Here is a 72,089-nt window from a genome sequence, read left to right as displayed (position 1 = left end):
TATTTAAATTCAAAATTTAAATAGCACTATGTTTTAAACATTCTTTGTGTGTGACCCTTTAGGTTATTATTACGTTGACAATAATTTTATTTTCTAATAATAAAATTATAATTGGTGATTCAATTAAACCTTTCGTGAATAATGTACAATGTAATATAATCCTTTTAGCCTTATATTATAGATCAAACTTGAGGCATGCATTGTGTCATCCTCTGCAAACGTTTAATCCTTCTTTCCTTGATTAATGAGTAACCTATTAAACAAATTAGTATTTGAGAATGACCATGCATTTTATAGTCTTACTCAATCAAGAGCCAATAATATCACTCCTTTAATATAGGAGGGTTAAATTACATCTAGATCATTCATATTTCTCATATGATTCATAATATACCCAATGTCTACTTTTATGATTACCCGGTCAAGGATAACTTTCAATAGTATCAACATATATTAATTCTCTTATAGAAATATAATAATTTCAGGTCTAAGGACCAATACATCATTATCACTGTGAGATTAACTTATGACACTTTAAACATGTAGCATCTCACAACGGGTCAATCCAGCACTATGTATTTAATACATGTGCCTGTGTTTTGACTTTAGTATCACCACACCTATGATTAATGAGATGTGATCATCAGTCAATAAACACACTAGTCTCAACATATTTATTATCGTCCCTTAATAATAATACTTGACTAGGGACGTTTAGGAATAATAATACTATTATCATAATCTTATTTCTAAGTCACGTACTTAGAGATATAGATTTACATATCATATGCCAAGGACATTTATTAATCTAACATTTATCGCAGAAAATAAAGATATAATAAATTACTAAAGAATAATCCATAGAATCATAATTAATAATTCAAATGTTTCATAATATAAACATAATAGTGTTGTCTCTGGAGCAAAAACATTAACACAGACACCACGACCACAAACCGTGACATCATTGTTTATTCTAAAATGGATAAGTTAGAACGTGTATCTTACATTCATCCCAAGATCATGGCTTTACAATATCCTCTCTTATTTCCAGATGGTAAAGACGGTTACCATAATAAAATTCCATTTCAAAGAGCTGATCCACATCAACTAAAGAGCATGATATGATTTCGATGAAAGATTATTATTCTTATAAATTTCAAGTGAGATGTAACGAAGGTAACATACTTAGTGTAATTTAGATATTTTTAAGTTAGATGATTCCCACCAAAGAATTAAATTACTCATGTTACTGATGCATTATACTTATATATGCAGGGTTGACCTATAGATTAGGTGGTCGACTATTCCGGCAGTATGTTGTTGATGCCTTTTCATGCATTGAGCATACCAGATTGTATTGGTTCCGAAAGAATTAAACCATATTAAGGAATTAATTATATCATCATATTTGTGATTCCATGCAAATAGAAGATTCAGATATATTAAATATGGGTAAATGAGTCATTTTTCCAGCTGGTTATGTTGGATCAAAATGTTATATTCAACAGAATTTCCAAGATGCGCTTGCTGTCTACCGTCATGTTGGGCATCCAGATTTCTTCCTCACAATGACATGCAACCCAATATGGGATGAAATTCAGAAAATGATGGTGTATCTTCCAGGATGTCAATCTCAGAATTGTCCTGACATTAATTCTAGGGTTTTTAAAATGAAGCTGGATCAAATGACATATGACATAAAGAAGAAACCTTATTTTGGGAAATGTGTTGGAAGTAAGTTATATATGATTGCAACGTTTTCGTTCATTCATCCATTTCATTATTTTTGTACTAAAAAATTGTTATATGTAAAATTTAGTTATGTAAGTAGTTGAATTTCAAAAGAGAGGACTCTCACACGTACATATGCTGATTTGGCTTGATAGTGATTCGAAGAAGTATCTTAGGCATAATGTGGACAAATTTGTGTCACCGGAGCTAGCTTTGGCTATCAGTTATGTTCAGACGCTCGATTCCATATGTAATAGCGTATTCATTCTCCAAAATCGGACACCAAACACAGATTTTAGCAAATCCGCTGCATCCGATTCAAAATCGTATCAAATATGATTCTTATAATTAGAAAAAACACAAAATATGTATATATCAGTATATATACAGATTATATAATTATCATATGATTATACAACTCTCATGAATATCATATATTCAAAACATATATATACATACACATATATAAACATAACAACATGTAAAACATACAAAATCGCATATATAACAGTCATGGAATATTGTATACATGTTATCATCATAAAACCAGTAAACACATAAACGAATTAAACACTTTTCACAAGTAGCTCTAATGCCATTGTTGGGTTTCGAGCACATAAACGCAACAGAAACAGTAATTAAAAACGTAAAAAATCAGAATTTTCGAAACCCACCGTAGGATCCATGCGAAAAATATATATTTAATTCGTAGATCAGATTGTTTACCTTAAGAAGCTTTACCAATTGTTTGACTAATGGGGATCCAAAACTTGTTCAATCACCACGCATCTCGCTCTCGCGATCTACGCTCTATCGGTATCCACACTAATGCTTGAACTCAAGGATTGGATGTGTACTAGCACAAACTCGTTTCTTCTTGCTCTCTCCATCTTCTCCCTTGGTGGCTAGGTTTTTAGTAAAAATCTTTTTTTTTCACACAAAAAATCAGCCACACAAGAGATATTATATACTAAATAGAAAAACGAATTATAACTCTTAACTAATTAGGAGTTATTATTAATTCAAAATTCCTATTTGTATTATAATTAAGTCTCACTTAATTATTTAACAAATAAATTTCATAATTAATATTAGTAAATTCGAATATCAATATTTATCTAATTAATTAAGTCATACTTAATTAATATTATAAATAATTCGAATTACTTTAATATAATTTAAATCCAATTTAAATTAAATAATCCTTCAAGCATTCTTAGTGTGTGACCCTATAGGTTATTATTACTTTGCCAATGAATTTTAAATCTAATTTAAAATTATAAACAATGAGCGGCAGCTAGTAATACATCATTGCTACCCAAGTAATAATTATTGAATCGGTGAGACTAAACCTTTTAGGAATAATGTACAATGTAATATAATCCCTTTAACCAAATATTATAGATTAAACTAGAGGCATGTAATGTGTCATCCTCATCATAGTTTAATCCAAGTTTCCTTGATCAATGAGTAGACTATCATATCAAATCAACATTTGAGTGTAGCCACACATTTCATAGTCTAGCTCACACAATACGCCAATAATATCACTCCTAAAATAGGAGGGTTAAATCCCATCTAGATCATTCATATTTCTAATATGATTCATAATATACCCAATGTCCACTTTTATCATTACCCGGTCAAGGATAACTTTTTAATGGAATCAATGTATATTAATTCTCGTATAGAAATATAATGACTTCATGTCTAAGGACCATTACATCATTATCACTGTGAGAATTACTTATGACACAACAGACATGTAGAATCTCACATTGGGTCTGTCCAGCACCATGTACATATATATATGCCTGTGTTTTTTACTTTAGTATCACTATACCTATGATCAATGAGATGTGATCATCAGTCAACAAACACACCAGTCTTAATGCATTATTATTGTCCCTTAATAATAATACTCGACTAGGGACCTTTAGGAATATTGATATTATTCTCATAATCTCATTTCTAAGTCACGTACTTAGAGATATAGAATTCCATATCATATTCCAATGACATTTATTAATCTAACATTTATATCGCGGTAAATTAAGAATTAATAAATTATAAAGAGAATAATCAATAGAACATAAACATTAATAATCCTAATGTCTTAAACTAAAACATCATATTGTTGTATCTAGGGCACAAACACTAACAACACACTATGAGACTGAGTGAAACACTTGAGTGTAGAGTGGAGTGAAATACAATGTGAGATCACTAAACAGAAATTACACACTTGCACTGTGAGGAATGGTTACCAAATAATCTCTTCACTTGGTTGGTTGATCCTAAGGTTTTACTCTGAATACATTTTAAAGGATTACTCAACTAAGGGGGAGAGATTATAAAGAGATTATGGACTGATAGTCTTTTTGTAACTAAGAAGAGGGATTTATAACTTTATTGCACTAAGGAAGGGAATCTTCATCTTAGGGGGAGAGATTATTGGGTTTTGGTTTTGGATTTCAAAATGTTTTCTATGTACTTTATGGGAAGATCCGAAGATTATTGAAGACAGTTTTTGGAATACGTATTTATCTGCAACTTTACATAAGGGGGAGAAGAATATGTTCTCTGCTGAAGCTGAATGTGTATAGGAGATGCGGTAGATATAAGATAGCATTATTTCCAAGTCTAGGATTGAAAGTTGAAAGCTGATTGAAGAGTTTTGGATAATGTTAGTTGAGTTATCCTCCAAACTGTTGCTTCTCCATTATTATTTGACCGTCAGGTGTAACAGTCAAACAGGGGGAGATTGTTGAGCAAGATTGACGTTATACGTATAACTCAACAATACTGGTTTGGATAACTCAACATAGAATAAGGAATTTGAAATAAACGATATTCCACTATGATCGGTACAAATTGTTTATTGGGTATATGCACAAAAGGTTTTGTTAGTTGCAGTGAAGAAGACGTCAATAGTGATCCGTATAAAGTTCATTAATATGTTCAGGCATCAGAGGAATAAGGTTTGAGTCATTCGAAGTAGTTATCAGAATCAATCTGAAGACCTCAGGATTCCTAGTGAAGTTGATTATATTTGGTAGAAGACTTAATAGTGGTTTGTACGGGTATAATACGAAGGTCTGAGAGCGGAACTAGTCGTCTGTGAACCAGATCTGTGCACTAGACGTTAGTGATCCGTGAAAGGAAACGAAGTGTTATTTTTAGAAACACTATTAAGTGGTTTTTGTACTCGCGGAGTCTAAAAATATTTTAAGTTACAAAACCCCAGAGATTAGAAGGCTTGCAGATTCAGAGGAGTTCAGCTCGAGGATTTACAAGATTTATTTTTAATCAATGACTGATTTTTTATTAAATGAATAAATGGAAATTAATTCATTTATTTATTAAATACTATATCAAAATTGATTTTAAAATAAATAAAGTAAAAATTGATTTTTATTAAATGAATAAATGAAACTCAAAACATTTATTTATTTAATTTAATATCAATATGTAATTTTGGAAAAATAAAATTAATGTTTGAAGTTTAATTAAATAAATAAATAAATTCAAATTTTATTTATTTATTTATTTTAAATCAAGCCTCCATTTTTTTTTCTGAATTAATCTTGACAGCCAGGAATTAGAACTTATCATGTACGAGAATAAAAAATCAGACTGTAGATGCATGCATGTTTTACAAAGTCAGGAGGGTGCAAAATTATCAAAGCATAGGAAACTTGGATGTGCATCCCTTTTGTGTGGCAGAGCAACAATCCAAGCGGGACCCAGCCTTCAACTTAAATAAACAAAAGAATGAAACAAATGAACAACTCATAAAACAGGCAGCTGCGTTTGTTTCTTGCATCACTCCCGCAACGCGCGCGTGCGGCGCCAGAAACACTCCCTTTGTTTCTATCCTGGCGCGTGGACAGCAACATCCTCCTGCGCCTGTTGTCTGTTCGAACAGAAAATCAAAAGAAGGGTTGTCTTGTTTCTTTATGTGTACAACACAGAAATAAAGCAAAAGAAGTTGCCTTTTATTTTTACTAGTCGCAGGTTGGTGAAATCTGAATGGGTCGCAAGTTGCTAGTTTGAAGAATATTAAAAATCAGTCTGGCAGCCCTTTGTATGTCGCAAGTTGAAAAAGGTGACAGTTGCAACGTGAAATTTAGTCGCTAGTTACATTTTTCTTCAAGTCGCAGTTTGCTCAATTCAACCCAAAAATTAGTGAGTCGCATGTTGTGTGTTTCTGAGTTCTGAGTCGCAAGTTGAGTAAAATGCTCATTAAAATTAAGGTCGCGAGTTAATTTGTGCAAGCTGTTAAATTCAAATGAGTGGATATTAAAGTGCCGCGTAGCCTCCTTCTCTCTCCATCCTACCACTCTATATAATCAATCAGCATCAAATTGAATCTGCATCCTCTCCATTTTTTTACAAGTGTGAAGTTCTTGCAAATTTATCTCAGCTCACTTTGAAAGCTTAATTTGACAAGGAGAGGTCAATTCCAATTTGTTCCACACCATTTAAAGTCTTACAAACTTGTAACACTCATTATTTAAAGCTCTCTTGATTGTATTTAATAACTTTTGAAAGGAGCTTTTGATTTTTAGAGTGATAAGAGAACCCTAGATTTATAGCTTATTTCTTTGGTTCTTTTTATATTTGTTGTTTCAGATCTTTGTATTTGGAGTTGTAAGCAAATCTCCGGGTATTTATACTTTTGAATAAAAACAATATCTACCCAGAACCTCTTCGTGTGTTTGATTCGTTTTAATTTTGAAATTTCGCTGTAATTAATTTTAGATAACAAAGAACATACATTCACCCCCCTCTGTGTAATAACCCCAATTTTTGGAAATTTTTGAAACCCTTATGAATAGTGATTTTGCAGATTATGCTGAATGAGAAAACTTTTCATGCCACACTATGTAGGGGTTCTGTTATGGATATTCTGAGATTTTATTAGTACTCTATATGGTATATAAGTGTATGTAAAGATCGTCAGAATCCAAATCCGAACACTTTGATTTTTCCCGGAAATCCAATAGATACGGAAAGAATTGAGTATAAGGTAACAGGATAAAAGGATTTAAATTAAAGGATTATAATAGAGGATCATAAAAAGGAATATAATGTATTGAGAAAGGTTAAGGGAACCTAAGTAATAAGATCCCGGGTATGATCCCTCAAACGATAAACGAAAACGAAAGTTAAGCGAACTGTATAACAGATCAGCGGTCATTAGGCAAATAATTAGGAAGTTAATCAAAGGGATTAGAGAGGATGATGTCACCCAACCAATGAGAAGAGGACAAGGAGGGGAGGATGACATCATGAGGATGACACAAGCATGACATGGGAAGGAAGAAGATGTGGTGGCTTTTTAACCACACAAAATCAAGGGGCAACTAGGTAATTTACTAAAACAAACACAAAAATCAAACCAACCAAGCCAAGCAAATCATTTTTCATCAAAATCAAAAAGAAACCAAGGCATTGTTCTTCATGCTCTTGGCCAAAACAGAACCAGCACACTAAAACTGCTGTATCTCCTTCATTTCTCACTCAAATATTGTGTTCTATAGCTCATTGGAAAGGTATTGAGATGGCCTACAACTCTTGTTCACAAGTCTCGTCCAAATAATCATGGTAAGACCCTCATTTTTACAGTTCTTTAAATCGGACTTTTAGAAACTTCAAAGCCTAACTTTGTGTTCTTGATTTCTTTGGAAAGATCAAGCTTGTAGGAGGCTCCCTAAGGCTTCCTAGAAACTTAACACCTCCCAAGGAAGGTATAAACTTCAAACCCTAGCCTTTACTTTATTTGTTAGTAAGATTAATGGTTGGTTTTGTGAAATGAGAAGCATGGATTGTGATTATTAGTAGTTTGGTTTGATTTGGAAGTGTTTTGGTAATTGAAGCTTGATTATAGTTCATAGGTCTTGATTGTGGTTGTTTGAGTTGAAAACCTTGGAGATTATGGACTGATGTGGTATGGTTTAGGTAAAGTTTTGTTGTATTGATGGTTATGAGTTGGTTGGTGGTTAATTGGAGTAGTTTAAACATTGGTAATCGCGTAAACATAGCCGTCGTAATGTCCGATTTACTTTAGACTGCTTTTGTTCATAATATTTGGACCCGAGAACACCCTGCTAGATTTTGACCATTGCCATGTTTAGATAGTTCATGTTACGAGCTTCGTTTTGATATATAGTTCGTTTAATTCCGATATACGGTTTAGGAGAAACGACTGTTTCAAGTAACGGCGTTTCGCGAACGAAACTTTTCCCCTCGCTTTACTTTGAAACATAGGTTAAAGACCAAAAAGGGTTAATTAATGTATGAAACATTTATGGTAAGTGTGTTAGGCAGTTGGTAAGACACTTGCGAAGGAATCGCCTTAAAACTCGTAAAGGTTAAATTATTAAAAATGGTGGAGCCGAGGGTACCCGAGTGACTTAAGCAAATCAGTAAGCGCAAAACAAGCGTTTGAGTCTAAGTTAGTTAAAGTATAGATTTACAAGTGACTTTGGTTTAATTCCAACTTACTTGTTGTTTATAGGTTACCAGACTCGTTCCGAGCTTTTTTTTCACCCCAAGTCGCTCAGGCAAGTTTTCTATCCGTTATACTGTTATTGTGATGTATATATGTATATGCATTATCTTGCGATAGATGCATGTTGGTTAATTAGCAAATGTTGCGATATATTGAAGCATGCTGATATGGTATATATATGCATGCCTGTTTCGTATTCTTGCCAAATATATCTGTTGGTTCAATTGATAATACCTATGCTAGAGAATAGCAGTAATTTGCATATACCCTTAGTATAGGGACCCAAAGGTGAAAACATTTTCTAAAACCGGGAGTCGAGGATCCCGAGTAGATTTTATATATATATATATATATATATATTTATATATATATATATATATGTTTATAGTTTTCAAAACTATTAATCGAATAAGCTTTATTCGATAACTTGATTTTATTAATGAATATTATCTTGAATATTCATTCGAGGACTTATGACTCCTTTATATTATTTATTGAATATTACTTGGATATTCATTTGAGAATGTATGACTCCTTTATTTTATTTAATGAATATTATTTATAATATTCATTCGAGGGCTTATGACTCAGCTTATTTATTTATTGAATATTATTTCGAATATTCATTCGAGGGCTTATGACTCAGCTTATTTTATTTATTGAATATTATTTGAATATTCATTTGAGGATCTATGACTCCGATTATTTGCTGAGATATATTCTTTATTTTATTAAAGAATAAGGTGTCGATAATCAAACTCACTTTTGATTATTCAAATAAAGATAGTACTTTCGTATAGGTATATCTTTGGTTATTTAATATTCATTTCAAGTATAAGTTTTAAAACTTCTACTTTAATTATTTTTATAAAGATTATTCTTTATGGGAATATTATTTAAATAATAATATTCAGATATTTTCTAATATATTGGGACTGATTTACCTTGTTAAATCAGCATCACTCCAAACATTCTTAAAAATGTTTTGCGAGTCTTCAAAATGATTTTTAAAAGTTAGAGCGGATCTCAAAACTCATTTTTATATTTAAGATCCTCCTTTCGAAGGGGATTTAAATACTCGCTCAAAACCTGAGGGATCCGGCTCTGTGGTGTGTTTTATATTCGCAACAAGGTTGCTGTTTTGATAAATGAATTGATTACTTACCCAACACTCGGGAAGTATAATTCTTGGAACAAGTTAATCCATTAACAGGCATCGCCTGGGAAATATCGGTGAGTTTTCCTTTCCAACTAGATACGACTTCTTGGTGGAGCCGTATCAACAAGTTTCTACTTGGGGAAAGGGGGAACGAGCTTTACGTTTCAGAGTCATGGATTTCATCTGAACTAGGAGTGGCGTAAGTGGTCGAGTGGCGCCGGCCCAGCCTTATTATATTGGCCCAAATGGCCTGGAAGTTCCGCTAAGGCGGTCCATTCCTTAAGAGTTCAGTGTTCGGTTGACAAGTAAATCCGACAGGTTCTCCTCTACATGTAGAAAATGGTGGGGTTGTACTACTACGACTGATCATCGTAAGTGGTCTTCCTGGCGCGGCAAACTCCCGTAATGAGTTCATCATCCAATTGGATATTTCTGCAACACTACCCAGAGCACTTCGATAGAAAGGCTACGGTTGGGCGATTGTTGAGTGTTGGCAGGGTCAAGTTTTCAAAATGATGTTTGCATCAAATGAAGTATCTCATAACTTCATTTTATTTTGATGATATTTTAAATATTTAATCTATTCAAATCTTGTCTTGTAGTCTCATCTATGTGATGAACTGTTGAAAGCTCATTATAACTTGAACGGTGGTAGTTCAAGCAGTATTTGGAAAAGATATAAGTATATTGGAGTATCTTGTAACTTCATCTTTTAAACTTATATCTAGTAAATGATTATCTGGTGCATGTCAAAGATTTTCAGAAAAACGTTGAGACAAGGTTAGATATATAAGATCACCTTGCAACGATAGTTTTATACAATTATAAACTGGAACTCTGTGTGTATTATGCATGGAAGAGGACTTCCAATATTTTGAAAAGTATATATGTATATATATACTGAATATTTTACGACTTGGTCGCGTTAAGATATCAGCTTGGTTCATTTCTTCTTGACCAAGACTTTCATGAGTACTATGAGAAGGCTCATATATTGTTAATCATTATACATATTATTTTGGTGGGCTTGCTGCTCACCCTTGCTTTCTTCTTTCATCACACAACATCAGATAGACAAGATGAACAGGACCAAGCTCCCAATTCGCGAGCGGATAGGAAACGTTCCGCAGCTTCCTATAGGCGTTGATGTCGCTGTAGCTGAGGTAGGAACTACCAATAGGCTAGGCTTTCAACTTTTGATGTATCCGATTATGTATATTTATGAATTGTAATAATGGCAAAGAAATTTAAATTTATTCAGAAACCTGTTTAAGGTGTATTGGCATATAATTGTGGAATAAAACGACTTGTGATTATTTTTGGATATTCATCTCTGAGACTATAACTTGTGGTGTGTGTGTTTATTGTGGGGTCACAGTACAGAGTAGTTGATTATTTATTAAGAGTGGGTGTTATTAAGGGAAATGGAACTCGTGACAACCCGGATCCCCGACCCCGTATTTGGGGGTGTTACACTCTGTATGTACCTTTTGGACCTAACAGGGAGTCACAATGGTCTTGCTTAAAACCCAAAACCTTACAAGTTCAATGAACCTGCTTTTGACAAAATTGCCCCATATCAGAAATAAAGAAAATTCGTATTTTATTCTGTGTTTCTGAAATATGAGAATCTCATGATCGTTTGTTAAATTTTAAAATATTGAATCGTTACATATTTTATCTTGTTTAGCATGCATGGCATGGGTGATGTATCTAATACATACATACATTACTAATCTAATTAAGCATGCATCATCCTAACTACTCTACACATTCATTCATCACATGGTATATGTAAAGTGCAATAAAATAAACGTGGTAGGTTATGGCCCAATCCTATGTGATCTTCATCAAGCTCATGATAAAGATCATGGTCAATCTAAGGTGGTTAAGTATATAAATACAACTATCTATTAGGTCATTTGTCTTCTTGTTTTATTTGCTTCCTTGTATAATATCCTTAGATCACCTTCAATGGATTCCTTCTTCTAGTCTTCAATTCTTCAAGTACATTACATAAATGAAATATAAAAACCTAATCTAATGAACTTACAAGAATCAAAATGACATGCAAGTCGTATTTAAAAACCAAAACCACAATAAAAAACCATTAATCTAAGGTCTAAAGGCCATAACCATCCATCATGCTCAAATAACATATAATAATATAATTTATCATATACTTATTATGATTAATCTAATTAACCATATGAAGTGGAACAAATATGAAACACTATTTTGCGGATCGAACTCCTCTATTTCCAGAATCAAAACAGAACATTTCTGCTTGATTTTTCATCTCTGTATCATCGTATCATATACATACAGTATGTTCCGGTCCCCTATTATGTCCAGACACAATTAATCATAACAACAATCATCTCAGATCATCAATACATGTATAATATCAAATATCCATCATGGCATATTATCTTCATACATAATACCATCATATTTATCATGGAAGATCATCAATACATGCATAATATAAAATATCTATCATGGCAGATTATCAACACATGCATAATATAAAAATCGCATACATATAGTCATGGAAGATTGTATACATGATATTATCATCAAAATTGGTAAATACACAAATGAATTAAAACCTTTCGCAAGTAGCTCTGATACCATGTTGGGTCTCGAGGCATAAAATGCAATGAAAATATTTAAATAAAATCGTAAAAACAGAATAAATCGAAACCCACCGCAAGATCCATGCGAAAAACAATATTTAATTCGTGGATGAGATCTTTACCTTAAAGAACTTTACGATTATGGTTGTCAAAAAGAGATCCTAGTTTTAACCGAACACCACGTATCCCGCCTTAACGATCTACGCCGTAGAGGTATCCACACGAAAGCTGGTACGGAGGAGGTGCGTACTAGCACCAAGAACTGACCTGTTTTCCCCTCTCTCTCTTACCTTTAGCTTCTAGGGTTTTATGTTTTTTTATCTAATAAAAACATAATCTTTATTTTAGCCTTAAGGATGTTTATATAGATGTTTATATAGAGAGGCCAAAAACAGTCTTAACCCTAATTCAAGTTAGAGTTTATTAAAATCTAAAATTCTATTTATTTAATAATTAAGTTTAACTCAATTATTAAATAACAACTAATTTTCGGATTTAATAATATACAAATTCAAAATTTTATTTATCCTATTAATTAAATCCAACTTAATTAATAATAAATAATTCAAATTTTCTTTTTACTTTAAATCCGAATTTGAATTAAATATTCCTCCATGCTTTCTTTGTGCGGCCCTATAGGTTATTATTACGTTGGCAATAATTTAAATATATCATATTTAAATTATAAACAATAAGTGGCATCTAGTAATACATCATCTACTCTAGTCATAATAATTAAATCAGTGATCGATTAAATCTTTCGTGAATAATGTATAAAGTAATATAATCCCTTTAACCAAATATTATAGATTAAACTCGAGACATATTATGTGTCATTCTCTTCATGGTTTAATCCAGGTTTCCTTGATCAATGAGTAGAATATCATTTTAAATCAACATTTGAGCGCGATGCCACGCATTTCATAGTCTAGCTCACACAAGAGGCCAATAATATCTCTCTAATAATTAGGAGGGTTAAATCCTTTACAGATCATTTATATTTCTCACACGATTCTTAATATACCCGAAGTCCACTTTTATCATTACCCGGTCAAAGGAAACTTTTTGATGTAATCAAAGTATATTAATCAGCGTATAGAAATATAATGATTTCAAGTCGAAGGACAACTACATCATTATCACTGTGAGAATTACTTATGACACAACAGACATGTAGAATCTCACATTGGGTCTATCCATCACCATGTATATTTGCATATGCCTATGTTTTTTACTTTAGTATCACTATACGTATGATCAATGAGATGTGATCATCAGTCAACAAACACACTAGTCTTAATGCATTATTATTGTCCCTTAATAATAATACTCGACTAGGGATATTTGGGAATATCGATACTATTCACATTATCTCATTTCTAAGTCACATACTTAGAGATATAGAATTCATATCATATTCCAAGGACTTTATTAATTTAATATTTATATCGAAGTAAATTAAGACTTAATAAATTATTTAAAAGAATAATTGATAGAACATAAATATTAATAATCCAAATGTCATAAACAAAACATAATAATGTTATCTCTAGGGCAAAAACACTAACAAAAAGGACCCTAATCTGTCACCAACGTACGACAACTACGGTTTCACGATAACACCGTCATCCATGATGAAGGAGTTCACCAAGTTGGGAGATATAGTCAAATGGCCAACAAAGAGCAACAAGCCTAAGGCGAATCCAGATTCCAAATTATGGTATGACTACCATGGAGATTAAAGACATAAAACTTATGAATGTGTGGCTTTATGAAAGGAGCTACAATTCTTGACCAAGAAGGGATATTTAACTGATTTTATGACATCCAAGAAAGCGTCTAACGTCAAGAGAGACAAGTCACCCAATGGAGACAACGTGACACCAGTAAGACAACCACCACCACCACATCACAAAGTAATTAACTTCATTCCAGGTGGTTCTGAAATGTGTGGGTCTATATACTCACAAGCTAAAAGGCTGGCTAAAGAGACATACATACGAGTTACTCAAGTAGGAGTTAGTAGTAGTACTCTACCATCTTTGATGTTTGACGAATCGGATAAGAGAAGTATTCGAGAACCATGGCAGGATGGACTTGTCATCTCACACCCTATGGGAAATTGCCTGATCAAAAGGATATTAGTTGATAACGGAAGTGCTTCTAACATCATGATGTTGAGCACGTTGAAACAAATGGGTTTGACGGAAAGTGACATGAACAAGAAATCGACAACATTGGTGGGATTTAGTAGAGAAACAAGCATACATCGGGAGAGATCACGTTGCCTACGTATGCACAAGGAGTCAATCTCTTGGAGAAATTTTGCATAATAGACGTCGATTCAACATACAATATAATCATAGGAAGGCCTTGGATTCACAATTTTAAAGTTGTACCATCGACATACCATCATGTTCTCGAATTCCCCATACCATGGGGAGCTCAAGAGATACGGGGGGATCAAGATATGACACGTAAATGTTACAAGACATGTTTGAAACCAACTTTCCAATATCATGGGAATAAAACATCTGTGGCCACAGTCACAGGAACTGAGAAATTAGCTGAGGTTGATCTAAAGATGGGAGACAAGAAATTGCTAACAGGAGAAGATCTGTCACCAATAATTGAGATAAATTTGCTGAATTTCTTGACTACGAGATTGGATGCATTCGCGTGGGAACATGAAGACATAATAGGAATAGATCCAAATGTCATCACGCATAAGCTAAATGTCAATCCTAGCTACACCCATGTTCAACAGAAAAGAAGGAAATTCATGATGGAGAGAAATAAGATAATTAATGATAAAGTAGATAAGCTTATGAAGGCTGGGATAATAAAGGAGGTTGACTATCCCGTGTGGTTAGAAAATGTTGTCATAGTGCAGAACAAGAATGGAAAATGGAGATTTTATGTAGACTACACGGACTTGAACAAAGTTTGCCCCAAAGACCCCTATCTACTACCCCACATCGACACCACGGTGGACTCAACGGCTGGACATGAATTGCTTACATTTTTGGACGCTTCTTGTGGTTTTAATCAAATTTAAATGGAGTCTTCTAATTGTGAGAAGACGCTATTTATTACGGACAGGGGAATATATTGTTACTTGGCTATGCCTTTTGGACAACACAAACCGGGGCAACATTTCAAAGGCTTGTCAATAAGATGTTCAAGGACCAGATAGGTAAAACAATAGAACTTCACATATATGACATTGTGTTCAAGTATGTAAACGCTAAAAATCATGTCCGCGACCTATGGGAGGTGTTCAACATATTGGGATCATCTAACATAAAGTTCAACCCGTCTAAATGCAACTTTGCTGCGTTGTCAGGAAAGTTTCTCGGACACATGGTGACCATGAGGGGCATTGAGGCTAGTTCGGAACAAATTAAGACAATTTTTGAATTGAAAATCCCATCGAATGTTAAAGATGTACAGAAATTAACGGGAAGAGTTGCGGCTTTAAACAGGTTTATTTCACGGTCGTTGGACAGATGCAAGCTCTTATATGACGTCTTAAGAAAGAATAAGGGGTTTATATGGTCTGAAAAATATGAAGATGAACTACATGACTTGAAGATTTATCTCACCACGCCTCCACTTTTATCTAAGCCTCTTCAAGGTGAAGACCTTTACGTCTACTTGTCTGTTACAGATCATGCAATAAGTGCTCGTCAAAGAAAGCAAAGGTGCCCAGTCGCCTGTTTATTATGTCAGCAAAAGCTTAGTAGATGCGGAAACAAGGTACACATCTCTTGAAAAATTAGTACTTGCATTGGCCATGACTTCAACAAAATTAAGTCTTTATTTTGATTCACACAAAATACATGTCATGACGAATTTTCCCTTAAGAAATGTTTTGAGCAAACCTAACTTGACGGGACGGATGGCAAAATGGGTCATACGTTTAAGCACTTATGACATCACATATGATACCGGGACGGCCATAAAATCACAAGCTCTAGCTGACTTTGTGGTTAATTTCAGTCCAAGCCAAATGACGACAGCTGAGGAGGAGTTTCAACGAGTCATTTCAAGGATGGACACCAAGCCATGGACACTGTATACAGATGGAGCCTCAAATTTGAATGGAACGGGATTGGGGCTTGTACTTAAATCGCCACAGGGGGATATGATAGCACATTCAATATGTTGTGACTTTAAAGCCACCAATAATGAAGCCGAGTACGAAGCACTGATTATGGGGCTCACGACTGCTAAGGACATGAAGGTCAGAAACATTGATGCAAACGGCGATTCATTATTAATTGTTAATCATGTCAATGGTTCCTATGAAGCTAAGGATCCCAAGATGATCACATACTTGGACATTACCAAAAAATTGATGAATTATTTTAAAACTTTCAACATACAACAAGTTCCAAGAGAAAATAATGTACAAGCTGATGCACTAGCTGGTTTGGGGTTGTTTCTAAAGGTCTCAACTTAAACAACATTCCAGTTATTTATATCACGAAGCCAACTGTTGAAAGATTGGTTCATGACATAGAAGTGTTAGCTCTTAATCAACATGATGACAATACCAATGAGGACATGGATAACTGGATTCAAGCATACAAAGATTACTTGCAACTTGGAGTTAAACCCAACAGCAACAATGAAGCTAAGATCCTTCAGATGAAGGGTTCAAGGTTTACAGTCACATATGATGAGCTATTCAAGAAATCTTCTACGGGGATTCTTCAAAGATGCTTGAGAAAGAACAAGGCTGGCATGGTCTTAAGGATGCACATGAAGGGGAGTGTGGAAATCACACCAATGGAAGAAACTTCTCATTAAAGATTCTACGTTTCGGTTATTATTTGCCGACGCTGATAAGTGGCATTTTATACCACTTAGAATGTCTTATAATGGCTTGAATTGATGTCTTAGAATCAAGTATTTTGTGTATTTGATGCGTTTTTCTAGTGTTTGTGCATTTCAGGGTATTACTTGCATTTGTGGGGAGAATTCATCAAGAATAAGCCTTAGTATGTGTTTGGCATTGCAAGGGGGAAGATAGGAGCATAATGTAGCAAAGAACGGGAGCAGAATAGCAATTTTTCCAGAAAGGTGTTGGGCGCCCGCTCAGCCTGGCCAGGCAGCCACTCAGAAAGCTGGGCGCCCGCTCAGGATTGCTGGGCGGCCGCTCAGGGATGTAATTTTTAATTCTGATTTTTAGAGTTCTTGTTCTACTGGACTTCTGACTTCTTAGATGGCTGGGTTTTGTGGGGCTTCTATATAAGTAGTTTTCAGAGACGTTTCACGTGTGTTGAATCGTGGTATTAATCGAGGAGCAAGGAGATAAGGAAGAAGACCGTTTTAGCACATCGCAACGAAGAGGAAGCATAGTTTCTTGTGATTCTTTTATTCATTGTAACAGTGGATGCTAGTTTTCTTTGCTTTGAACCTATTTACTCTTGTGACTTACTCTGGTTTAATATAAGTAGTTTTATTAATTATTCTCGTGTGTTATTATCATGTTTTCATATGAACCCATGGTGAAGATGAGTTCAATCATGGGCTAATCGTGATCATGGGTTCGTAATGGATTTGCTATGGAATTCTTTAGTTAGTTGTTTAATACCTTAGTGTGTGATGATTGTATGATATCTAGTATTGGTTGTGCTTAATCGTCTTATGTGCGTCGTGAACATATAAGATAGGGTGTTAATCTCTTGTGAAGCGACGGTAGATCTTGGGATTTAGAACTTGCCATGCTAACACAGGTTCATATATGTGTATGCATGATTAGTGGGTAACTCTAACCATTTTACTTGCCCTGTGTAATCATAAGGAATAACTTGTGCTTAAATCATTATGTTGTCAAATTCTGTAGACATATAGGGTCTCAACATAATTGATGACTATTCAACTTCTATCTTAATTGTGAATCCTTGGTAGAATGGTATTGGTACAACGAAAGTTGGCTTTTATCAGTTTAGTGTTGTTCGATTAATATCGTCACCGTTACATGCTAAGGGTAATAATAATAGCTATTGAAGGAAGTAGTAATGAAGTTATGATCTCATGTGTGTTTAATATTGTTAATTCAAGTGTCTATTAAGTGTTTAATTCTTGTAGTTAATTCTAGTTAATAATTAGTTAATCAATTCTATATGTTATTGTCTTAACATTGAGAAGTAATCATACATTGGTGAGTGAGTGTTAATTGAGCATAATTAGTCCGAGTCTTTGTGGGAATGAACTAGAAAGTATTATATATTACTTACGAACGCGAATACTTGCGTGTATTATTAGTGCGTGTTTTCTGCCCTAACAATTTTTTGGCGCCGCAGCCGGGGATTCGGCGTATTTATTTAGTTTATGCATTTACCATCAGTGGTCATTAGGACTCATTGATTAAGACATGTTACTTATCGTTTCCGGTCGTGTTTCAGGTACTTTAGCGAGCGTTTATGCAAACACGTTCTCGTACTCACAAGAGGACTTTAGATACGGCTGAGGAGACAGACTCAATTCTTGATATTCCGGAGAAGATAGATTTTGAAGATTCAGATAAAGAGAGTGAGCAGAAAGAACCAGTAATCATGGGTGATCTTATAGTTCCGGTAGATCCAGCTCTTATGGACTTTTCTCGGCCTAAAATTGATGACATTCAGTCAAGCATTCTTCATCCGGCTATTCAGGCTAACACTTTTGAAATCAAGCCGGACACTATTCAGATGGTGCAGAATTCTGTTTCTTTCGGAGGTGCTACAACTGAAGACCCCAAAATGCACATCAGGAATTTTGTCGAGATCTGTAGTACTTTCAAATATAATGGTGTGACTGATGAGGCTATCAAGCTGAGGCTTATTCCATTCTCTCTGAGGGATAAAGCTAAGGACTGGTTACATTCTGAACCAGCTGGGTCCATCACTACTTGGAAAGATCTTGCACAAAAGTTTCTGGTAAAGTTCTATCCAATGGCAAAGACTGCAGCTATGAGGAGTGCTCTTACTCAGTTTGCGCAGCAGCCTACAGAATCTATGTGCGAAGCTTGGGAGTGCTACAAAGAGATGTTGAGAAAGTGTCAACACCATGGTATGCCTGACTGGATGGTGATCACTGGTTTCTATAATGGTTTGGGGGCCCAATCTCGGCCCATGCTCGATGTAGCAGCTGGAGGCGCTTTCTGGGCCAAAAGCTATACTGAGGCTTATAATCTTATTGAAACTATGGCTGCAAATGAGCATCAAAACCCAACTCAAAGGATGATGCCTGGGAAGGTAGCAGGTATTCTGGAAGTTGATACAGCTACAGCTATTGCAGCGCAGCTCCAAGCGCTGTCTATGAAGGTCGATTCTTTAGTCACCTATGGAGTCAATCAGATAGCTATGGTCTGTGAGCTTTGTGCAGGTTCTCATGCTACGGATCAGTGTTCTCTTGTTAATGAATATGTTCAGTGTGTAAACTATTATCAGTGACCGCAGCAGCCTGTGCCAGCTACTTATCATCCCAACAACAGAAATCATCCCAATTTCAGCTGGAGCAATACTCAGAATGCTATTCAGCAACCATATCAGCAAGGCGTAAGTAAACAGTTTAATCCACCTGGATTCCAGCAACCACAGCAGTATGCTCAAAGGCAATCATATCCTCAATAAGGAGGTGTTGCTCCACCTTCTAGTGCTAATTTCGAGGAACTCAAGTTTTTGTGCAAAAGTCAGGTTGTTTCTATCAAGACCTTGGAAAATCAAATCGGTCAAATAGCCAATGTAGTGCTAAATCGTCAACCTGGTACACTTCCCAGTAATACTGAAGTGCCAGACAGGAAGGAAGCTAAAGAGCAAGTCAAGTCTATTACCTTAAGGTCTGGAAAAGTTGCTGTGCTGAAAAAGCAAAAGACGGAGAAGCTGAAGTTGTTGATGAAGAAGAGAAGAAAAAGGAGAAAGTGGCGGAACCAAGGAAGACTACTGTTGAACACACTCTGCCTGAGGGTAATACAGGGGAGAAATAGCTCTATCCTCCACCACCTTTCCCTAAGAGATTGCAATAACAAAAACTGGATAAACAGTTCAGTAAGTTTCTGGAGGTGTTCAAGAAACTTTACATCAACATACCTTTCGCTGAGGCTCTGAAGCAAATGCCTTGTTATGCGAAATTTATGAAGAGTATTCTTTCAAGGAAGGTGAAACTGGATGACCTTGAGACCGTTACTCTAAGGGAAGAGTGTAGTGCTGTGCTGCAATAGAAATTACCTCCAAAGCTTAAAGATCCAGGTAGCTTTACCATTCCTTGTACCATTGGCAAGTTATCTTTTGATAAATTCCTGTGCGATTTGAGAGCAAGCATCAATCTGATGCGGTTGTCTATCTTCAAAAAGTTGAATTTGCCTGATCCAAAGCCCACCTACATGTCTCTACAATTGGCTGATCGTCCTATTACATATCCATGAGGCATAGTTGAGAATGTGTTAGTAAAGGTGGATTAGCTCTTCTTCCCTGTGGACTTTGTCATTTTGGATTTCGAGGAAGATAAGAAGATCCCCATAATCTTAGGAAGACCTTTCTTGGCTACAGGCCGTACCTTGATAGATGTGCAGAAAGGTGAACTTACTATGAGGGTGCAGGATCAGGATGTGACATTCAATGTATTCAAAGCGATGAAATTCCCTACAGAAGATGAGGAGTGCTTAAAGGTGGATTTGATTGATTCTGTGATAACTTCAGAACTTGATCATATGCTAATGTCTGAAGCATTATAGAAACTTAGTGGGGGAGTTTGACAGTGATGAAGAGGATGGCAATGAGCAACTACAATATCTAAATGATTCTCCTTGAAGGCGAAAGCTAGACATGCCATTTGAATCTCTAGGTACTTCTGATCTCAAAAATGCTGAAGGAAAGCTCAAACCATATATTGAGGAAGCACCTACTTTGGAGTTTAAACCATTGCCTGAACACTTGAGGTATGCCTTTTTAGGTGATGCATCTACTTTACCTGTTATTATTGCATCTGACCTTTCAGGTAGTGAGTAGTACAAGCTCTTGAGGATTTTGAGAGAATTCAAATCGGCTATTGGATGGACTATAGCAGATTTCAAAGAGATCAGCCCTTCGTACTGTATGCATAAAATTCTGCTAGAGGAAGGTAGTAAGCCAACTGTTGAGAAACAGCGACGACTTAATCCTATCATGAAAGAAGTGGTGAAGAAAGAAATTCTGAAGTGGCTGTATGCAGGAATCATATATCCTATTTCTGACAGTTCTTGGGTGATCCCCGTGCAATGTGTACCTAAGAAAGGAGGTATTACTGTGGTAGCAAATGAGAAGAAAGAGCTCATCCCCACTCGAACAGTCACAGGATGGAGGGTATGCATGAATTGCAGAAAGTTGAACAAGGCCACGAGGAAGGATCACTTTCCTCTTCTATTTATTGATCAGATGCTTGACAGGTTGGCCGGTCATGAGTATTATTGTCTTCTGGATGGCTATTCGGGGTATAATCAGATTTGCATTGCACCAGAGGATCAAGAAAAGACTACCTTCACTTGTCCATTTGGCACATTCGCTTTTCGCAGAGTTTCGTTTGGCTTATGTGACGCACCTGCCACTTTTCAGAGATGTATGATGGCTATATTCTCTGATATAATTGGAAATAATGTCGAAGTGTTTATGGACGACTTCTCCGTCTTTGGACATTCATATGATGAATGTTTGAATAATCTTCGTGCGGTGCTCAAAAGGTGTGTGGAAAATAATTTGGTGCTCAATTGGAAAAAATGTCACTTTATGGTGCGTAAAGGCATTATTCTTGGGCATAAGGTCTCTAGCAAGGGTCTTGAGGTGGACAAAGTCAAGGTGGGAGTCATTGAAAATCTTCCACCACTTATTTCTGTGAAAGGAATCCGTAGTTTTCTTGGTCATGCGGGTTTTTATTGGTGTTTCATTAAGGACTTCTCGAAGATATCTAAGCCGTTGTGCAATTTGCTCGAGAAGGATGTGCTTTTCAAATTTGATGATGAATGTTTGGCGGCATTCGAGACTCTCAAGAAGAGTTTGATAACTGCACCAGTTATTACGGCACCTGATTGGACAGAGCCTTTTGAGATGATGTGTGATGCGAGTGATTATGCGGTGGGAGCAGTTCTTGGGCAGCGCAAGAATAATATTTTTCATGTGGTCTATTATGCTAGTAAGACTCTAAATGGAGCTCAAATGAACTACACCACTACTGAGAAGGAGCTCTTGGCTATAGTCTTTGGTTTTGAAAAATTTCGATCTTATCTGCTTGGGACAAAGGTGACAGTATTCACTGATCATGCGGCCATTCGCTATTTGGTTTCCAAGAAGGATTCAAAGCCTAGACTTATTCGTTGGGTGCTCTTACTACAGGAATTTGAGTTAGAGATCAAGGATCGAAAAGGTACTGAGAATCAAGTAGCTGACCATCTCTCTAGATTGGAGAATCCCGATTCCACTTCACATGATAAGACATTGATCAACGAATCTTTTTCGGATGAGCAGTTGTTCGCAGTTCAGGTGGAAGAGTTATGGTTCGCAGATATTGTGAACTATCTTGTCAGCAATATAATGCCTCCTAATATGAATACATCTCAAAAGAACAAGTTTCTGCATGAGGTGAAGTGGTACATGTGGGATGAACTGTATTTGTTTAGACAAGGAGCTGACCAGATCATCAGGAGATGTATCCCATTCTGTGAGACGGAGGGGATATTACGAGACTGCCATTCCACAGTTTATGGTGGACATTATGGTGGTGAAAAGACAGCAGCTCGTATTCTGTAAGTAGGTTTTTCTGGCCTACTTTATTTAAGGATGCACATCAGTTCGTTTTAAGGTGTGATCGTTGCCAAAAAGTGGGGAATCTTACGAGGAAGGATGAGATGCCGTTAAATGTGATGCTTGAAGTCGAGGTCTTTGATGTTTGGGGAATCGATTTCATGGGACCATTCGTTTCATCCTGTAATAATCAGTACATCTTGCTGGCAGTCGATTATGTCTCAAAATGGGTAGAAGTCAAGGCTCTACGGACGAATGATGCAAAGGTAGTGTTGAATTTTCTTCATAAGCAGATTTTCACAAGGTTTGGAATGCCACGAGTAATCATAAGTGATGAGGGGTCGCATTTCTGCAACCGTAAGTTCACTTCTATGATGCAGCGCTACAATATGAATCATCGTGTTGCTACTGCCTATCATCCGCAAATGAATGGTCAAGCGGAAGTGTATAATAGAGAGATTAAGCGTATTCTAGAGAAAGTTGTTTGTCCGTCAAGGAAGGATTGGTCTTTAAAGCTCGATGAAGTTGTTTGGGCTTATAGAACAGCATACAAGACTCCACTTGGGATGTCCCCGTTTCAACTGGTTTATGGTAAGGGATGTCATTTACCTGCGGAGCTTGAGTATAAGGCTAATTGGGCATTGAAGAAGTTGAACCTTGATCTAGATGCAGCTGGGAAGAAGCGAATGCTTCAGTTAAATGAACTTGATGAATTTCGACTCCAAGCGTACGAGAACAACAAAATGTACAAGGAAAAAGTGAAAAGGTGGCACGACAGGAAGCTATATCCTAAGTCATTTGTGCCGGGACAACAAGTTCTTTTATTCAACTCTCGTCTCCGACTTTTTCCTGGAAAGTTGAAATCAAGGTGGTCTGGACCTTTTATTGTCAAAACTGTGTTTCCACATGGAGCGGTGGAGATTTTTTAGAATGATTCGGGCCAATCATTCAAGGTTAATGGTCGGCGTTTGAAGCATTACTATGGGGACACGGCAAATCGGGAAGTGGTTAGTGCCGTTTTATTGTCAACTTGAGCAAGTTACGCTACATCAAGCTAATGACGTAAAAGAAGCGCTTTTTGGGAGGCAACCCAAGATTTGTTGTTATAGGAACCCTTAGAAATCAATAACCTATCAAAAACATAAAAAAAATCAGAAAAAAGGGCAAGAAAAAAAATCCAGTCACCAGCTGAGCGGCGCTCAACGCAGCTGGGCGGCCGCTCAGCTCCCGAATTCCTAAAAAAAATTTAGCCTTATAAAAATCCAAAAAAAAATCAGAAAACAAAAAAATAAAAACACAACCCACTACCCACGAATCCTTTTCCCATAAACCCACGTTTTTAACCCTCAACCCCACTCCTAATCAAATTTTAACCCTAATCTTTACCCTATATATACATACAACTATTCCATATACTCCCCCATACACTTTCAACTTTAAAACTCTCTCCCATATTCCAAAACACAAATTGTAAACACTTTTTCTCAGTTTCAGTGGCACCCAAGAGATCCAGGACTATTGATAGCAGCAGCACTGTTCCTACTACTGATTCTTCGAGGGATACTGTTGCGAGACCTCGTTTGTTTGATAGGGCTGCTGAGGAGGTGTATACTAGGCTTCTGGGTAAGCCGATTTTGAAGGAGAGGGGATTGTTACCATCGGGGAGGGATAGTGAGTTGTTGTCGATGATTGCTGAAAATGGTTGGATTTCTTTTTGTGAGTCGTCAGAGGCGGTTCCGATGAGCGTGGTTCACGAGTTCTATGAGAACGCAAAGGATGAAAAGAATGGGTTTACTGTTGTTCGGGGGTTAACGGTGGATTATCATCCTGAGGCGATTCACCGTGTGATTGGGCAGCGACAGAGGAAGCACACGGAGGAGAACTGGAATGAGAAGCCCTCCGAGGAGTTTGATTTGGATTTGATTTGTGCTACTCTGTGTCAACCGGACACGGTTTGGAAGTTCAAGACTGGGACTAATGAGTATCGTTCTTTTCCGGCGATTGCGATGAACATGTATGCCCGTGCATGGAAAGTCTTTATTTATGCTAATATTCTGCCTACTTCACATGCACATGAGGTTACAGTTGAGCGAGCAAGATGTTATGGGGTATTTTGAATGAAGAGTATTATGTGGACCTTGGTGAGTTCATCTACCAAGGAATTCTGAAGTTTTTGAGGGGAGCGAAGCACATGAACATCCCTTACGCATCTACTGTCATGAAGCTATGCCGATCAGTGGGAGTTCATTGGCCTTCTCACGAGCAGTTGCAGATGCCAGCCGCTCTTCTAGAGCTCAGGAGGATGCTGGGATGGCTGATGCTCAGTATAGGAGGCTGTCGAGGAGGATGGACGCTATGTACGAGACGCAAAGTAGGTTTGCTCAGGAGCTCACCCTTGCACTTGGGACTGCTTTTAGAGGCCTTGGAGCTGACATCCAGTGGCCCGTTTTTTGTGAGGACTCAACTTATCCACCTCCTGATACTCCACCCTCTGAGGGTGATGATGATGATTTCTCCGAGTAGGTATACCCTGTGTTCCTTTCTACTACCTTCACTGGGGACAGTGAAGATTTTAAGTTTGGGGGTGGTAGTTAAGGAATATTGTTGTGTGTCTCATATAGTTGCATATGCATGATAGTTTAGTTCAAATAATTGCATATTTTTGCCATATAGTTTTTTTTATTTTTATTTTATAGCTTTATTTATCATGTCATTTAGCTCATGCATTTACCATGATCCCTTTTACGTTGCTTTACCAATTGATTTATGATATTGATGCGAGTGTAATGATAGCATTAGAGTGATGTTGAGTCTTGTAGGATGACATGCATGCTAGAAACACTTGTAATTTCACTAAGTCTTAGAGAATGCTTAAGGACTAGATTGTTGTCATGGTTTGATGGTTTTTGAGGTTAATCTATTGATTATGCTTAGAATTTATAGTAGGTTCTTAATGATAAAAGGCATGAATAGAAAAAAAATTGGAGTAAAAATTGGAATTCATTGCTAATTGTGGCTAGGCGTCAAATGGCTAGTAGCCGGCTCGTATCTTTATGCGAGTAGTCTAGGGTTGAGCAAGATGGAGCGCAACGCACTTGCTCAGAAATTTGAAAAAAAATAAAAAAATAGAAAAAAAATAGAAAAAAAAGAAAAATAATAATAAAAAAATGTAAATAGTTAATGCATAATTGATCACGAGTGGGCTATTTGGTATTCGAGTTATTAAGTTCTTAGGGGACTTTGTGCCTAGTGACCTAAGGCTTTTATAGTCTGGGATCCGCTAACCTAACGCTCGCTAAATGGATGCCATTGTATAAGTCTTTTGTGGACTTCACTCATTGCACGGTCAAATAAGCATTTGTTGTTGTTGAATAAAAAGCATGATTCCGTAATAAGCTTCGGTAATCTTGAAGTGTTATAAGTCATTTTGTGCCTAAAATTTATTCTTCCTATAATCATGTGATTACTTTGAGGATAGTCGAGTTATGATAATTGATCTAGTTTCGAAGCATATCTGTTAAGCATCTGCACACACCACGTTTCTGGTTGTATGTTAGTTTGCATGATTTGATTGATCTTTATTCGCCTAATTACATTTGTTGAGATGTCATAAGTTGGTTGGTTTGGTCATAGTGAGGGGGATCGCTGCATTTCATATAGATTGCATTCATGCATGTTTTTGTTTTATTTTTGAGTCTGTGACGCTTGAGGACAAGCATCAATTTAAGTTTGGGGGTGTGATAAGTGGTATTTTATACCACTTAGAACGTCTTATAATGGCTTGAATTGATGTCTTGAAATCAAGTATTTTAGGAATTTGATGCATTTTTCTAGTATTTGTGCATTTCAGGTTATTACTTGCATTTGTGGGGAGAATTTGTTAGATATATTTGATAATGTCATGACTAATGTGATTTATGTTTAGTTTACAGATCTTACTTAAACAGGACAAATCAGTACTTAACTGAAATCAGCACTTATACTGAAGTCAGAACTTAAGTCATCAGTACTTAAGGTTCAGAAGATATTTATCAGAAGATGATATCAGGATTTAAAGGAAACGTTCAGATAAGGAAAGCAGCTGATTTACAGGAAGAGAAGATCGAGACAAAACATAAGAAGAGATATGCATGAAGAAGAAATTCTATGAAGAATAGAATACTTGGAAGAAAAGATATCTGACTGATATATTTTAGGAAGCAGAATTATATTCCATATCAATTAGCGATTATCTTGTAACTGTGTAGTATATAAACACAGACATAGGGTTTACACTAAAAAGTGTTATCATTATCAAGAAGATTTTTCATTGAAACCCTAGCAGCTCTCGTGATATTTGTTCATCACTGAGAGAGGACAGTTCCATACTGTAATAGAGTTTATTGTTTTGAATAAAGTTTGTTTTCTGTTACTTGAGTTATTAAAGTTCGATTTGATTGTGCAATACACTGTATTCACCCCCCTCTACAGTGTGTGTGACCAAACAAGTGGTATCAGAGCCTATCTGTTAACACACAAACAGTTTAAGATCCAAAAACAAAAACAATCATGTCTGAAGTAGAAACTCCAACTAAGCCCACCAAAACTGAAGAACCTACAAAGACACAAATTCAAAGCCGATATGAGACTATTAGAGTTCCCATATTGAGACCATCTGAATATCCCATATGGAAGGTGAGGATGACCATGTTTCTGGAAGCTACAGATGCAGAATATCTTGATAGAATCAAGGAAGGGCCTCACAAACCAACCAAGCTTGCTGTTGCAGTTGCAGGTGAAGCAGCAAAGTCAGTACCAAAAGAAAAGAGTGATTACACTACTGAAGATATCGCATCAATTGCTAAGGATGCTAAGGTATGACACTTACTGCATAGTGCTATTGATAATGTAATATCAAACAGGGTAATAAACTGCAAGACTGCAAAGGAGATATGGGATGCCTTGGAAACAAGATGTCAGGGAACTGATACGATTAAGAAGAACAGGAAGACAATACTCACTCAAGAGTATGAACACTTTGACTCAAAGGCTAATGAGTCATTGACTGATTTATATGATAGATTTGTCAAACTCTTGAATGATTTGTCACTGGTTGATAAGGAGTATGATCTTGAAGATTCAAACCTTAAATTCCTGTTGGCTCTTCCTGAAAGCTGGGATTTGAAGGCAACAATAATAAGAGACAACTATAATCTTGATGAAACAACTCTTGATGAAATTTATGGAATGCTCAAGACTCATGAACTTGAGATGGAATAAAGAAGCAAGAGGAAAGGAGGAAAGTCAAGGACAGTTGCTCTGAAGGCTGAAGAAGAATCCCCCAAGGCAGCTACCTCAAGGAAAGACAAGGGTAAAGCTCTCTTCACAAAGTCTGATACTGAGTCATCAAGTTCTGAAAGTGATGATGACTCAAAATCTGAAAGCTTGCTTGAGATGGATGCTGATGAAGAGATGATGAAGCTGTGTGCTCTTATGGTGAAAGGAATCACAAAGATTGCATACAGGAAGTTCAGGAAGAGAAAGAAGTTTTCCAGGAAAGGCACAAGTTCTGATAAGAAGAATTTCAGAAAATCTGAGGGCAGAGGAGGAAAGTCTGACAGAGGAGATTATACAAATGTCAAATGCTACAACTGTGGTGAGAAAGGCCACATATCTCCTGATTGCAAGAAAGTGAAGTGTGACAAAGGCAAGGCTCTTGTCACAAAGAAGAAAAGCTGGACAGACACCTCAGATTCTGAAAGTGAGGAGAATTATGCCTTGATGGCAAATGCTGATAAGGCAAGTGCTGAAAGCAGTTCTGAAGCTACTGAATTAAAGGTACCTCAAACTATTTATGCCTTTCATACTGATGATATTAATGAGTTGAGAAGATATCTTAAAACCATGTTCATTAGTTATAGAGATCAAACTTTAACATGTGAAAGATTAACTTCTGAAAATCTTGCTTGTAAAAAGAGGAATGATTATTTAGAAAAAGAGTTAGTCATGTTCCATCAAACTCAGAAAGATAGAGATGATGCTTTCTATGTAAGGGATGAAGTGCTTAAAATGAATGAATCTCTAAAAGATGAGTTAGAAAAGGAAAGAGAGATTATCAGGACTTGGACTAACTCTGGCAGAACAACTCAGAATTTGTTAAGTAGTGAAAACTGGAAAGAGGGCTTAGGTTATGGAGAGGATAAGAATGATAAAGGAACTGTAGATATTAAGCCTATAGTTGTTAAACAAAAACCAAAGTTAAAACCTGTTAAGTTTTTAGCTGTAAAGTCTGATACTGAGAAATCAGAAGTTAAAAAGGAATTAACTTCTGACAAACTAAAACAGGAAAAGACAACTGAAGTAAACGTAGGCTTAATGACAAAGAAACAGCTTAAGCATAAGCTGAAAGATGTTAAGAATGCAAACAAGGTAAAATCACCTAGGAAAAATAGGAATGGAAAGGAAGGTGTGAATAAAAGTAATGATTATAAGCCTGTTCCTGATGCTCCTAGAAAAATATGTCATAACTGTGGAAGTTCTAACCATCTGGCTTCTTTTTATAGGAAGAATAAGAACATAAACTCCTTACCTTCAAAGTCAGGAGTTAACAGTCAGTCTGTTAGATATAAGCCACAAAATTGTTTTCATTGTGGTAGTTTATGGCATTTCATTTATACTTGTAAGGAATATCATAGTTTGTACTATGATTATTATCAAATAAAACCTTCTTTAAAGAAAGTTACCATTGTTCCTTCTAGTGTAAGTTCTGATTCAAAGTCTGATAGTGTAAATTCTGATAAGAAAAATGTTAACATAAACTCTGATGCTAAATCCGCTGCAAATGTTAACAGACATTTGAATCAATGATACTTTTATCAAGTAATTTATCTAGATACTTTTATCTCGTGGTATCAATGATCAGAAAGTTTTTACATTACAAGTAGAATAATTATACAACGCTCAACATTTATAAACAAATTGTTAAGCATTGCCTATATGACATCTTAAAAAGATGACAACCACAATCAACACAATTGAATGAGTCCAAGATACTCTTAAAATACATAAGTAAAGACACAAAATATGATGATGACAGAAATATGATTCATAAGCAACAAACTTAATATTACGTCAAAGGTTCAAACCAAAAACCAACATAAATGTAACCATGAATCCCCGCGTTAATGTGAAACAGGGATGGAGCGTATCAACAACGAAACCAAAGAAAAATAAGTTCTTAAAAAGACAAAACAAGCCCATAATTAAATAGAAATGCTAGATTACGCATCGTCGGGATCACCATCTTTGGGAGATTTCATCCCAGTGTCATCATCGGGACTGTTGAATTCATCAAGAGGAAAAGCGTCGTCTGGGAAGGCTTCGTTGTAAATCTTTACAGTTTCAAGCACATCCCATGAGTTCCACTCGCCCCTGTGGTATTCGAGCATCATATCAACGCGAGTCCTCATAATCTGTTGGTAAACAACCTTTTCAGCTTCAGAACACATGTCCTGCTCCATGGATTGTACTTTGTTGGAAAAGTCATCAAATTCTTTCTGGGAATTATTCAGGGAAACCAATCTCTCTTTGGCCAGGTTCTCCACAATCTCTAACTTCTTGACACAACTCTCATACTTCACTTCAAGCTCCTTGTTCATTTGCATTTTGTGATTGTATATTTCACGAGCAACCAAAATACTTTGAAGTGCCTACATGATAACAAGGAATGCGTTAAGAAAAGACTACAATAGGTGTCTGACGTAATAAAAAGTTGAACATAATTTCCATAAGAATGGCTTACATAGAATGAATAGCCAGCACCATCATCAAGTATGTCTTCAAGTTCTTTGGCAGAAAGGTCCTCCATGGATTATGGAAGAATCATGTCAAGCATGTGAGAAAAGGTAGGAGGGCTTGCATGGACAACATAGCGTTAGGTCAAAAGCGGCAAAGGAGTGTCAGAGTTAATAGTGGTAACAGAAGGATTAACCCTGACTTTCTTGGCCATTGGGCTCACAGTAGGGCTCAACAAGGGGCTTGACAACACAGGAGCTTTAGAACACTCAGTTTTAGATGGCTTGTCCTCACGGGATCTTTTGAACAAATCCTTACTACAGATCATTAGTGGCTTGATGACTGGGGGTTTGAACTTTGCAATTAGGAAGCAGAGGTCAAGGTGTGTTAACAAAACTCAAAACGAACAACAGGAAAAAAGAAGACACGTCAAAAAGAATAATATTCGACGTATACCTCTAGCATACTTGAATGCTGAGCTCATTGCATTCTTATTCTCAGTTTTTGAAATTTCCATGGACTCTGATGAAACACTGTGGATAGAATAGGAAGACTAATGAATAGAGGTAGATAATTTACTTCTACTCCTTCCAGCCGCACCCTTACTTCCAGGAATCTCATAAGAACATCCTTCGGCTTTGTCTATATTCTTCCGCATTTTTGCAGCAAACTCTTCAACATTCATTATGCTAGCATTGTGAATAGGACGATCAAGGCAATTGGGCTATAATATGTCACCAACAGGGAGAACACAGATCTTCGCAACAATTTCTTTAACAACAAGATGGCCTTTATCAGCTTCAAATTCATAACATGTTTGAAGACAAGTTAAAGAGGGAAATATAAGAGGAGCGAGTAATAAAACTACAAGAGTGATGAATGATATGATAAATATGATGAATAAGGGAAGATGAAATAGTATGGAGTGAATATGAAAATGCAATATTAACGTATAAACAAGGCAGCAATATGAGCAAATCAAAAGATTATGACATCGGTATACAAAAGCAAATAGAAAGACAAACAACAGTAAGGTCAGAGTGACTGTTACCGACATTATTCCAATGCTCTAACAGGTAAGCGCCTCCTTCTCCAAGAGATTTCTTGTCTACAAAAAAGAAGTCTTTTTTCTAGTTCTTATCATTGACAGTATCATGGTTCAAGATCAAATGGTCATCCGTGTTCTTGTTCGAGAAGCCAAAATGACAGTTGCTAAACTTCTTTAGGCTGTATGCCTGTTTGATCACCTCAACATCAATCTGGAATTGATACTTGTTCACAATCGCATCCAAACAAGTGAGGGTCCTCCATGCAAATGACATAAGTTGTCTAGGGGAGATATTCAAGTTTTCAATACATCAACATATAATTTGGGGAAAGGGAAGGTGAAGCCAATGCCAAAGGGACAGTAGTTAAAACATACCCAATTGTCTCTGTGAAAATCGGTGCGCACATCGACATCCGGAGCAAAAGCTATGGCACCAGAAGGGAACAATAACTGAGCTTGATCATGCTTTTTAGGTTTCATTGAACTGAGATGACTGTCATGGGAATCCAACAAGTTAGTGACAACCCAACCGAAAGTATTAGAGGATGTATTGGGGCTCTGATTATTTGGGTTTACAGCATGTTTGGAGCTTCTTTTAACCATGGACAAAGGAGGTACAAAGGGTTTTTGCTTCAAAAGACGATTTGAGAGAGAGCGGTTGATTAGGGTAAAAAGAGGTGGAAGAAAGAAAAATCTATAACAAGGGGGAGTATATAGGGAGCACGAGAGGATATTGATAAGATCTTGGGAAGAGGTTTTTCGATAAGTGAAACGCCAATACATGCAAATCTCCTAATGGAACACGCAACTTTCAAGAGGAAGTTCAACATATGGTGCACACATCAACACAATATCACGCATGTGTAATTATTACGATTACGTTCAATTAAATTGTGGAGATTTTATTGATTAAAAATAATTAATTCAAGAAAATCCGGAGCTATTGTTAGTACTGGAATTTTCTTGGCCTCGACATGACAGGAAGAGGGAACGTGTTAAAACGGGAATGAAATGTGGAGGTGATGAAACCTAGACAGTATCGCAGGAGGTAGCTGACAATCAGGATGGGAGAATGGAGCTAGAGACTGAGTCCAACAATGCACCTATTTCAAAGAACTAGAACTTAACATCAAGTCTGATTCTGTAGGCATGATCAAACAATGAGAGAAGGGATAAGGATGATTCAAATATGGGGAGAAAAAAGTGGAACAAACGAGAGAAGATCGGGGGATAAAAAATACAAAAAGCAAGCATAAATAAGGAGAGAAAAGAGAACACAACACACACAACAAAGCATTATAAAAAACATACGGACTTCAGTTCTTGATTTCACGAGGAAGGAGGTCATCTCACACTATACACCTCAACACAAAACAAACACAAAGCCAAAGAACACAGAAATGACAGTAAACATGATGTAATCGAGATTTTTTACCGTATCAAACAGCCTGTAATTGATATTAAATAATTAGTGGATTTCATTCAGGTTGGGTACACAATCCCACCCGCGATTTTTCCCCGTTCTTGGGTTTTTTCGCCTCACCAATTTCTTGCGTCGTTTTCTTTTATATTCTTATTATTTTAGCTACATTTCACAAATTGAACATAAAACCAACCTTATAATTGAACTTATAAAAATTGGTAAAAACAATGGCTAACGAATGGTTTGTTTTTTCACAACTTAAACATTTTATGTTCGGCATGAGGTTGGGATTAAATTTTACTATTTCAGGAGGATGAGGAGAGTTCGAGTAAAGCCTACTTGCTCGCAAATTATTTTAATTCTCTTGTTTTTCCCTTCAAGAGAGAGTCTGGAATTATTTAGAAAAGAAAGATTGCAGATGATTAATGTCGCAATTGAGGTCTTTTTGTAGTTTGGAATTATGAAGCCTTCAAGTTAAAGATAACAATGTCTTAGAAGCTATATCCGTACACATACATGATCCCACTTTTAGATGACCTTGAATCATAGATTTTAAAAGGAAAAAGAAGTAGAATTTTTGATCTCTATACAATTTATAATTTGTTTCAAGTTGCCAGGGAATTTTAATAATAAGCAACATGTGTAATTCTTAAGTAAACTACAGCCTTCGTATACCCTACTTCTGGAAGCACAATGTTCATCCTTTGATGCAATAAGAAATTTGCGGTGGATTAGACATGAAAAGTGATTGTGTCATGTTTAATAGCTTTGAAACCCATTATTCATGTGCAACTTAAGTTAGCCTTCATGGAAATTTGTAGGGTTCAAAGTAACATACTGAATTTTCAGGGTCCCTCGTGTTTCCTGCTCTTGAAAGCTCAGTCCCAAGGCTCTCCTTGCCTAATATTCTTCTTGAAATCAGAAGACATAATATTCTTCATGTAAAATGCAACAACAATGTACTGTGTTTAGCATACAAAAGTCATATTAGTAGTGCTTTTGAATTGTGTGTGTGGGTGGGTGATGGCAGTTGGTTTTTATAGTTAGTCAGTTATAGACTACAACAGAGTTGTAAAAGTATTAAACAAAAGATGGGGGTAAAGGATAAATCATTTAACCAATATAGAACCTTTGAATGTCAGCATAAACTTTGAAGACATACAAGTTATTATATCAGCAAGATTCTTTTGTCTGACCATCCAATTCTTTTCACCTTCATATTGCAGAGACATCGATTGCAATGTCAACTTTTTTATGAACAATCTTTGCAATGTTTACTTCCCTGAGAAGGGAAGAGGAGAATGGAAGTTCAGTTCAACGCTATGTTTTTACCAATGGGTTGTGCCAGCTGCCAGAGTCCTCGAATAACTCCTAACTATCCTTCCATTTATTTGTTTTTTCACAAGCCCAGGGATGAAATTTTTTAAGAATGTCTTGCAGGAAATTTTTCTCAATCGAAAATTTAAAGATTTGCTAAACAGTTTTTTGTCTTTCGGAGCAGAATACTTTCACCAAGTAGCCTAATGCTCTAAATAAATTCACACCACGGCTTATGTATAAAAGCATTATGATATAGAACCAAGGTTTTCAAAATATAGAAGGGATAAACTTAATCAGCAGAAAACTCGAGAAGCCGAATAAGATTTTCAATACTTTGAGAAATCAGTGGAACACGAGGATTCAGGGACCATAAATCCTGTCTGCCAAATAATGATGAAGGCAGAGTGCAACCAAAGGTTTCAGTGGATCAAATGAATGAGTCGATAATTGTCAATGTTCATGCCCAGAAAAAGCAATAACAAATAGCCATTGCCCATGAATTTAGAATGGCATTACAAGAATCATTATAATAAGTACAAAATGCTAACAAGGAAGATGGATACAGGATATTAACTAGATTACTGGGACAACACTGGACATAATAAAAAAAATCCGGGTAGGAATAGTTTCGTGAGTTGCATGATTATTTTAGATGGACGACTATGATTAGCATAGCAGGCACCAGACAGGGAAAATAAGCAATGCAAATGGACCATGTACAGATCTCTGAAACAGCTTCCCAATAACTTTATCCTTTTAAATTCTCAAGTTCGCATGAAAACGTAGATTACACAAGAATAAATACACTCCATAACTCACACAACTTGCACTTATGTACGTTCATCAACATCTTTCTTTCTGCCTATCTCACAAAGTCACAATGCAGCATTTAGATGCAAGTCTTTCAATATGAAGTACTCCTATTAAGCAGAGTTTCAGCTCCACTTACAAAAATATCTTACCCCAATATTTGTAAACGACTCTTCAATTATAGTTTGGTATATCATTTTAGAAGAGGCATATGGTCTGTACTCTGTAGTCACAATAGAATGATGCAAATGTTCTTTCTCCGTCCATACGGAATACAAGTACCGAGAACATGAGTGAAAAATGAATGACAAGCAAGCAGGTACTTTTCACTTGAGTGGAAAGATTACTCAAGAGCCAGCATTTACACATACATAACCCAAAAATGTTGTATGGTCTCATTGCCTTTATTAGGCAAAACACCATCCAAATGAAAACTAAAAGAAGAAATAAAAGATCCCAAGATGCAATCAAAGGAAATCATGAGGGGACACAGATTTCTCTAACCAGCTCATAAATATCAGTCCCATACGTATGCCAGAATAAATTCTTCCCATATATCATTGGCCATTGCAATTCAATGTCCAATATTTGGGTTAGTGAACAGATTTGTAAGTTTTGCCAAACACGCAAGGCTTTCAAGTTTCACCGCAACTGTTGTTGTGCAAAAGACATATAAGGATTAAAAACCTTTTTGTACTAACAGATTCACAAATCCAACAAAATAGAGAAAGTATCATTTTTTTGTGATATGGTCAGTGGCGGAGCTACACCCAGACACCTGGGGTCACGTGCCCCCACAACTTAAAAAAAAGAGAAATTTTTTTAATGTTAAACCTACAAATGAAATAACAGTTGCATGTAAATACTTATCCAGGTGCCCCACTTTCCCCCTCTTTTTTTTAATTGAACTATGCTTGTAAACTGGACCGGAGAATGTCACCTGATAGTAATAATGGCTGATAGATGATTAATTGGTATACTTTGATGTAAAAAAGACATGTGTGACATTAAGAACCAATGTTGTTAGCTAGGAAAAGCAAGAAGATCAAAAACTCGGATTAATAGTTGATGTTTACATTGAGAGATTTTATTATACATCAACAGAACAGCCAAAGATCATATATGATCATGCAGACTATGACTGAAAACAAACAATAGAATGAAAGACACACAAAACAAGCCGTACAGGATTAACTCATGCAAGCTAATGACCTGCAATATTATTGTTGATCAGAAAAAATATTTAATTAAGAAGAGAACCGAATCTTGACACTGCCAATGGTGACTTTCCCTTTCCCAGTTCTCGGAACCAAGGCCACCACCAGGCCTTAATCATCATCAGCTCCCAAGTGCTCGAGAAGCTCCGTTATTCCCAAATTCAGGCTTGTTTTACTTTTTTGCTCACTTTAAATGGCAAATTGGAGAAGGCCCCTGCGAACTCAGCATTTTGAGGTCCACTGTCTACTTCATCTTCGTCGTTGATGTAAACATCAAATTTAATATACTCATCTCCATCATATTCAATCCCGTTATCTCCAGTATCTCATCCTCGTCTTCCTTCTCCTCTTGAGTCCTCGATTTTTTGGGCATGGGAACTTTAACTTTCAGGATTCCATCCAGAACTTTAGGCAGTGCACTAGCGTCTAATATAGGTGTTGGTGCTTTAGCAGCATTGGCAGACCGCGCCCTCCTTTCTTAGGCTTTTTAGTCTTTCGGAAAGGACGGGATCTGAGCCATGGAAGTGGAACATCTTGGTAAATATATCCCAGCTTTTTAGTATCAAGACAGTCCCTGACTTTAACTCGAACCAACTGCTTGTTCTCATCATAGAAAAGGAAAGCAGAGTCCAAATAATCGGTATCCATAATATCCTTACGGTTTCTTCCAGGGAGTGTCTTCCATATGTTCCATATTTCATCAAACAAGAATTGAAAATATTATAACTTTATTAACTAAAAATGTGTTTTAATCAAGATATGGTATTACAAATTTATAACCAGATTGTATGGTGCCCCCATGAGGTAAACCTCCTGGCTCCGCCACTGGATATGGTAGTTGGTTTAAAATGGTTATAACTTATATCTGGTACGATGAGATGTCTGAACAACAAATATATTCTGTAGCCAAGTGCCTGCATATCTGAATCAATTATCTTAGCTTTCTAGGTCATTTTTTAATAGGATTTCAATACAAATAAAGTAGGAGATTTAAATGATGTTATTTGTTGCATCACCATAACCATAGAGTCGCTGAGAAAGCCTTAAATCACTGATTTTTTCAAATAAATCTGGATAATAATTGAGTTTTATATTAAAATGTTTACTATTTTGTCAAAAACTATCAATTAACAATCAAGTGGATTCGATCTCCACCGCGAGGGCGGACCCAGGATTCTAAATCTACTGGGGCTGAAATAAAAAAAAAATTGTTCAATCACTAAAAGGATAATGAGCAAACTAGTATTTCATGTAAAAGCAAAATCACATAATTTAACCATACTCTTAACTTGAAATCTAACATATGCAAAAATATAAGTAATAACGATACTACTTTACAATGCGAAATTGCAAAAAAAAGATTTATTCACATCATTTAAATTGTATTCGGCGATTTTTTTAAGCGTAGAATTCATCTATCACTTTATCACGTACATTCGCCGAATTTAACAATCATGTACAGTTATCAATCAAACAAACACTTAAAATAACCAAAAAAAATTATATGTAGTAACTAGAATTTATATTTAAGTTAGTTTAGATAATTACATTATATACGTAATTGCAGCAACAAGGACCCGGGAATCAGCAACAAAAAAACAAGCGGAATAAACAATACAATTGAAGATGAAGAATGGACATAAACACAACCTAGTTTAGAATTCATTTTTCTATTTTATTTTATTTGTATTTAACCGTATATAATTTGCATAACAGGTTTCATTATGATGACAAGCCCGGTATAAATTGGGTCTATTTTGCTATTTGTGACAAGTTAGATGATGTGTGTGGATTACTATGCAATGGGTAAAGATATATAAGTGGGCTGGTCTTTTTTTTAATTATATTGGAGTATAAAATGTTAAAGCGGATGGTGGATTTTGACCGGAGCCAACCTTAACCCAGCCCACGATCCGCCCCTGCTCCACGGCGACTCATGCGACTCATTTTAACCACTATAATCACTCTATATATCTCTATTTAAAAAAGTTAAGTGAAAATAAATAACATGCTAATTAGCATAGCAAATGATATGCAAGTCACATACATTATAAAAAAGAACCCTATACTTCTTTCTTATTAATTCTTCAAACAAATCCATGATCAGTTTATTAAATTTCAAATCTATTTTTTCAAGATTTATCTAATATCATTAATCATGTCACATTATAGATAGCACACGTCACAACTGTTTTTGAAAATAAACTGGAGTAAAGAGTTGGATGGCCAAGTGTTCAGGGTTTCCGATTCCGGGCAGTGTTGTATAAGTTGCCGGAGATTAACCACATACTAAATCAGTCTAAAATCAGATTAGAAATTATTTATCTTAAAAATAAAGGAAGTTTTCAAAAATATCTATGTTTTAATCCTTTTTACAAAAGTACTGTAAAAAATGCATATAAGGTTATATCACAGACAATTGCATGTGAGGTTGCACATATACTATTACTTTGTAAAAACAATTGTATTTATGAAAAAAGCCCAATAAAAATAAATAAAAATTCATTTAATCCATCGAAAATCAAATTAACGAGTCAAAAATTGGCTTATTATGAACGTTTCCCCAGCTAGATGAAACTTATTCCACTAATAATTTGATCTTCAACATGTCTATAAGTTTTAAAAACAAAACATATATGTTCATAGTATTTGCTAAACATTACAGGCTAGAACGGTCGTAAATGAACCGAGTCGAGTCGAGTCGAGTTTTTTTTTATCGAGTTGCAGTTCAAGTTTTTTTAAAACTTTATCGAGCCAAACTCAATTACCTTAAAAATCAATTTATGTTGTTCGAACTCGAACTCGTTAAAAAACGAGTCGAGTTCGAGTTTTTCACGAACATTTCGAGTCGAGTCGAGTTCGAATCGAGTTCGAGTTTTTGCATAATTTTTTATTAAAAATATAATTTCAAACATATTTTTCAATGCATGTTCATAATTTAATATATTCAATTTCGCGGATGACCACGGATTAGATAATTAATAGTTGTTCATTGAACTATATATTAGTGTATTCATGTATTGTAATATATTATATATATAAATTAAAATATATATTTTATGTATATATCTTATCCAGTCAAGTTTGAGTCAATTTTAACGAGTTGAGTCTTTAATAAGTTGACTTATATGAGTCGAGTCTGACGAGCAGATCTGTTCATTTTGGGCGCCCTGATACCTACACTTTATCCTAGTCCAAAAGTTTTCTAAATACTAAAGATACTTGTTCAACTAAAACAAGAATGTGCTGGACTATCATACTCCTGCATCCATAAACCTGATAGGACACTAACCAGACAAGCCAAACTATGATTGTGACCTAGGTCAGAGCACAATCACCAAATACATAGCACAAGTACATTCGTATTCAAACTACCATACATATACCTGTAGTGATACGCAATCCCATGTCAGGATAAAGATAGTTACACAGCAGCACCAGCCATGAAATTAATTTATTTTACTAAATGCCTTTATTTTAGGTATTATTTTACAACAAAACAAAATGTGATATGCTCTACATATCCATCTAATCAATAGTGGAATACATATACTACATTCATTTTGAAATTTTAACAATGTATTAACCATCTATACCAAACTTTTGAGTAAATACTGAACTAGCTGGAAAAAATTGGTTCTATGAGGAATTTCCCCGTCTTCCATATACTTAGAAATTAGGACATCTTTTGGAAAAGGAAGCCTTCTAGGATTAAAAGACACAAACAGGTTAGCACGAATGAAAAGCTATACAAGAAATAAGGAGATCACATGAAGGATATGTATAGGAAAAGGTAATCGTTTGATACGGGAGGGAGATAGTAAAATGAGAATTTTAAAAGAATAATGATTGAAGGCTTGAAGCATAAACCGACAAACTTTTGTTGAAAATTACAGGAAATGTACCTCGGACTCCATAATTCTTTCTCCAGACTTGCACAAGTTTGATGCATTGAAATGGTATTTTTTGATTCAAAAGAGAATACTACACTCTATATATCTCACCCGTACATATTATCTACCCTTACTTATTATCTACACATTAGCCCACTTCACATATGCGAGCCCGTTTGCAAGTTGGAACCTAGCCCAATCCACAGCCTAATCCACTACATAACCCAGACAAGATCAAAACACTGCTTACAATTACAACCATGTCAATAAGTTACAGGGTACTATTATAAAAAAAACTAGTACTAAAGCATCTGCAGATACTGTCTGTACTAAAAAAATAAATACGGTCTAATAACCCCTAGAGGCATAATGAGATAGGTTCATGTCTGAATAACTGAAAGATTTTACAAATACGGTCTGTACTAAAAAAATAAAATAAAATCCATCACCAAAAAATAAAGCAGCAGAAATAGGTAAACCTCAGTCACAGAAGTGCTTCTCCTCTGCTTCTAGCACATTTACTAAAATTTGCTTCTACAGTACCAGAAATGATGAAAAACTTAATACAAGGTAACAAACCTGAACAGGCGTCATTAAATTTGTAAACAACATTTGAGAAGTAAACTATCTTGCATTTATATATAACTTTCCACAAACCATAGGAAAGGTAATCCAGAGAAGAGAAAATATAAGCAGGCAACACAAGATTGGAACCAAGGTGCTATAACAAACAGAAGATTGGGCACATTGATTGTTAATATTGAGCATGAATATGTTCTTTGTAGTTTCTCTTTGTTGTGTAGCCCTTATGATGATTTCCAAGTCACTCCCACATTATGCATCATTTTCCTGCAAATGAAACAAAGAGCAATCTCACATCAGAAACATTTCCTATTTTCCAATGTCCAAATCTAGTTGAGGCATGCTAGAGTAAATCACAGTTGTTAACATTCCAAGGCACCTTCTCCTGCTCTGGGGCATTGGTCATGGCCTAAAAGAAATTAATATATAATTGATGTCAAGAGCGTACTATCTATTATTGTCCTCACAAACTGAACAAGGAAAAAGCCAGCTACAGGAGATTACTGTAAAAGCTTGTGTTAGGTACTGAGGTTTAAAATTGCTCTAAATAATGCTTTAACAAGTAGCGTTCCTATGCTTAGATGCATTTTCAAGTCCAGAAACGAATTACTTAATGCTTCAATTTATCTCAAAATACAAATTTATTGTGAAGCTCAAAGAAAAAGAATTTGAAAAACAAGTAAACACTCGTAGAACACTGGGGACATACCACTATAAGCTGGTTAGTCCCAAATCATGAGTAGAACTTTCTGTTATGCAGTCTGCATGAATGATAGGGCCGTTAGATGCAGCATCACTAGTGTCCATATCACCGTTACTCGGGAGATTAAGGTACACAGCTCCTTTAAACATCCATTGGTCCTTCTTTGGATAATATATATCTTCGAACAGCTCGCCACATAAAACACACACACACTGATTTTCATCAGTGGGAACCATCTGCTCAGTATTATTTCCTAATGCTATACCAGGAACATCCAAGATGTCCTCAATTTCATGATTAGAAACCTTTTTATCAATCCAAGCATTAGAACCCAAATACCATCCCCTTGAACTCTTGTTTGAATTGTTCAATTTGAGATTTTTTACCGTGTGCCACTCCATGTGTCTGTCAAATTGCTCAATAATTTTCATTCTCATTCCACAAATGCTGCAGTGATGAGAAAGATTTTCAAGAAGATTGTTGATCACTACTGGATGGAGCTCTCTAATCACCTTCGGTGTAAACTCCAAGCCTATTAGATCTTTTGTCTCTTCCAAGCTGCTTACGGGTACGGTGGTGCAGCTTTTAGCATCGGAGTTCGACAAAGATAGCACTTCACTGGTAAATGACGGAGCAAGAGGTGGAGAAACTTCATGAAAGGAAGTAGTCACTGGATGAGCGACCACAGATCCTGATATCTCAAAACTGCTAGATGAAGGTGCGACAGTTGAAGAAACTTGAAGGAAGGAACTAGTGACCAGAGGAGCAACCACAATTTCTTGTCTCTGGCTCTCAGGCCTACTGATAATCTGCGGCGGACCAGAAGCAGACAAGTCTTTTGTTGAAGCAGATATTAAACCCTTTTCCATTAATGTACCCAAAAGACTTGAGACTGGACCAGGTATAGCTTTGACCATAGTTTTAGATTGTTCAGAGGCACCGCGTGAAAGAGGGGTGAGTGGAGGACCATTTAGCACTGGTGGTTTTTCTACTTGGCCCTGAGGAAGGATGGAGGAAACTGATAAGATTTTATAAGAAGAGTTTCCGTCGGATCCTGATGCAACTTTTGCCTCTGATTGGATTGGTTGAGGACCACTAGGTAGAGAAAGCTGCACAGAAGAATGAGAAGGCAATAAGGTTGACACTGTGTGTACTGGCTGACTCTGTTGCAGAAAGGGAATATTGTGCCCCTGCTCGGAAGAAGGTTTCACAGAAGACAAAGCCTGTAAATTAGGGGATTGCAACTTGTGGGAGTTATGAGAATGAATGTTCTCTATTGCAATTCCTGGATTGAGAGGGAACTGTCTATACAAGCTCAAATTCAATTGTCCCGGGATTTGAGGTCTGGCATCCAGGTGAGGTAAGGTTTGAGATAGCGATAGTTCTTTCTCGGATCGATGATGACCCTGATTACCATAATGGAGTATAGATAATGAAGGTGATGGAGGACGCTGGTGCAATGGCAATTGTCCAGACAACGTTGCCATAGCTGGAGTGTAGAGTTTTGGATTTACAGATCCAGAGGAGCCTGGCAATTCATTGGTTGAATATCCAATATTAGTTGAAGGTAAGGGTTTCCTGACCAGGGAATTCGTATTTGCTGACGGATCCCTCGTAGATGTATAATGGCCTTTGGAGCTGCCTACTATCATTTGACCGGAACTAGGATAGCTCGTCCCACCTACTGCATATGACTCCCTTGGCCAGATCGATGTGCTACCATTTTCTAAAGGTAGAAAATCATCAGAAGCTTCTGTATCAACCCTCGACTCAAATTCAGGTAGGTTTTGTGATTTCAGCAGAGAAGTATGAAAGTCCTGCAAATAGCATATGAAAATCAGCCAAAAGAATTGAAGGATTGTTGGCATTTAGGCATCAATTGCATCAAGGGTTAACAAAAAAATTGTCAATGTCACATCATCCAGTTATCTAACACGCCAACATTTATAATGGTCAAATATAAGGCAACAGTTGTTGACTTTACTCTTCCGAGATAAGTCAGGCCAATATCATCCTGTAAATTAACTAAAAGGCTGATTGTTTTATGTCAACACCTTTTAACTTGTTCCATTAACTCTCCCAAATCTCTGGAACACAAACCCTAGCAATTTGAGGGAATCCAGAAAAAAAATCCAGGTAAATCTAAAGCAGAATAAAATCAGATGTGCGCAGTCGTCTCTCATGAGATTTAAACTGTGATCTTACCTACAGATGAGTTGCTACCCCATGGTCCCATGGGTTTTTTCCATGTTCAAAGTTCAGCAGATTTAAAATTTGCCATGCATAGTAGACTAAGAGAATAGGTACTTAACTAAACCTAGATGAGGCTCATGAGGCTTAATAACAATACACAAAATGCACTAAACCTAGGTAAAGCTCTTGTAGCCGTGAGCTTAGAAACACCAAGCTAAGGAGGCAGATCAGATATATATAAATACTGTACTGAACTTGTATAAAATAAATCAGGGAAGACATAAAGGCACCCCAGGGACCACCAGAGTACTAGACTAAAAAGCGGGCCTGCACTTTAAAATATCCTGAACAGCCCAAAAGGTAAATGAGCAAAATCTTGGAATCAGTTTTACTTAAATATGCATAGCTTGTTGTAGTTGGATGTGGTAGACAAATTCATAACCCGACAGAAAAACAGATTTTAATAAATTGGATTAAAAAGTATAAGCCGGTCAAATCAAAGATAACTTCATAGTCGCATCTTGTAGTTTCTTTTTCCCAAGTATCATACCATGTGATGATCATCCTATTCGGACTTTCATCCTATTCAGAGTTTCACTGGCATAAAAGCTAAATAACACAAATCTAAAATGAAAGGAGATCTGAAAGAAGTAGTCTAAGAATTTATGCTTTCATCTGGGAAATATTTCTACCATTCAATTGTGACCATCAGAATAAATATTATATAATTAGGTCTACACTTGAACATTCCTCAAGTAAACGTACCAATCTTTCAGAATCACTAGTTAACCGCGGATCTCTTTTTGACTTGCAGGTTGCACTCTGAACATTTGATCTAGATTTCACATCATCCCACATGTACTCTACTTCCCCTGAAGACAACGAACTCTCCATCCCACTACTGTTTAGACTACTCATAATGCCGTGACTAGAATGTGACTTTGCATCATTGTTCGCAGGTTGAGGAGATGAAGAACTAAGAAGCATAGTTTTTGTATTAAAATCATTTCTTTGGTTAAATGTGGTCTCTTTATCACCACAGTCAGCACCATACCAAGGACTCTCACATCCTTGATTTGTAGCCCTATAACCGGTTTTCAGTATTCCAGACCCTGGTTGCCTAGAGATATCAGTACCATTTTGATACTCTGTGTGCACTGTATTCTTACCCAGAAAAGGATCGGTTGTTGCATTTTTAATAGGCTGCTGCATATTCTGCAAAAAAAGAGAAAGAAATAATTATAAAGAATGATACATTTGTTTTAAGATCTAGATTAAATTATGTATTACATGCATCCTATGACACAGATCAGCTCCCTGTCCCCTCGAAAAACGGTTGATAGGTCTCTCCAGCCTCTCTGCATTCTCTGGTGAATTCACAAAGTTTGTACTTGTGTGATTGGTCAATTTATTTTCCTCACAAGATATTGGAGAAAAATCAGCACAAGACCAAGATAATCTAAACTATGTGGGAGAACTTTAGGGTTGATACTGCTATAGTAGTAGTTATATTATTCATTCCATTAATGTACAAGTGGTGACTATTTTACAATAGCGTTTATGCATGCATGTACTACTTGCAGTAATTAGGCGATTAGCACAATGTGTGATGCCTATATCTATGTAATATTACTGGAAATATAGTAAACAAGATGTAGAGGTTCATATAGGACAAAGTAACTAAAGTTACGGAAAAAGTGATTCAGGCATTTCCTAGGTCTTTAGTACTGAGGTTTTGTAGAAATTGTGAAATAATAATAATTTTATAACTAAAAAGGAAGTTTTTTCCAACTAACTCTAGAATAAATATAAGCTATTAAAGCATGGTTTTGAGAAGGATGCGCTGAAAATATCCGAAACAAACTTCGCCCAAGAAAATCTGCATTTGGTCTTGCATACAAACTCAGGAAAAAACATGCGACAACATATCTCTCAGACTGTAAACCAGATCAAACACCATAAACAGAAGCTCGACAAATGATTTCATTAGTTTGTACTGTTCTATAAGGTGGAAAGGTGTACGAAACCTGGCATTCATTTACAAATTACAAATAATATCATTTATTTACGCTTGACAACTTGGAGGAAACCAATAGAATATCTTCCATTATCAATGTCAAAAACTAGTCCAATACAATTGCCCGAATATACCTGACAGAAATAAAATTAAAAATACCCCATTCTCCCGGGTAGTTCTGGGTCTCTCCTGTCTACAAGTGTATGGGCACAACACACATGTTTGCCTGACAAGCTGTGTTGCACAAATACAACAGTAAAAAGGAATTAGAGATACGAGTTGCCTTACCCTGCTTGGCTGCTGTAGATGCTGCCTTGTCTCTACATACTTGGGATTCACATGAATGCTGTGAGCTGGACGCTGGGGCAGTGAATCAGGCTTAGATGTTGCTTTTAGAGCTGACCGATTTATGGAAGGTGTAAAGCCAAGTTCTTTCTCAATCATCTGAAGACACTGAGGAGGGAATACACCTTTCCATGTCCCAAAAAGATGCCGCATGCCAGAATGTACTGCAGCATCAACCTGTCTGTAGGCCTTGCAGAAAACCTAAGGGATGCACCAGCAAAAGGAAATTTAACAAAATATTTGTCAATTTAATATACTGGTTTCAAGGAGATTACAATTTGATAGATAAACATTGTGGAGCAGTAAACAATATATAGTAATACACACAACTGAAGCACACGGAAATTACATAACATGGCTTTGTTTTTTATCATTAAATATTGTTTTTTATTAATGAATATTAGTTATATCTATCACAACTGCAATGCCTTAAAATTCTGTGAAACTGTGAGGCAAATCACATGGTACTACTTGAAATAAAGATACTTAAATAGATTATGAAATCACCACATCAACATTTAACTGGTCACTGATTAGGCATCTATCTAATTTCTGCGGTCGCGGTTTAAACATAAGGTATATCATGGCACCTTGAAAACATGTTACTAAGTATTTCGCATAGTAAAGTAAGAGACAGAGATTAAAGTAATAAGGAAAAAATGGTGAGAAGCCTACTCCTTTGTTTGTTTGAAGTGGTGACAGAGTCTCATAGATTAATTATAACAAACCTCAGGTAGTCTGGAAGCAAAGCACTTTATGTAGTCCCTCCCAATATTCTTCACAATACTGTCTAAAAGATACAGGGATGGAAGTTTTTGATCGATAGGAACCTATAAAACAATAATCTTGGTCAGATCACAATATGCCACAGCCTGAACTTCCAGGACACTAGATCAATAAACTGTGGACTGCAGTTGCCAATGGCGAGTACTAATATTCTAACAACGGAAACAAATTTAGATCAAAAATGAAACAAACTTTTCTATAATAGAACTGTCCTTTAGATATTCAATGCAGCAAGATGTACGATATAGAAAAAATATTTATAAAAGAGTCTTTAGTTTTCACTCTACTGGAGAGTAACAATCGCCATGTTTTATTGCAATAGATAAATTTCCTAAACAGTACACTCCAACAAATCATGGTAGCTTTTCACAATTCATACTACAATGTTTGCCTAAACAGTACTTAACCTCGTTACTTTGGACATATTCAAAGTTTCAATGGATTTGACAACTTCTAAATAAATGTCTAGCTGCAACTGAAGACCAACCCAACCTCGTTACTTAACCTGATAATGAAGTCGTGCATGTGTCTTCATTAACGAGAAACAAGCGAATTCTACAAATCTCTTCGCTTTGTAAAATAAAGAATAATAATAATACCTAACCTCAATCATCCAAATGCTCACATGGCTGTACGCCGTGTGCTGTCTTACACAAGCAGGCAACAAGAAAAATTATGCAACCAAAGATTTAATATATCTCAAATGTCAGAGGTCCTGCACTGATCAAAGGACAAACACTCCAACTACAAGTTCTTAACATCTATACAATGAAATTTACACAGCATAGGATGAACATGAAAATGATGGAGGGGGAGGGGGAGGGGGAATCTAGTTTTTGCCGAAAACATAAGACCTATATATGTTGGGAGGCATTACATGGAAGGCTCAAACTGCTCATAAGATAAAATAAACATATTTTACCACCTACAGATAGCAATGAACTACCAAGTGCATCCGGATGATCATTGTTCCAAAGTTCTTAAGATATAAGAATCAAAATGCAAATGCCAGACTATTTATTTTGTTACATATCCAAACCAAGAACAGCTAATCAACCACCCCATCCTTAAGGAACGATAGTATTATAAGCAGGCATATGTAATATTATAAGTATGGAAGAACAATAGCAAACCAAACTGGAACCTAGATTGTATTACAATACATTATTCTTCTTCTAAATACAACACAGGAGATTACATATCAGATATTTCCTAAGATATCATTTTCGGCCAATATCCAAATAATTCCCAAGCTACAGTACAGATCATTAACTGTTCTAGTGCTTTAACAGGTGTTTTGAAGTCACGTTTCAAATTTAAAACTGAGAAACAGATTAGCGTATCAAATCTTCAAATCAAGCTTTGCACATTATAAGTATGCTATTGGAATATGCCTTCCTTACAAAGAAGAATAAAGATCGAGCTAGTTTATGGAATTGAACAACTAAAAATTATTAGAACTGAATATACACCATAAGTGCAGGGGGTAAATTGACACTGTCAGAGCATTTACACAAACTTAACACACTGAAGCCAAAAAAACCAGTGCGGATGAGTAGGGTTGAATTTACGAGATTCAAATGAAACGGAATATTACAATATATAAAAGCACCCAAAGTAGAAGATCGAGAAGCTGCAAAGAAACATCATCAATTTAATTTCCATTTATCACATTACAGAATATATTAGAACAAACACTAAAATAAACAATCAACAAATTTAATTCTAATCATCATTAGTCTCCCTGCTCCTTATAATCGACATTGAGACCTAACAAGAACGTAAAACCAACTACACTAACTCGAACATAAACGACAATATATTAAACTGTTTTCCTTCACCTCAATGATATTAGAGCAAATAGTAGCAGCAATAGGCTTAGCAGCCGGCAAATTCTCGCCCGCAATAATAGTCAAATTAGTAATAATCGGCTTGGAGTTAAATGTAAGCTCAGCGAGTGCAATCTTGTACTGAATTACAAGCTCTCGTACATCATCTCCGCCTCCTCCATTCGACATCTCTTCTTCCAATCTCGGCTTTTTCATCGCGAAATTTATCGATTTCTCCAAGGAACCACCAGAACTCCCCAATTCCATCACAGTGTATAAAACTAAACAAAAAGAAAGTAAAACCCTAGCTTACAATTCTACACTAGCCTACCAATTATCTCGAAATAATATATGTAACGACTTGCTCATATAGCTATTACATGTAAAAAAAGAAGTATAGATACAAGAGTATGAGAGCTATAAATACAGAGATTGGGAATTGAGGCGGACGGTAGTCCTCGAATCAAGTTGCCCTAGGGTTCCAGGGCTTTACTCATACTCCAATTGGTGGTGAATTTTGTATGTACGGGAGAGATGAGATGAGTGTGTCTTTGCATGTTATATGTTCAGAAACAAAGGGGGAGAAAGATGGACAGAATTCAAATGGCTTGTGTTGTGTTGGGCTTTTTCGATTTGTAAGGCCTCGTTCCCGAGTTTTTTCGCTCTTTTAAAAACTCGGGAGCACAAATATGAATGCAAGTTAAACTGCTTTACTCACCCACCATTTATTTTCCTTTCTAATTAAAATTCGGGAGTAAAGGGTAAGATCTTTTGATTTTGTTATGATGGACTTGTCGGGCCCGTTTCATCTTCAATGCTTCAATTTGCCTCCAGCACTTGGTAATCTTTTTTCATGATCAAACTAAACATACCCGTTTTTCCTGCTTCGAGCCGTGTGTGTGGAAGGGTAAAATTTACGCCGTCATGTCCCTATTTGAAAAAATAAAGGGAGTATTTTCGTAAAAACCCCGGCTTAGTGCACGACAACAGAAATGGTGTGTGATAAATATAAAAATGAACAAAATTATAAATAATAATACAACAACAACAACAAAAAAGTAAGATAAGTGACTGAGACAAACCTGAGTCAATGGTTGTGTGTACATGGAATACATGCACAGCGTCTCTCCGAATTTTAGATGCTTTATGTTATCAAACTAACAAAGCTCATTATTTTTTTTGATTTTTCTATCGTAGAGAACCTGCGGCCACTACCATTCGGGTACCCACTGGGTAAACTAACAAAGCTCATTATTTTAGTCAAAATTGAATGGAGCTCATAGTGTAGCGACTGGGAATTTCGCGACGTGATTAAGTGAATAAAGTACAATTTTGTGCTGTAATTGTGAATTTACGTTAAAAATAAAAAGTTAAATGATTTTGTGGTTAATTGTCATTGTTGTATAATAGTAACTGAGAACGTAGCGTAACTTGTTTTAGTTTGATGAGTCAGCTGAGGGATCAAGCTGTGTCGTCGGGCCGTCAAGTTGAATGGAACCCGTAATAAAAAAGGATTAGAAGTGTTTAAAAACATGAATGTGAAATATATTTGATGATATTGTCTATTTGCATGTTGATTAATGTGTGCATGTTCAAATTTAAGATTTGTGGAATTTTAAATATTTATAAAAGGATTTATAAGGATTTTATTGATCTTTAAACATTTTTATAAAATTAGTGAAATGTGATTGAGGTGCGAAATTTGTTTTATTGTCTTTAAAATAGTCCAAGGGACTTTTTAAAAATAGAAGTTGGATTTATTTTGATGTTTTAATATGTTAAAATGATTTTATGAAGTTTACTTCTATTATTTGGATGTATTTGTAAAATCCATATTAAATAATCTATTTGTGCAATAATTTATTTAAAAATATAAGAGAAAAGCTAGTTTTGTGTTTTATTTTTATAAAAATGAAAGTTAAGTTAGTTGTGAATAATGTGGAGAGAAATTATATTATTTTAATTAGTTTGTAAATCAAAAATATAAAAAGGAAAGAAGGGATTTTGTTAATTACTAAATTGCCCCTAAAATGTTCTATTTATACTCCCTCATCTTCCCCCTTTTCTTTCTTTCTCTTCACCGTCTCTCTTCTCTCTCTCTTGAACTCTCTTTTCCTCTCTCTCGGTAATCTCTCTCTCTCCCGCACACTCTCTCCAATTCCTTCCTTAAACTCTATTTTAATTCAAGAATTGAGCTCCCTATATCTTATATATATACATACATGTTCGCATGTGTGTGAGTGTATGTGTGCCGGCGATCGATTGGAGAGGAAGCTCTCAGTTCTTGTTTTAATTCGATTTTTGGTTGAATTCTTGCAGAAAAAATGATGTTCAGTGTTTGCATGTTAATTTGTTATGAGTTTTGTTTGATAAATCGGTGAGGTTTCGAGTTGGGGGCCGAGTTTTGACAACCCTGAACCCTTGCCGCCACTGGTGATGAACTCCGGTGAACCGGCGGTGATCTATGATGTATTAACTGAGCTTTAAAGGTCCTTAAACTCGATTTTGATATTTGCATGTGTAGATTTTTAAAGCTCGAATATTATTCTTGGTTTTTAACGAATTTAGTTCAGAAATTTGTTGATAAACTTGGAAGAATGGTTGAATGTTGATAGTTAGGTTTGGATAAGAATGGATTAGGATATAAAGAATAAAAATGATGCATGCATGATAGGTTTTGCTTAAATTCGAGTTTGGTTTCGGTTTCCATTCAAAATAAAATGTCTTAAAAGTTATTTCTTGTTAGAATTTGATTTAAGTTAAGTGGTATTTGTGAAATTAACTTTGCATGTTAATTTTGGGAGTCACGTGTTGTTTTGGATAGATTAGGGCCGAATGATGCTTTGGTTTTTGAGAAAGAAATGGATCAACTTACTTGATTAATTGATAAGATTTGTAATTTTGATAACTCGGTGTTTGTAATTCGATTTTGATGAATGTGGATTGTAATAACCCCAAAATTTTGAACTTTTTGTAACCCTTATGAATAGTGTTTTTGTTGATATTGCTGAATAAGAAAACTTTTCATGCCACACTATGTAGGGGTTCTTTGATTGATATTCTGAGATCTTATTAGTACTGTATAAGGTATATAAGTGTATGTAAAGATCGTCAGAATCCAATTCCGAACACTTTGATTTTTCCCGAAAATCCACCAGATACCGAAAGAATTGAGCATAAGATAACAAGATAAAAAGGATTTAAATTAAAGGATTATAAGAGAGGATCATAAAAGGAATATAATATACTGAGAAAGGTTAAGGAAACCCAAGTAATAAGATCCCGGGTATGATCCCTCAAACGATAAACGAGAACGAAAGTTAAGCGAACCGTATAACAGATCAGCGGTCATTAGCCAAGTGATTAAGAGTTAAGCAAAGGGTTAGAGGGGAGTGATGTCACCTCACCAACAAGAAGAGGACAAGTGTGGGAGGGTGACATCACAGGATGACCTAAGCATGACATAAGGGAAGGATGTGTGGTTGATTAATAACCACACAAATTTTCATGGTTAAAAATGTGGCGCCCTCCAAACCCGGGTCAGAAGTTTGGGGTCCACAACACATACACAAAATATAAACCTGTATATAAAATATTATTTGCAAGGACCCTGCTTTACTTAACCACGGATCGCAACAAGTTAAAGTATGAAAACAAGCCACAACCTTAACTTTTATTACAACGTACCAAATCCCAACTAATTTAATTTACAACTGATATGAAATTATTCTTACAACCTTACTATCTCACTACTGCATTAAGCTCCTGCTAGCTCGATCAATCATAATCTGGAATTCTAGCTCGAACATTGAACTGGGAATCCTCGCTATCAACCGTATTCTTCTTAACTGTAGAATACATAAAAAGATTCACAAGAGTGAGCTAACTAGCTCAGCAAGTCATATTATCAATAACTGACGTTAAACAATAATAAACGAGGGGATTCAAAGGAATCAAGTTTCCTGTTAAACAGTCAATAGAATTGGATATTCATTTTAAGTTTTTAAAACCAAGGTTAGGCTGCTGATCAGTCACGCACTAACCCCGAGCAAAGCACATAGCACTGCTCTAACTACTGGATCGAAGGCACACATTGGCCTAACTTGACCATCGATATGGTCTGACCACGAATCTGGTCCACACAAAGAAAACTATCCAATTCTAAAGCATTTCAATATGATAAACAATAGAGTTCAATAAAACCAGATCATAATCAATAACCATAAAACATTTGTAAAAGAGCATGGTAAAAATTCATAGTTACCAAAAAGGGTATGTCAAAATACATAAAAGAAGTGGCCTCCAGCCGGTAGGATAATCGGATATTAGATGAATAGTGTTTTTATAAGGTTTTAGTACTTTGATATCACAAGGTATGGTTGAGTATAAAAGTTTCTGTATGTGTAAACAATTCTGTTCCAGTGTTTGGTATATATGATGGATATAAATTTGTGGAGTAGTATCTTATTTGTGTGGTTTAGTATCTGGTAAATCAACAAGAAATGGTTTACAAAGAATAAGGCTTACGGCTCAAAGATCAAATGCTGTGGCTCAGGTTCAAGGCTGAAGGATTCAAAATGTGTACAGTATAAAACAGAACTATTTTGGGTATTAACAATATGTCACAAGAGAATTTAGAAATATTTGCATTGTATCTTGAGAAAGGTTTAGAAATACTTGCCTTATAATAATCGATTTCAACTTCACTTGTACTTGTCTAATGACCCCATTAAACAATCACTCGTCTGCTTATCTTATGCCTCGCTTCTATCCTCTGATCACTTGTTGTATTTTCTACATGTAAATTCTATTTTCTAATCACCTGCTTCTCTTTCTTACGCCTTTCTTACTCTGCTAGGCATCATAAGTATCTATTAATATTTAACTCATACCATTCTATTCGACATACACTTCTATCTACCCTTCGTTTACCCAAATCCGATTAACGGATTGAAAGTTACGCTATAAACAAGTAATCACCGAACATATAGACCGACAATCAACCAACAAGTCACATATAACACATAACACGTCAAATAATCAATGACATCTCATTTATAAAGAAGTCTCGGGTCATAAACAGGCTTTCGGGTATTTAAAATGATTTTTAAAACATTTTTCGGAATTAAAACGGGTCGTTGGATCAATTTCAAAGTAATAAACAAGGTTCGGTTGGCCAATTCTAGCTTCGAAACAATTTTATAATAATTATCGAGCCTTGGAAATAATTTAAAATAATATTTTAAAGCTCCAAACTATTTTTCGGAATTTTTAAATCATTTTTAAATAATTAACTCTAATTAAATAATTAATTAAAATCAATTAATAATTAAATAAATCAATTAATCAATTAATTTTCGAATTAATTGACTAATTAATCAATTAAAAATTAACTGAAATTAATTAAATAATTAATTCAGATTTATTTTTGAATTTAAAAATAATTTTTGGAATTAAAATAATGATTTTTGAAATTAAAATAATCATTTTCGGATTTTTCTGAAATTAAAAACAATTTTAAAAATAATTTATAAAAAGAAATCCGAAATTTGAAAAAAATCAAAACAGGAATCCAGAATTTTTAAAGTTCTGGAAACTTCAGGTACTAACTTGCAAAAATGCCAAAAACACTTCTGATTTAGGGAACTTTTGGATCAAAACCGGGTCAAACCGGGTCGGAATTCCAGGTCACCAAGAACAGAAACGGGTCGTGAAGAACCCAGTTTCCGGTGACCGGAAAATAACCCCGGCGAGCCCCGATTCGATCAAAAACGGCATGGTTTTACATGATTCAGGTGGGGTTTTCGTTCCAAATCACGTCAGGAGTTCAAATCAAACCACAAACAAACTAAATGATATCTGGAAACAAAAATCCGGCCAAAAGCTTCAAGAACACCGGCGAGAACTTCAAATCACAACTCACTCCTCTACAGGCCTCGTCGATTTGCACAACTTATACGAATCGATTACAAATTTCAAGGGGAACAAAACCCACCCCTCTAGAACGTCTATCAATTCTGAAATAAGAAACCCCCAAATCGAATTGAAAACATTCAAAGTAATATAAACCCTAATTTCTAAATTCCGAGAATCAAACCCAAAATTAAACATGTTATTGAACTCCAAATTTGATGTATAATATATCAAAATGATCAGGATAACAAGCTCTACAACATACAATCATCAAATCATTCAAACCATCATCCGTACAAAAATTCATAATTTAAATACCAAAAAATTCGAATATAAATAATTAAATAGGAAATCACCTGATGTTTCTGGGTTGAAATTGATGGAAGATTTGGATTCTAGATTTCAGTAGCTTCGTTTTGAATATATGTACGCCAAAATCGGATATCAATAACGCCTTCGAATTTGTGTTTGATTACGAAGAACAAAATATAATTATAGTATTTTCTCTGTAAAAACTCTGTAAATACTGTTTGCAATTGATTTCCGGTACAAAATAAAATACGGTAGAGGCTATTTATAATTACAGAAAATTAGTATCCCGTTGGATCATTCCAGATATAAAACGGTACGTTTATTTATAAAAACTGATCCAAACGGTATCGGTTTTCGTGATAATTATCCAAATAAGTACAATTTGTACTGCGGTCTTGGTCTCAGCGCGTGGTTACACGTATTACGAAGTGATAATTGTAATAGTTTAATAAAAAGCTCCCGTTTATCGAAAATACGAGTTTTATTGATTTACCGAAACGAATATTGTATCGAAAATGTTGCGCCGGGACCTGCGCAGGACAAACCGTACGCCGGATCGAAAAAGTCAAAATACAAAATATGCTCTGAATATTACAATTAGGTTAGGAAGGAGTTCTCGGAAGAGTTTCGGGTTCTAAAAACGTAACAAGGGATGACGTCGGTTGGTTCCCGTTTTTATAAAATAGATTTTAAATACCCGGAAAAAGATTTTATAAAATTCATATGATTCCTATATATTCATAAATCAACATAAAAATAATTAGGAAGATATGACAATTATCTATATTTTATTTGGAACATATAAAAATTGAAATACTTAATTAATAACATTTTTAAACATTCAAACACATTTAACACTTAAATAATTCACAGAATAGATACTGAATACATATAATAATTATCTATTAGCAAAAATAATTGCACGATATATACCGGATATTACAAAAAATGATCAAAACAAAACCAACCAACCAACAAATCATTTCACCAAAACACAAAGTTTATTTCACTTTCTTCATCAAAAGCTCTCGGCTTTCTTCTTCTTCAAAGAAATAAAAAATTCAAAATCCTAGTTCCAAGCTTCATTAATTAGTAAGGTAATTATCTAAGACTCCTTATGCATAGATATAGCTATCCTATAAGTTTGAGCTTCTAATTCATTCACAATCTCTTCCTAAAAATCATGGAAGAAGAGGGTGAATAGTGTTTTTCAAGAACTTAAATTTTTGTTCTTGAGTTTTTGTTTAGATTAAGCTTGGATAAGGACTTTTAATGGTGATTCCAAGCTAATTACTTGATTCTCCACTCTCCAAGGAAGGTATAATCCCTCCAAACCCTAACTTTACTTGAGTATTAGGTTTAGTTTTGTTGTTATGGTTCATGAGAAGCATGATTCTTGTAGACTTAGAGATTGGTTGGTTTTATTATGTTTTGGAGTTGTAAATCTTGATGATTAGTTAATAAACTTAAGTAAACTCTTAGTTCATGATTGAGAAATAAGTATGAATTGGTAATATTGAGTTGTTGGGGCTGTTGTAGTATGGTATGGTTGGATTTTGGTTGTATGAATGAAGTGTGGTTGATTGGTGGTTGGTTTGGAGTAGAATAAAATTGGTAATAACGTAAACATAGCCGTCATAATGTCCGATTTACTTTAGACTGTTTTTGCTCTTAACATTAGGACCCGAGAACTCCCTATTAGATTTTGACCATTGCCATTATTAGATAGTTCATGTTACAAGCTTCGTTTTAATATGTGGTTCGTTTGAATCCGATGTACGGTTTAGGAGAAACGACCATTTTAAGTAACGGCGTTTCGCGAACGAACCATTACCCCTCGCCTTACTTTGAAACATAGGTTAAAGACCTTAAAGGACTAATTGGAGTATGAATCATTTATGTAAAGTGTATTAGGTAGGTGGTAAGGCACTCGCGAATGAATCGTCTTAAAACCCTTAATGGTTAATTTATTAAAAATGGTGGAGCGGAGGGTACTCGAGCGACTTAAGGGAATCGTTGAGCGCAAAGCGAGTGTTAGAGTCTAATTGGTTAAAGTATAGATTCATAAGCGACTTTGGTTTAATTCCAACTTATATGTTGTTTATAGATTACCAGACTCGTCCCAAGCCATTTGTCACCCCCAGTTGCTCAAGCAAGTTTTCTACCCGTTATACTGTTATTGTGATGTATACATATGTAAATGCATTATCTTGTGATAGATGCATGATGGTTAATTAGCAAATTCTTGCGATATAATGGAGCATGTGATATGGTATATATGCATGCCTATTTCGTAATCTTGATATATATCTGTTGATTCAGTTGGATAATACCTATGCTAGAGATAAGCAGTAATTGCGTATACCCTTAGTATAGGGAACCCCAAGGTGAACATTTTCTAAAACCGGGAGTCGATGTTCCCGAGTATATTATATATATATTTACATATATATATATATTAATATAATTTTCAAAACTATTAATCGAATAAGGTTTATTCGAAAACTTTATTTTATTTAATGAATATTAGTTGAGTATTCATTCGAGGACTTATGACTCGCTTTATTTTATTTAATGAATATTATTTTGAATATTCATTTGAGGACTTATGACTCCGCTTATTTATTAAATAACATTCTTTATTTTATTAAAGAATAATGTTTTGATAATCCAACTTATTTTCGATTATTCAAATAAAGATCATACTTTCGTATAAGTATATCTTTGGTTATTTAATATCCATTTCAAGTATGAGTTTTAAAACTTTTACTTGAATTATTTTTATGAGGATTATCCTTATGGGAATATTATTTAAATAATAATATTAAGATATTTTCTAATATATTGGGACTGATTTATTTTATTAAATTGGCATTACTCCAAACATTCTTAAAAATGTTTTCGAGTCTTCAAAATGATTTTTAAAGGTTAGAGCGGATCCCAAAACTCATTTTTATATTTAAGATCTTCCTTTCAAGGGGATTTAAATACTCGCTCAAAACCTGAGGGATCCGGCTCTGTGGTGTATTTTATATTCGCAACGGGGTTGCTGTTTTGAGACAACAATTTGATTACTTGCCCAATGTTCGGGAAGTAAGTCCGTCTGATTGAGTCGGCATAAGCGAGAGGCCGGGGTACGGTCTATGAAGGTGTAAGAGGCCGGGTGACAGTCCATCCACGCGTGAGTGGCCGGGTAACGGTCTAGCGCGAGGTCCGAATGCGGCCAGGGTGATGACCGGCGAGGAATTCATCCATCTACAGTAGAAAAGGTTACTTATTGGTATCTTTGCCTGATCAGCAAGATATCGGGTTTATGCCACAATTCTTTTCCTTTCCAAAAATTCATTGGATGTTACAAACTCTGTTCATACTTTACATGACAGAGGTTTTCAGGAAATGTATAAGAAATATATATGTGGATATATATATCGAGACTTAATGAAGTATCTCATAACTTCATTTCATCCAATAATATTTCAAAGATTTAATCTATTCAAATCTTATCATGTAGTCTCATCTATGTGATGAACTGTCGAAAACTCAGTATACTTTGAACAATGGTAGTTCAAGTAGTTTTATAAATGATATAAGTATAGTGAAGCATTTGGTGGCTTCATCCCTTGTTTTGCTTATATCCAGTGAGTAATTATCTTACACTTGATAAAGGATTTTAGTAAGTTATATATTTAGATACTTGCATTATTGTTTACACTATATATTATCTTGCGAGCTGTAATGCTCACTCTTGCTTTATTTCTTCATCACACAACAACAGTTAGGAAAGATGGCCAGACTCAAGCAGACCCAGCGCAAGAGCGTGGGAAGCGCCCCGCGCCTTCCCGTTGAGATCATAGCTGCTATAGCTGCAGAGGTAGATCTATCTGTAGATCAGACCTTCTACTTTTGGGAATCAATTATGTATAATTATAACTTGTGGCAGATAATGGCAATTAATTGTAAACTTATCAAGTAATCATTTTGGGTTGTAATAACTTTTAAATTGTGGATTCAAAGACTTGTACTTATTTCAATTTCATCTCTGAGACTATAACGGGTTGTGGTGTGTGTTAGTGTGGGGTCACAGCATGAGGTTATTTATTATTAATTCAGTTAAGTGATATTGTGGAAAGAAAGACCGTGACGACCCGGATCCCTGACCCCGGATCTGGGGGTGTTACCGAAATGGTATCAGAGCCAAGCGTTATAAACCTCAGAGATGATGCGACGATATAATAATAAACTCACAAAGATAATAAGAACTCTTGCCAAGTTCATGGTCGGACTACTTAAAGTAGCACTGACAGTTAAAACCCTTACGGGAACCCTTATAAGTATCATTATAGTAACTTAGCTCGTTTAATGTGTAGGCACATGAGATAGAGGACTGTAATAACCCCAATTTTTGGAAATTTTTGAAACCCTTATGAATAGTGTTTTTGCTGAATGAGAAAACTTTTCATGCCACACTATGTAGGGGTTATGTTATGGATATTCTAAGATCGTATTAGTATTCCATAAAGTAAATAAGTGTATGTAAAGATCGTCAGAATCCAATTCCGAACACTTTGATTTTTCTCGAAAATCCACCAGATACCGAAAGAATTGAGTATAAGGTAACATGATTAAAGGGATTTAAATTCAAGGATTATAAGAGAGGATTATAAAAAGGAATATAATGTATTGAGAAAGGTTAAGGGAACCCAAGTAATAAGATCCCGGGTACAATTCCTCAAACGATCAACGAGAACGAGAGTTAAGCGAACCGTAAAACAAATAAACGTCCAAGGGGCAAGCACATGCAGGTAACATGAGAAGGAAGCTTCTAATATAAGCTAAAACATGTGGTTAGAAGCAAGGTGACATCATCACACCACAAGAATGAGACATGTGGTAAAGTAGTGATGCAAGCAATGACATAAGCAAGTGAAAACAAGATATTTAGCCAATAATTAACCACAACCATGCATTCTTTGCACAAATATCAAGGCAAGACAAGCAAGCAAAATCTCTCCCCCATTTCTTTCTTCTTCCATTCGGCCTTTTCAAGAAATAAAGAAATAGATTTTCAAAACTCAAGTTCTAGGCCATGGAAAATTACAAGGTTTGTTTCCTTGGATCCTATATTTCATAACTTAGTTATACCATGAGTTTAAGATCAAGATTCCATGGTTTGCATAGCTAATCCACTCATCAAAGATGATGATGAATAGTAGTGAATAGTAACTTACTTTGATTTTCTTGATGTTCATGAAAGCTTAAGGTTGATTAAGCATAGATCAGGGTTCCTAGAGGCTTGTTAGTGACTACCCACTCTCCAAGGAAGGTATAAACTCTTGAACCCTTAGTTTTAAGTTTGGTTTGTTTGGATGATAATAGTGCTTAGATGAATGGGTTTAGTTTGATATTGATGGATGTTGGATTGTTGTTGAATTGGTGATGATTTGGTGTAGTTTAAACTTTGGAAATCGTTAGGTTATAGCCGTCGTAATGCCCGATTTTCTATAAACTGTTTTGTGATTAACTGTTGGACCCGAACACCCACTTCTATAAACTAACCACTTCCATGCTTAGATAGGTTATGTTTCAAGCTTCGTTTTGATATGTGGTTTGCTTGAATCCGATGTACGGTTTAGGAGAAACGACCGTTTTACGTAACGGTGTTTCGCGAACGAACCTTTACCCCTCGCCTTACTTTGAAACCTTGGTTAAGGCCCTTAAATGACTAATTGGAGCATGAAACATTTATGTAGAGTGTGTTAGGCAGTTGATAAGACACTCGCGAAAGAATCGCCTTAAAACTCATAATGGGTAAATTATTAAAAATGGTGGAGCCGAGGGTACTCGAGCGACTTAAGTAAATCGTTAAGCGCAAAACGAGCGTTAGAGTCTGAGTCGGTTAGAGTATAGATTTACAAGTGACTTTGGTTTAATTCCAACTTACTTGTTGCTTATAGGTTACCAGACTCGTCCCGAGCCATTCGTAACCCCCAGTCGCTCAGGCAAGTTTTCTACCCGTTATACTGTTGTTGTGATGTAAATATATGTATATGCATTATCTTGTGATATTGCATGATTGTTATTAGCAAATTTTGCGATATATTGGAGCATGCTGATATGGTATATATGCATGTCTGTTCCATAATCTGGTTATCTATATGTTGATTTCAATGCTTATAGTTGCATAATACCTATGCTAGAAATAAGCAAGTAGTTGCGTATACCCTTAGTATAGGGGATAAAAGGTGAACATATTTCTAAACTGGGAGTCGATGTTCCCGAGTATATTATATATATATATATATATATATATATATATATGGATATAGTTTTTAAAACTATTGATCGAATAAGGTTTATTCGATACCTTTATTTTACTTAATTGAATATTATTTTGAATATTCATTCGAGGGCTTATGACTCAGTTTATTTTATTATTTGAATATTATTTGAATATTCATTCGAGGGCTTATGACTCAGTTTATTTTATTATTTGAATATTATTTGAATATTCATTCGAGGGCTTATGACTCAGTTTATATTATTATTGAATATTACTTGGATATTCATTTGAGGATGTATGACTCCTTTATTTTATGAATATTATTTATAGTATTCATTCGAGGTATTATGACTCCGCTTATTACTTAATAATATTCTTTATTGTATTAAAGAATAAGGTGTCGATAATCAAACTTATTTTTGATTATTCAAATAAAGATATTACTTTCGTATAAGTATATCTTTGATTATTTGCTACTCGTTTCAAGTATAAGTTTTAATACTTCTACTTCAATTATTTTTATAAAGATTATTCTTTATGGGAATATTATTTAAATAATAATATTCAGATATTTTCTAATATATTGGGACTGATTTATTTTGTTAAATCAGCATCACTCCAAACATTCTTAAAAATGTTTTGCGAGTCTTCAAAATGATTTTTAAAAGTTAGAGCGGATCCCAAAACTCATTTTTATATTTAAGATCCTCCTTTCGAAGGGGATTTAAATACTCGCTCAAAACCTGAGGGATCCGGCTCTGTGGTGTGTTTTATATTCGCAACAAGGTTGCTGTCTTGATAAAAGAGTTTTTGATTACTTACCCAATACTCGGGAAGTAAAATTCTTGGAACAAGTTAATCCATTAACAGGCATCGCCTGGGAAATATCGGTGAGTTTTCCTTTCCAACTAGATACGACTTCTTGGTGGAGCCGTATCAACAAGTTTCTACTTGGGGAAAGGGGGGACGAGCTTTACGTTTTAGAGTCATGGATTTCATCTGAACTAGGAGTGGCGTAAGTGGTCGAGTAGCGCCGGCCCAGCCTTATTATATTGGCCCAAATGGCCTGGAAGTTCCGCTAAGGCGGTCCATTCCTTAGGAGTTCAGTGTTCGGTTGACAAGTAAATCCGACAGGTTCTCCTCTACATGTAGAAAATGGTGGGGTTGCACTACTACGACTGATCATCGTAAGTGGTCTTCCTGGCGCGGTAAACTCCCGTAATGAGTTCATCATCCAATTGGATATTTCTGCAACACTACCCAGAGCACTTCGATAGAAAGGCTACGGTTGGGCGATTGTTGAGTGTTGGCAGGGTCAAGTTTTCAAAATGATGTTTGCATCAAATGAAGTATCTCGTAACTTCATTTTATTTTGATGATATTTCAAAGATTTAATCTATTCAAATCTGGTCTTGTAGTCTCATCTATGTGATGAACTTTTGAACTAATTATAACTTGAACGGTGGTAGTTCAAGTAGTATTTAGAAAAGATATAAGTATATTGGAGTATCTTGTAACTTTATCTTTTAAACTTATATCTAGTAAATGATTATCTTACGAATGACAAAGACTTTCAGAAAAACATTGAGACAAGGTTAGATATATGAGATCACCTTGCAACGATATTTTTTATACAGTTATACACTGGGACTTTGTGTATATTATGCATGGAAGAGGACTTCCAATATTTTGAAAAGTATATATGTATATATATATATACTGAATATTTTGCGACTTCATCGCATTAAGATATCAACTTGGTTCATTTCTTTTGACCAAGACTTTCATGAGTACTAAGAGAAGGCTCATATACTATTAATCATTATACATATTATTTTGGTGGGCTTGCTGCTCACCCTTGCTTTCTTCTTTCATCACACAACATCAGATAGACAAGATGAACCGGACCAAGCTCCCGATTCGCAAGAGGTTAGGAGACGTTCCGCAGTTTTCTAGAAGCACTGATGCCGCCATAGCTGAGGTAGGAACTACCAATAGGCTAGGCTTTCAACTTTTGATGTATCAGATTATGTATATTTATGAATTGTAATAATGGCAAAGAAATATAAATTTATTCAGAAACCTGTTTAAGGTGTATTGGCATATAATTGTGGAATAAAATGACTTGTGGTTATTTTTGGATGTTCATCTCTGAGACTATAACGTGTGGTGTATGTGTTTATTGTGGGGTCACAGTACAGAGTAGTTGAGTAATTATTAAGATTGGGTGTTATTAAGGGAAATGGAACTCGTGACAACCCGGATCCCCGACCCCGGATTTGGGGGTGTTACAGAAATGGTATCAGAGCTAAGCGTTATAAACCTCAGAGATGATGGGACGTTAAGATAATAAGTTAACTAAGATAATAAGAACTCTTGCCAAGTTCATAGTCGGGCTACCTAACATAGTACTGACAGTTAAAACCCTTATGGGAACCCTTATAAATATCGTGATAGGAGCGTAGTTCGTTATCGTATATGGTAGCGGGACTCCGAACCCTAAGGTTGAGGAGCAACATCGCGATGATATTTTATTACTAATTGGAGATCGGATTGTGGATCCGATAGAGTGTCCTAATGCAGGACCGGATGATGTTGATATTGAGGATTAGCGGTTGAGGATGTTGTCCTAGAAGGGATAGTTGTTGAGGAGGATCCCATGGAGGATCCTGACAGGATTGGATAAAGGACCATTGATGAATTGATGACCATGGTTTGGTCGACTACTAGAGGTAGGATTGGCCGGTCACTACCGGAGGTTCGTTCAAGTTGTAAAGATAGTAGCCCCTTTAACGCGGCTTACTCGTAAGACTGAGAAGTTCGAATGGACAGAGAAATGCGAGAACAGCTTTCAAAAACTGAAGCAGAGGTTGGTGATGGCCCCTATGCTGGCGTTGCCGGATGGAAAAGGATATTTTGTGAAGTGTAGTGACGCTTCGCACAAGGGCTTAGGGTGCGTGCTTATGCAGCACGGTAAGGTAATCGCGTACATGTCAAGACAATTAAGGTAGTATGAAATTCGATATCCCCGCTCATGAGCTTAGGCTCGTGGCAATAGTTTACCCTAAAGATTGGAGGCACTACTTGTATGGAGAGAAGTGCGAGAATTACCTAAGCCATAAGTGCTCTAGTACATTTTTACGTAGAAAGAGCTCAACATACGCCAGAGGAGGCGGTTAGAGCTAATCAAGAATTATGATTGGGAGATTCTTTATCATTCGGGGAAAGCCAATATGGTGGCTGATGCCCTTAGTAAAAAGGAGAGACTCAAGATGATAATGTCTTTTGGAGAGTTTATAAGAGATTTTGAGAAAATGGAAATAGTAGTGAAGGTAACCGGAGCCGGTACCGAAAAGCTGTTTGAGATAGCAATACAGCCCGAATTATTGGAAAAGAACATATTGTGCCAGTAAAAGTGATGAATGAAGGCAGAGAGCCAACAAATAGATATGAGATTAATACCGAGAGAGATGATAAGGGAATAATGAGGTATTCCCATAGAATTTGGGTTCCAAATGTTTAAGAGCTTAAAGATGAAATCTTAGATGAAAGCTAGTTTGAGGAATAAGAGTTAGAGCAAACCCTGAACGTGATAGTCAGGGAGGTTGCCACCAAGACAAAAAGGAACCCATAACATGATGAAGTGGAAAATGAGGATTTTAAATTAAAAGATGACCCCAATTATGGGGAGTAGGATGAAACATTTCATACTAAGGAAACAGAAAGTCGAGTAAGGAAAGGAGACCCGAGACGGTACTCCTATACGGCAATTCATGGACCTGTCTAGACAGAACTTAGACTATTATCCCCAACCACCACCTTGAGGAAACAATGTGGTGTGAAATTCTTTCAGGACCTCTAAGTCGCTAAGCTCTCAGAGTTCCAAGGAACAAGCTGACCCAGTCGAGGCAAGAGCCTGGCTAAAGGAAATAGAGGAATCATTTGAGATTCTAAATGATTGATGAACCACAAAAGACTGTTTTGTCACTTACCCTCCTAAGAGAGAGACCACCCGCTGGTGAAAGACCAAGAAAGGCACGGAGCCAGAGGTTAGAATAAACTGATTTAAGTTCAGTCAATTGTTTTCGGGAAAGTAATTCCCAAAGATAAGGAGATAGTGTAAAAGCTTTGGAGCTAGAACAAAGGCAGACGAGTATGATAAATTATGAATCTAAGTTGTAAAAGTTGTCAAAATTCGTTCTGAGGACACGAATCCAGAATGATGGGATGTTTGAAATCAATGTTTATGTTGTGTTGGTCCATGAAATAACGATAAGAGAAAGGAAAATAAAAAGAAACTGAAGTGGAAAGGAATATAAAGGCAATAGAGTTTGAGGAATGATAAAGGAATTGGGTATGAGGAAACCCTAAAGACTCGTAGCAATAGAAATAGAAAAAGTATGTAATCGTCAGGATGAGGGTGATTCACCATGAGTTAAAATTGTTGGGTGAAGGCATAAGAGATACATATATTTTATCCCCTGTAAGTTGGGAGGATTTGAGGAAAACTTGAGATAGTTCGAAGGTTAAATATGAGACGCGGATAGACTGAGGAGACAAGGAAGTAAGAAATTAGGAAAATTGGATGAAGGAAGTGACCTTCAAGAATGTGAAGTGTAAGACCGGTGGCTTGATACCCAGAAAGGGAGACGCCAGGTATGAGAGATATCCCAACATTGAGGTGACTGTTGAGAAACAATAAAAGTAAATAAGGAATTATTAAGAAGAAGTTCACGTTGAACACGACCAATATCTTCCAGAACATCCTTGTTATCGTTACCAAATTAGGCAAGACAAGCGGATAACCGTTGTTATCTTTTGGAGGCCATATGGATTGACCTCAATAGGAATAAGGATGCTATTATGAAGTTAGGTATAGACTATCGAGGTGGGAATGATGAATATGATAATCTATCAGGGATATATGACTTTATTTATCCATGGAAGGATGCTTGTACCTTTTTAAAGGTGGAATTAAGGATAGAACATCGGTAACTTGAAATGAATCCTAGGGGAATGCCTAAAGGTTGGCATTTCACCCTTAATAGGGATAGTATGAGTTTTGACAGTATGAATTGGAAAGGATTAAGGTAATAACAACCTTTAAGAATCAATGGAGAAATTTTTTCAGAAGTATATAGACAATGATTCTGGTATTAATAAATGGTATCTTGATATGCCCTGTATCTAGGGAATACAGGAGGAACGATTCAAGGATAACCTTAGAGGTTTTACAAGGAGAAAGGTAATATTCAAAATTCTCAAGAATAGAAATGTTGATAAAGGAAATATGACGTAATTATAATGATGCCAAGTGAGGCACGTGTTAAACCACGAGAAGGTATGGATCGAACCAGTAATGGTCGAAATTATTCAGGGAAATTAGGACTTAAGATAAAAGATGTTCTAAGTATGATTAAAAGTCAGTCGTGACAGTGATTAACCTCTAAAGACTGAGGCAATAACTTATGGAAAAATGGTGATAATTTTTTTTATTTTTACTCATCAGACTTTAAAGAAAACATCTTCACATAAGCTGCGATTGAAATGAGATAGAAAATTATTTGGAGGTGGTTAAAATGACATTGACTGTAAGGAAATTTTACTATCAGGAAAGGCCAAAGAGGTGGCCGACACTTTAAAGGTAAAAAGATAATTATCGGCGCTCGTGCCAGGAGAATACAATGATAATGGTTAAAGCCGTGAAGATTGTATTATGATTTGAAAGATTGACATTCCTTCTGATGACTGTGCAATACCCAACCGTAATAGTAGTTGGTAAAGGTTTAATTTGTGTAATCGCCATGAACGGGCTATCTATCTTAGAAGGTCCTATCTTGAGATAAGCCAGGACCATGTTTCAAAAAGGACCAAACAAACCTTTGAGTTAAGTCTTCTATTGAAGGCATATGATTAAGAATGGTATTAACCTGCTATCGGTGCTTTGATTGAAACTCTTCTGCAATTTTATATGCTTCATGTCATGTATGTATGTCAGGATCATGAGTGTACTCCATGAATCATGAATGGTGATTATGTTACCTCCTTAGAAGGATTTGGTACGACATGTATGGACTCCGTATGGTTAGCTATTAAGACTTCATGGAAAATGAATGACGACAGTAGGTCAGTGGTGGACCATAGTAAGGCAGCAATGATTCTGCGAGTATTGAGCTGATTACAACCGTGAGAGTTGTATTGGAATGGGTGTTGAGATTGAGTACCACTAATCGGGTCGTGGTAGTGTATAAGTTATCATTGATAGACTAATTAAGTAGAGTATCTACCTAGTGAATAATTATTCTTTCTTATCAATAGAGAGTCGTATTATTATACGAGGAAGGTTGCGGTGCAAGCATAGAATTCTAGTAATGATGATGTCTAGAATGAGATCCCAGATTCGATTTTCGATGTCGAGGGAGTTTCAAAGGTGATTGTGTATAAGCTCGAGGAAGAGTGTGGGTCCATAGAATGATGGACGGGATAGCGAAAATATTTAGGCATGGGAAATACGAGGCTATAATGCTTAATGTTGATTTATATACGTATATGATTTGTTCTCCTATGACAAACCTCTATAGTTCAGAGGTAGGTTCCAAGCCAGATATTTTGTGGCAGTATATTTTTTCATATATACAATTCTCTTCAATTCGTTCTTTTCTCTTCTTTTCATTTCATGTAAGCTGAGAAGAACAACCCTTCCAGAAAGGGGAGGTATTGCCGAATGACTATCTATCTGTGTGATAGAAGCCTAGTAGGATACCAGCTATTGTTTAATTGCTTGTCAAGTACTAAAGGCTGGCCACCTTCTGTACTAACAATGCGATATAACAAGTGTTCATAATCATAGTGATCTCTCAATAAATTCTTTTACTTCTATATGAAGGATCAAGCTTTCGAAAATAGAAACAGCTGAAAAAGGAGTAATAAAGTTGTGGTAGTATTCGAAATGGAAACACATTCATGATACTAAGGTTGGCATGGTTATTAAAAGGTTATAGAACGCTAAAGAGCAAAAGTATAACCAGTATAATATTAGGAACGGAAGGTAGTAGTGATTACGAACTGGAAAAGAATGGGTATTGAGAAGCAAAAGCTCTAATGTTAAAGCTATAATGAGAGTCTGTGCAATAGACTTGAAAGAATTTGGAATGATCACTTAACACGGATTGAGTTTTCTTACGACAATAGATCGTATGTCAGGTATCGAGATGTCGTCTTATGAGATCCTTGAGGGAAGATAACGTCGATCTCCCTTATGTTAGAATGAAGTTGTAGAGCGCAAGATGCTCAGACCAGCAGTGGTCCAAAGGACCAAGGATTTAATAGATTTAATCAGAGGACGGCTGGTAGTAGCCCAAGATGGACATAAGAAGTATGTTGATTTGACACGAAAGGACAAAGAATAGGAAGTAGGGGACCTAGTGTTGTTATAGGTATTCCCTTGGAAAGGAAGGATGAGGTTCGGAAAGAAAGGGAAGCTAAGTCCACGAATTGTTGGACCCTTGGATATATTAAGACATATTGGGAAGATAGCATATGAGCTAGCCCTACCCCCGAATATGTAGCAAGTTCATAACGTGTTCCACGTATCAATGTTAAGAAAATGTAATTCGGATGCCAGATAAATAGGGGCATATGAGTGCATAGACATGCAACCAGACGTAACCTATATGGAGCAACCAGGAAGGGTTATAGATCGAAAAGGGACAAGTGCTTAGGAGAAGGGTTATCAAACTAGTCAGAGTTTGGTGGTAGAACCACAATGTGGGAAAATTTACTCGAGAGTTAGAAAGTGCAATGCTAAGAGAGTATCCCTATTCATTTTCTATTTGATTCCGGGACGGAATCCTTTTAAGGAGGGGAGACTGTAATAACCCCAATTTTTGGAAATTTTTGAAACCCTTATGAATAGTGTTTTTGCTGAATGAGAAAACTTTTCATGCCACACTATGTAGGGGTTATGTTATGGATATTCTAAGATCGTATTAGTATTCCATAAAGTAAATAAGTGTATGTAAAGATCGTCAGAATCCAATTCCGAACACTTTGATTTTTCTCGAAAATCCACCAGATACCGAAAGAATTGAGTATAAGGTAACATGATTAAAGGGATTTAAATTCAAGGATTATAAGAGAGGATTATAAAAAGGAATATAATGTATTGAGAAAGGTTAAGGGAACCCAAGTAATAAGATCCCGGGTACAATTCCTCAAACGATCAACGAGAACGAGAGTTAAGCGAACCGTAAAACAAATAAACGTCCAAGGGGCAAGCACATGCAGGTAACATGAGAAGGAAGCTTCTAATATAAGCTAAAACATGTGGTTAGAAGCAAGGTGACATCATCACACCACAAGAATGAGACATGTGGTAAAGTAGTGATGCAAGCAATGACATAAGCAAGTGAAAACAAGATATTTAGCCAATAATTAACCACAACCATGCATTCTTTGCACAAATATCAAGGCAAGACAAGCAAGCAAAATCTCTCCCCCATTTCTTTCTTCTTCCATTCGGCCTTTTCAAGAAATAAAGAAATAGATTTTCAAAACTCAAGTTCTAGGCCATGGAAAATTACAAGGTTTGTTTCCTTGGATCCTATATTTCATAACTTAGTTATACCATGAGTTTAAGATCAAGATTCCATGGTTTGCATAGCTAATCCACTCATCAAAGATGATGATGAATAGTAGTGAATAGTAACTTACTTTGATTTTCTTGATGTTCATGAAAGCTTAAGGTTGATTAAGCATAGATCAGGGTTCCTAGAGGCTTGTTAGTGACTACCCACTCTCCAAGGAAGGTATAAACTCTTGAACCCTTAGTTTTAAGTTTGGTTTGTTTGGATGATAATAGTGCTTAGATGAATGGGTTTAGTTTGATATTGATGGATGTTGGATTGTTGTTGAATTGGTGATGATTTGGTGTAGTTTAAACTTTGGAAATCGTTAGGTTATAGCCGTCGTAATGCCCGATTTTCTATAAACTGTTTTGTGATTAACTGTTGGACCCGAACACCCACTTCTATAAACTAACCACTTCCATGCTTAGATAGGTTATGTTTCAAGCTTCGTTTTGATATGTGGTTTGCTTGAATCCGATGTACGGTTTAGGAGAAACGACCGTTTTACGTAACGGTGTTTCGCGAACGAACCTTTACCCCTCGCCTTACTTTGAAACCTTGGTTAAGGCCCTTAAATGACTAATTGGAGCATGAAACATTTATGTAGAGTGTGTTAGGCAGTTGATAAGACACTCGCGAAAGAATCGCCTTAAAACTCATAATGGGTAAATTATTAAAAATGGTGGAGCCGAGGGTACTCGAGCGACTTAAGTAAATCGTTAAGCGCAAAACGAGCGTTAGAGTCTGAGTCGGTTAGAGTATAGATTTACAAGTGACTTTGGTTTAATTCCAACTTACTTGTTGCTTATAGGTTACCAGACTCGTCCCGAGCCATTCGTAACCCCCAGTCGCTCAGGCAAGTTTTCTACCCGTTATACTGTTGTTGTGATGTAAATATATGTATATGCATTATCTTGTGATATTGCATGATTGTTATTAGCAAATTTTGCGATATATTGGAGCATGCTGATATGGTATATATGCATGTCTGTTCCATAATCTGGTTATCTATATGTTGATTTCAATGCTTATAGTTGCATAATACCTATGCTAGAAATAAGCAAGTAGTTGCGTATACCCTTAGTATAGGGGATAAAAGGTGAACATATTTCTAAACCGGGAGTCGATGTTCCCGAGTATATTATATATATATATATATATATATATATATATGGATATAGTTTTTAAAACTATTGATCGAATAAGGTTTATTCGATACCTTTATTTTACTTAATTGAATATTATTTTGAATATTCATTCGAGGGCTTATGACTCAGTTTATTTTATTATTTGAATATTATTTGAATATTCATTCGAGGGCTTATGACTCAGTTTATTTTATTATTTGAATATTATTTGAATATTCATTCGAGGGCTTATGACTCAGTTTATATTATTATTGAATATTACTTGGATATTCATTTGAGGATGTATGACTCCTTTATTTTATGAATATTATTTATAGTATTCATTCGAGGTATTATGACTCCGCTTATTACTTAATAATATTCTTTATTGTATTAAAGAATAAGGTGTCGATAATCAAACTTATTTTTGATTATTCAAATAAAGATATTACTTTCGTATAAGTATATCTTTGATTATTTGCTACTCGTTTCAAGTATAAGTTTTAATACTTCTACTTCAATTATTTTTATAAAGATTATTCTTTATGGGAATATTATTTAAATAATAATATTCAGATATTTTCTAATATATTGGGACTGATTTATTTTGTTAAATCAGCATCACTCCAAACATTCTTAAAAATGTTTTGCGAGTCTTCAAAATGATTTTTAAAAGTTAGAGCGGATCCCAAAACTCATTTTTATATTTAAGATCCTCCTTTCGAAGGGGATTTAAATACTCGCTCAAAACCTGAGGGATCCGGCTCTGTGGTGTGTTTTATATTCGCAACAAGGTTGCTGTCTTGATAAAAGAGTTTTTGATTACTTACCCAATACTCGGGAAGTAAAATTCTTGGAACAAGTTAATCCATTAACAGGCATCGCCTGGGAAATATCGGTGAGTTTTCCTTTCCAACTAGATACGACTTCTTGGTGGAGCCGTATCAACAAGTTTCTACTTGGGGAAAGGGGGGACGAGCTTTACGTTTTAGAGTCATGGATTTCATCTGAACTAGGAGTGGCGTAAGTGGTCGAGTAGCGCCGGCCCAGCCTTATTATATTGGCCCAAATGGCCTGGA

At 35.7% G+C, this 72,089-nt stretch overlaps 4 protein-coding genes across 6 annotated transcripts; 2 read left to right on the top strand and 2 right to left on the bottom strand.

Moving 5' to 3' along the window:
• The first annotated feature begins 13,869 nt into the window (after positions 1-13,869).
• Positions 13,870-15,823, top strand: LOC141693804 (uncharacterized). The gene is made up of 3 exons (XM_074498976.1): positions 13,870-14,341; positions 14,416-14,993; positions 15,152-15,823. The coding sequence occupies exons 1-3, from the start codon at positions 13,870-13,872 to the stop codon at positions 15,821-15,823; spliced, it is 1,722 nt and encodes a 573-aa protein (XP_074355077.1).
• Positions 15,824-15,950: 127 nt separating this feature from the next.
• On the top strand, positions 15,951-16,864 carry LOC141693796 (uncharacterized). Its single transcript, XM_074498964.1, has 2 exons — positions 15,951-16,502; positions 16,544-16,864. Exons 1-2 carry the CDS (start codon positions 15,951-15,953, stop codon positions 16,862-16,864), a joined length of 873 nt encoding a protein of 290 aa, XP_074355065.1.
• Positions 16,865-29,854: 12,990 nt separating this feature from the next.
• LOC141706094 (uncharacterized) lies at positions 29,855-32,737 on the bottom strand. 3 transcript variants are annotated; one of them, XM_074508931.1, is made up of 4 exons: positions 32,009-32,737; positions 31,042-31,914; positions 30,593-30,940; positions 29,855-30,500 (listed from the first exon to the last, which is right to left on the bottom strand). In XM_074508931.1, the coding sequence occupies exons 3-4, from the start codon at positions 30,656-30,658 to the stop codon at positions 30,072-30,074; spliced, it is 495 nt and encodes a 164-aa protein (XP_074365032.1). In that variant the 5' UTR covers positions 30,659-30,940; positions 31,042-31,914; positions 32,009-32,737; the 3' UTR covers positions 29,855-30,071. The 3 variants fall into 3 exon arrangements, with proteins under 3 accessions (XP_074365032.1, XP_074365030.1, XP_074365031.1); XM_074508929.1 differs by having other exon boundaries at positions 30,593-31,914; XM_074508930.1 differs by having other exon boundaries at positions 30,593-32,737.
• A 7,911-nt stretch (positions 32,738-40,648) lies between these two features.
• On the bottom strand, positions 40,649-49,422 carry LOC141707886 (polyadenylation and cleavage factor homolog 4-like). Its single transcript, XM_074511311.1, has 6 exons — positions 48,764-49,422; positions 46,865-46,966; positions 46,080-46,337; positions 44,540-44,989; positions 41,588-43,398; positions 40,649-41,145 (listed from the first exon to the last, which is right to left on the bottom strand). The coding sequence occupies exons 1-5, from the start codon at positions 49,016-49,018 to the stop codon at positions 41,590-41,592; spliced, it is 2,874 nt and encodes a 957-aa protein (XP_074367412.1). The 5' UTR covers positions 49,019-49,422; the 3' UTR covers positions 40,649-41,145; positions 41,588-41,589.
• Positions 49,423-72,089: the final 22,667 nt, after the last annotated feature.

Source organism: Apium graveolens, chromosome 2 (genome assembly GCF_009905375.1).
Source record: "Apium graveolens cultivar Ventura chromosome 2, ASM990537v1, whole genome shotgun sequence".
NCBI lineage: Eukaryota > Viridiplantae > Streptophyta > Magnoliopsida > Apiales > Apiaceae > Apium > Apium graveolens.
This window is presented reverse-complemented; position numbering and strand designations above follow the sequence as displayed.

What these genes read in the sequence shown, in the direction of transcription:
- LOC141706094 (XM_074508930.1), bottom strand. Translation starts at nt 30,658, where the DNA reads ATGGAGGACCTTTCTGCCAAAGAACTTGAAGACATACTTGATGATGGT. An exon ending in GTGCTGGCTATTCATTCTAT is followed by an intron (nt 30,501 to 30,592) that starts GTAAGCCATTCT and finishes GTTATCATGTAG; the next exon opens with GCACTTCAAAGTATTTTGGT.
- LOC141693796 (XM_074498964.1), top strand. Translation starts at nt 15,951, where the DNA reads ATGGCAAAATGGGTCATACGTTTAAGCACTTATGACATCACATATGAT. An exon ending in GTTTGGGGTTGTTTCTAAAG is followed by an intron (nt 16,503 to 16,543) that starts GTCTCAACTTAA and finishes TATATCACGAAG; the next exon opens with CCAACTGTTGAAAGATTGGT.
- LOC141707886 (XM_074511311.1), bottom strand. Translation starts at nt 49,018, where the DNA reads ATGGAATTGGGGAGTTCTGGTGGTTCCTTGGAGAAATCGATAAATTTC. An exon ending in TTTGCTCTAATATCATTGAG is followed by an intron (nt 46,967 to 48,763) that starts GTGAAGGAAAAC and finishes ATTGTTTTATAG; the next exon opens with GTTCCTATCGATCAAAAACT. An exon ending in ATCTACAGCAGCCAAGCAGG is followed by an intron (nt 44,990 to 46,079) that starts GTAAGGCAACTC and finishes CTTTTTTTGCAG; the next exon opens with AATATGCAGCAGCCTATTAA.
- LOC141693804 (XM_074498976.1), top strand. Translation starts at nt 13,870, where the DNA reads ATGACATCCAAGAAAGCGTCTAACGTCAAGAGAGACAAGTCACCCAAT. An exon ending in GGAGAGATCACGTTGCCTAC is followed by an intron (nt 14,342 to 14,415) that starts GTATGCACAAGG and finishes ATATAATCATAG; the next exon opens with GAAGGCCTTGGATTCACAAT. An exon ending in ACTACACGGACTTGAACAAA is followed by an intron (nt 14,994 to 15,151) that starts GTTTGCCCCAAA and finishes TATTACGGACAG; the next exon opens with GGGAATATATTGTTACTTGG.